This window comes from Corylus avellana, chromosome 1, assembly GCF_965113065.1.
Source record: "Corylus avellana chromosome 1, dhCorAvel1.hap1.2, whole genome shotgun sequence".
Taxonomy (NCBI): Eukaryota; Viridiplantae; Streptophyta; class Magnoliopsida; order Fagales; family Betulaceae; genus Corylus; species Corylus avellana.
Window position 1 is genome coordinate 35,307,668 of NC_142490.1, and position 72,089 is coordinate 35,379,756.

The following is a 72,089-nucleotide window of genomic DNA, read 5'->3' on the forward strand; positions in this document are numbered from 1 at the left end:
GGAATTAACACATCTGAGCTTAAGGGCTATAACATGAATATTTTGGCACTTAACACACCCCCAGACTTACATGTTGCTAGTCCCTTAGCAATACAAAACTAAAAACAAAATGAAAAACAGAAAACAAAAAGATAAATCCATCTTTCGTGGGATGTACGATTGCATTTAGCATATACAACAAGCCTTTTAAACCCCTAGGAATTCCCTAGAGGACGAGTGAAGTCTTGTGAGGGTTTTCCAGGAATTTACCCACAAACATCATGCAAGAGTTCATGTTATCCAAAAATTAAGGTATCACTCAAAACCATGAAACCCTAATCATGTCTATTTGAGATTGCAATATTGGCGCCTTTGCTACAATTATATTTTAGTGTATTTAACTTGATTAATTCATGTTATCTTGTATTCCTCATATGTGTGTGCCAGATCAACATATGCATATGGTATGGACTAGTTAGTTAAATCAATTTGGATGACCGAGTCATGGGTTTAACAAGAGTAACAAAAGATATCTACTCCGGATTCTTGAGTTAATCAACATGGGGAACCGGGAGTATACACCCATGCCCTAGGCCTCATGTGCTTGTCGATTTCCATAGATTTATGCTTTCTTAAAAAACAACTTAGTATACACCCATGCTAAATCCTTTAAGAAAGAAAAGAATTAGAGAATACACCCATGCCTAATTCGTTGCTTAGGGAAATCTATAGCTTAAGGAGTATACACACATGCCCTTAGGTTGGCAAATATTAAATATACCAGTATGATTGACGCATTGGCATATTGTTATCTTAATTAGTATGATTAGTGGTGGATATCAAAACCCTAATCCTTTTTAGTTTTAGTTTATCTTTTATTTTATTTCTTTATATTAAATTCAATCGTGATAATTGAATTTTATATGTTTAATTAAATAGGAACCTACTTATAAACATAATTTACCAATCCTCGTGGGAATGATCTCGTATTTGCCTGCTATACTATCGTTTGATCTTATGCACTTGCGAGTAAAATGTACAATTATTTGCCTATTAATTTAGGTAGATAATTGCACAACAAGTTTTTAGCGCTGTTGCCGGGGATTGTGTTAAATTATGTCTAGAAATTTTTTCCTTTAGTTTAATTTAGTTTCTTTTATTTATTTATTTATTCATTTATTTATTTTTCTTTCTTTGTTTTGTTTAGTTTTAAATTTTATTTGTTTTATGTTTCAGATTATCTTTGTTGAATTTTTATTTTTTGTTCTTCGTGTCTGTTTCTATTCGTAAATTCGATTTAATTTACGGCAGTGCGATCGAGCGCAGTCTCACTGCGATCTAGCGCACTGCTACCTATGAAGCTTTATATGCTTATGTTTTGTGACAGTGCGCTCGAGCGCAGCTGTGCGATCGAGCACACAGCCAGACAGCAATATTGAAGCTGCTGATTTCAATTTTGCTTTTATTTTTCATTTTTATTTTTATTATTTTTGTTTTTGTTTTTTCTTTTCTTTTATTTTGCCCTTTGTTTTATGTTTCTGTTTTTAAAGTCTGTTAGTTTATATATATATATATATATATATATATATATATATATATATATATATATATATATATATATTATTGTGGTTTTAATTTTTCTCTGTTTTTGTCTACAACTTTGAGCTACCATGCGGTAGTGCAATTGAGCGCACCTCCATCTAGCAGTACTGAAGCTACTCTACAGTCTGGCTAAAGACGTTAAACTTAGCGCTCATGGGAGGCATCTCATAGTTTATCCTATTAATATTTTTTTACTTGTTTTTTTTTTTAATTTATTTTTATGTTTGTCTTTAGTTTTGTTTTTGTTTCCTTTTATTTGTTTTAGTGTTTTATTTTGCAGGGACAAATGTGCTTCAATTCAAGTTTGGGGGGTGCCATAAGCCATGCTATCCCAGCCAATTTCGTCCATATCCCAGGTAAATTCTTTCCATGTTATACACACATTGGGGACAATGTGTCATTTAAGTTTGGGGGTATGGGAACACTTTACACACACTTTGTCCCAATTTCATGTTGTTTGCTTTGTTTTGTGTTGTTAAAAAAAAAAAAAAAAAAAAAAAATTATGCATGTTCATGTTGCCTTAAAATTTTGGTTGATCTTAAGAATTGTGATTTGATTTCATTGATGAGCTTAAAATTTTGAACACATGATCTGATAATTGAGTTTTTCAGTTTGGTTACTTGCTTAGGACAGTTGAAAATTCACATGTTTGATCTGATCTTACACAAGCACATTAGCACATAATTTGTGGGGTATGACATGAAGTCTGATATGTGTGTTTCTATGTCTTGAGTGAAATTGGATGATTTATTAGATGGATACTTTGGCATATATATATATATATATATATGCTCATTGATGAGCTTTTCACTAAGTAACTGGATCCCTTGCCTCAAAGCATTGAGTGTTCACGTCAAAAGGTGAAAAATTTTGATTGGGTTAATTTCATGGTTAGTTTGGTTTCGTAGCCTTTTTGACTCGAGTTAGTACGTCCTAGGGGTATCTCTACACCTACTGCCCTAAAACCATTTGGTTTGGGAGTCATTGACTTAACACTCGTTACATGGGTCAATTAAAAAGCTTAAGGGAACCAGACATTGCACAACCTGACGAAAAAGAAAAAGAAGAAGAAAAAGAAGAAGAAAAAAAAAAAAAAAAAAAATATGCCATTGTTATACATTTTAATAGGGATTTTAGTGAACTTTGAGATATTGAGACATTGCACATTGGAAATAATTGAAAGCTTCATATTTATGTGCTAGTTCACTTTACACTATTTCAAACTTGTGATACCTTAGCATGTCTTTTATAAGTAATTGAATTTTAAAATTTCAATTCATTGTGAAGATGTAGTTTATCTTTTTAAGCTTACTAATGAATGAAAATCATGGTTTTGAGTGATACCTTAATTTTTGAATAACATGAACTCTTGCATGATGTTTGTGGGTATCATTTTTCGAAAACCCTCACGAGACTTCACTCGTCCTCTAGAGAATTCTTAGGGGTTTAAAAGGCTTGTTGCATATGCTAAATGCAATCGTACATCCCACGAAAGATAGATTTATCTTTTTATTTTCTGTTTTTATTTTGTTTTTAGTTTTGTATTGCTAAGGGACTAGCAACATGTAAGTTTGGGGATGTGTTAAGTGCCAAAATATTCATATTTTAGCCATTAAACTTATATGTGTTAATTCCTTTAAGTGTTGTTAAATTATGCTGATGTGGTATTTTTGTGACAAAAAATATCAATTATAAAAGTACCACTCGCAATAGTACGAATCCCGTAGGGTAGGGCAATATTGAGGGTGTCAATCCTCAAAGACTGTAGGGATTTTATTATCAAAATTTGAAAGATTAAAATTAACTTAATTCAAAAGAGAATGATTTGTTTGTGTTAATTTAAAGTGTATAAAATAAATGGAAATAAAAAGAGTAAATATATGAGAGAAAGAGTAAGGTATTGACTTCACCACTATCCGCACATTAATGGTTAACCATATTTAATTCTAGCAATTCATTCTATACATGTTATAAATTAAACAAGAAAACACATTATTGAAGAATAAAAATAATTCATCTTCGGTTAGCACGGATTGTCCACCTAACCACTAAGATGTGGTGCGACCCGTCTTCCCTAAGTATGAATTATTTAATTCTTTAATAAGTTTCATACAATCAATGGAATAGCATAACCCATCTTCGGTTGGCACGGATCGTCTACCTAAATTACACTAAACTAGGGTGTAGTATGATCCGTCTTTCCTAGGTATGGTCTATCTAACCATATTGATTGCATGTCAATTAAAAACCATTGTATAACCATCATTTTTATAATCACAGAAAATAAGAATGATTTGAGTTCAATAATAGTAAAGTACTTTCTAAGACAGGATAAGAATTTTACTAATATTGAGTTGGAAATTAAGAACAATTGCATTTAATATGAAGAACAGAAATGAATTGTAGTAATCCTCAGAGTTATACAATCAACATGCATAAATTGAAAAATTAGAAATTAAACACAATCAAATCATTGTGCTTGGAAAGGGTTACATCAATACCCCACAATTGGTTTAGCCGCTCATGATCTTCTAAGCTCCAAAGACAATTTTCTGATTTTTTTAACTCTAGAAGCGGTGTGTCTATTTACAATATTTAGAGCTATATTTATAGGGATTAGGAGAACCCTAAAAACCCTAGGAAAACCAGAGGTTAGTCTCCTAGTCCAATTGGGAGACTGAAAATCAAGTCCAAGCTGGAAAAGGATTCTTGCCATGCACTGTACGCCCGTGTGCGCTCGATCCGAAGGGTGTGTGCTCGAGCGCAGTGCGCTTGAGCTTAGCTGATGTGCGCGCGAGTGCAAGCGTGCGCTTGATCCTGGCCACAGATGCTCGAGTGCAGGTGCGCTCGATCCCAAGTTCAGAATGCTCCAACTTTTGCCCTTTTAAGCCCAATTTTCAATGGTTGGCCAAATAAAACCTGAAACATAAAAACAAAACAAAATCAAACAAATAACAATGCTAAGGAATTAACATATGTAAATTAAGGGGCTTGAATGTGCAACATTCGGCGCTTATCACACCCCCCCAACTTATATATTGCTAGTCCCTTAGCAATACAAAACGGAAAATAAACTGAAAAATAAAAAGATAAATCCATCTTTCATGGGGTGTACAGTTGCATTTAGCGTATGCAACAAGCCTTTTAAACCCTTAAAAGTTTCCTAGAGGACAAGTGAAGTGTCGTGAGAGTTTTCTAGGAATGATACCCACAAACATTTTTCAACCATGTTATCCCCAAGAATGCAATATTATGACCATCATGGTTCTCATTCATTAGCAGGCTTAATAGAACAAACATCATCTTCACAATTTCAGGAAATTACAAATCAGCTCCAAACATGGCATTTATGAGATATTACGAGATTCAACTAGTGTACGTGAACTCAACACATAGTCATGGGATTTCAAAACTAATCTCAATCATGCATGGATCAACACTCAAAATTCATTAGACTCCCCATCGGATAAACAACCAAGGCAAAAAAAAAATTTCCCTTTTTTTATTTTTTTATTTTTTATTTTTTATTTTTTATTTTTTATTTTTTATTTTTTATTTTTTTTATAGCACTTAGCTCCCTTAAGCATTCTGATTGACCCATGTATCGAGCGTTAGGCCAATGACTCCCAAACTAGACGGTTTTAGGGTATTAGGTGTAAAGACAGCCATAAGGGCTTACTAACTCGGGTCAAACAGGCTACGAAGCTAAACTAGTTTTTATCAATCAAACCAAACTTCTCATTGTTTGACGCGAACACTCACTGCTTAATGAGGCAAGAGGTCCAATTACTTGGTGGAAAGCTCAAAATGATCAATTTTCTTTTCTTTTTTTTTTTGAATTTATGCCAAGGTTATTTTGCCAATAAGTTATCCAACTACATTCCAAATATTGAAGCCAGACATCACTAATTCTAGATTTGCCCCACAGACTACATGCCAGTGTGCTTGTGAAAATCAAATTGAAACAAGTAATATCTCATGCTGCCAATGAAAGTAACACAATTTGAATTCCTTAATCAAGTGATCATGTGTTTATTATATTAAGCCCAACAATGAATTTCAAACCATTACAGGAAAATTAATTGCATGCTCAGAACTAACATGTATGCCCACACCCCCCAACTTAAAATACACAATGTCCTCAGTGTGTAGATAGAGACAATAAAACAATGCAAGGAAGGGGAGTACCTGACCTATCACTGCGGCGCAGAAGAAGATGCCCCCGAATCAGGTGGCAGCCGTGATAAAATGGAGCGCAGCAATGCTTGCTATGCTTCAAATCTTTCATCTGCTAGACGCTTGTCCTCCGCCCTCTGGGTAGCAAGCTCAAATCGGAGCTCCGTTAGCTCTTTATGAAGGGACTGGTAGTGTGACATGCTCATAGTGACGGTCTCCGCGGCTCTCTCTCTCTCTCTGCTGGCTCAGCTGCAGGTGGATCATTGTGGGAACAACTCTGGTTCTACTGGATCAAGCCAAACTGAGGGTGAGCAGAAATAGGTCCATCCTCGGGTGTACCCTCAATGCCTCGAGTTTGAAGGAGATGGGTGATGAGAAAAGGGACGGGAAGTCCCCATGAAGATGACCCTTAAGTGCCACGCACAATTGCCCCGTCCCAAAACTTGTGCATCTGATCTCAAATGAGCTGAGGAATGGAAAACCAAAAACTTCTCTGAAAAGCATACAAAGCCGCGAGGAAGGGACCGCGCCGTTGAGTTTTGTATCCAAATGGACACACATTCCGCTACAAAATACAATCCACGAACCAAAGTCTGGAAGGTAGAAGAACTTTGCTTGTGCAGTTGTGCTGAAGTGTAAGCTCAGAAGATAAGTCGGAGTACCAAGGGGTGACATCCCTAGCCAAAATATCCAACAGGCACTCATGGGAGCATTGCAAAGTAGCAGCAATGTCGGTGGTGGTCAGCTCAATGTCTATGCCATCCACAGAGGAGGATAAAATGCTTGGCCGAGTACAGTCAAATGTGAGATTGTGATAAAATTCTAGAACCAGGCCTTCATACGCAACAGGGCTGACTGGCTAGAATAGTGTTGTAAGGCCACGGCGTTTACATTCTTTGACTGCCAATTTTGTAGCTTGTAGATTCTTAAAAACTGTGTCGATGCAAAAGAGGTCTCCAATATGAGCTTTCTTTGCTTCCCACGGCGTGGTGAAGGCGGGGCTGGGGCCTCGGAGGTGGTATCTTGAGTGGGGGATGACCGAGAGGCGGAAGCTCGGACCTCAAGCATGCTGCCGCTTGGTTGGGACCTTTCGTCGAACACGTGGTGGGCATCTCAAAAAGTAAGTGGTGTAGAACCACTCTAACTTGCTACCCAACCCCTTGCAAAGTGAAAAATAACCAACACAGAGATAGTCCGAGTGTGGAGAGGCACCCATGAACTATTTTTCACAACAAAAAAAAAAAAGAAAAAAAAAGGGGGGAAAATGGATACAGGTAGTTAGGAAAAAAATATAATGGAGAAAAGAAAAATAAACAAGAAGGGGAGAAAGAGGAGGGGGGTGGTGTGTGGCGACCGTGGGGTGGTGAGTGGGGGTGGTGTGAGGTGGTGCTGGGTGCAGTGTGAGGGCAGTGTGTGCAGAATGGGCTACGGCGCTGGGAAGGAGATGGGGGGAAAGAAGAGAGAAATTGTGACCTAAAAAAGGTCACGTGAGGCCTCTAAACGAGTGTGCTCGAGTGGGCACCAGAGTGCGCTCGATCGCCCTTACGTAGAGGGGTGATCGTATGGGCGGGAATACACTCGAGCGCTCTTGAAGGTGCGCTCGAGCGCATTCGTGCAAGTGTGTGAGTCAGGTGTTGGGCTTCTGCGCTCGATCCCATTCAGGGTAGGGTCGAGTCCAGGCCCATGTCTGGGATCGAGCGCACAGTGGGTGCACTCGAGCCCAGGGTGCCAGTGCCTTAATTCAAAAAATAGACGGGATCCGTCAAATTGACAGATTCCACGTCTATACCTGGCTCGAAGTGCTGGATGCAGGGTTTCAACCTTTGACCGTTGACCTTGAACAGAGTGCCATCCTTTAGGTCCTGCAATTCGACGGCGCCATGTGGAGACACTAATGTGACTATGAAAGGGCCATCCCATCTAGAGCGGAGCTTCCTAGGGAAAAGCTGGAGTTTGGAATTGAAGAGCCATACTTTCTGGTCTGGCACAAATGTGTGACGGAGTACTTGAGAAGCAAGGTTTTGAGAAACCGGTTGTGAAAGTGTTTACCTCCATCACTGATGATGGCCCATGGAGTACCAAATCTGCTGAAAATGTTTGCTTGAATGAACTTTACCACAACCTTGTGATCGTTGGTCTTGGTGGCAATGGCTTCTACCCATTTAGAGACATAATCTGCTCCTAACAAAATGTACTCATATCCACAAGACGGTGGGAAGGGTTCCATGAAGTCGATACCCCAAACATCAAAAATTTCAACAATGAGGATGGGGCTCAATGGCATCATGTCCTTCTGAGACATAACTCCTAGGCGTTGATAAACATAGCTCCTAGGCGTTGACATCTCTCACAAACTCGGCAAAATTCATAAATAAAATATATATAAAAAAAAAATCAAGCTTAAGTAAATATCAACTAGTATTAAGTACAATTTAACTTTAACTAATTAATTAAAGTCACTTCACACAAAAATAAAAATAATAATTAAAGTTAAATTGTACAAGGCATGCAATCTAAAGTAAGGGAACATCCCGGAACCACATCTAGACAATATATGGTCATTAATTATGTACACCCAATTATAAAGGCACATACAGCTTTATATGATTATATGAGTATTTTATATGACATTATTTTATATGGCATTATTTTATAGGGACCAGAAAACCGAATACATCCAAGCCATAGGTATTCCTACTTATTTTATCATTGACCACAAATAAAAGTGGGACCACAGAAAAAGGGAAAAACAAACAAGTTAAAAAACAAGCTATAAATTTGATGGTTCTAGAATTGAATACGCCCTAGCTGAATTTGATGGTTTTTGTTATTGTGCCTATATACAAAAACTGAGCATGTGGTTTCAATTCAAATGTGTGAGGGTTGGGTGGCATTCACATGTGCTTTTGTTTTGTGTCTCTGCTTCTTCAAAAGGGAGGAGAAGAAGAAAAAAAAAATAAAGATACATTATTAACATGTAATGCAAAGTTATATTTTTGTATACGAGTAATGCTACATCCACGTCACCTATTGTAGATGGATTTCAGAAATAGTGATGGGATGTAGGGTTACTCCACACTATAAATTAATTATCATGATTTTATATGTGAGATAAAAAAATAAATCAAGATTATATATTTACGTTACTAGAGTAAAAATGAATTAAGTGTTATACATATTTTTTTCCAAGATAACTTTTTCATGTTACAAAATGACTGCACAATTTTGTTTCACAAAGTGGTGGGATAGTCAATATCCTACAAATTAATAATAATAGAAATTATGAACCAAGCCTATTACTTTCAAAAGATATCAATGGGTGAAACTACCGTTACTCCGAACACCCGCCTCCACCTAAAACTTTTATGCACGTCACGTTATAAGTTTTCTTCTATTTTATCCAAGAGGTCTAACAGAAGGGGCTATGTATAACATGTTAATAATTTGGAAGGTTGATTATCGCTTTTTAAAGTTTGGTAGTGTTTTTGTAAACAACGTGTATGTTGGGGAGAGGGCGGGCTAAGAATAATTTTCCCTTTTCGTGCCAAAATATATACAACTTCTAAGGTTCTTTGTTAATGTCTAGTTTCTATGGGAGTTCATTTAAGATTTTGCAAGCCAAAGATGTATTTTTAAATAAAATTGTTGAAAGTTCCTCATTTGGGAGTGCATTTTAAATAAAATGGCAGTCTGTAGCATAGAAAAATCAAAATTCAACACCCAAGCCGTAGGTTGAAAGAAGTAGGGTGGGTGCTCTGCATTTACCTCATTTGATTTTCTTTTTGTCAATTTTCGGTCAGCTGATGATGTATTGCTTATTGTCATGGTTTCTTGAGATTTTTCTTTCTTTTCCTTTACAACAGACAACAAGGGGGACAACAGATAGCGTGCATTACAATAAGGGGACCACAGAGAAAAAAAAAAAAAGGGAAGGCAGAATGCAAAAATACAAAGCATACAACCAACCCATCCGACAATAAGCAGAAAATAAACCCATCAACCAATAACTTCAAATATTATTCAGTGAAACCAAAACCCCCAATAAAATATTATTCAATGAAGCAAAAAAATATACCAAAACAAAAAAACAATGGGTTCGCAGATAAGGAAAAAAATATACAAACAAAAACATAAAAACATAGGGACCCATATCACTTTCGGACACTATAAAGTCAATTTTCCTTCACACTAAATCAGAACATCAATAGATCTACAAAACGACCAAAATCATTCTCCACAAACCCTAAAAAATAGGAACAACTCAATTAAATTTAGTAGGTTACCTTCAGTGGTCGAAATCTTCAAAGTCAGACTTCTTTCCCCCCTACGATTTCGGTGTTTAATGGATTGGGTAAGAAAACCCTAAAAAATTTATAGGTTTTGCGTGAGGGAGACGATCAGCTGGATGGATGGAAGACGGGACCTATGCGTGGGTTTGGGAGATTTGATTTTTAATCCCTACCACTAACCAAAACGGCGCTGTTTTCGTTAGGGCAAGGGAACCCTAATTTGAAGCAAAATGGCGCCATTTTGCTTGTTGTTTAAAAAAAAAAAAAAAAATTCATAAAAGGGCATTGTAATAACTTACCAGTAACAAAACGATGTCGTTTTATAGTTTCCATCCAAACTGACGGTTTTGACTAACGGAGTGGCTAAAATGCAATAGTTTTGTAGTTTGGAGGGCTTTTTTATATTTTTCCCTAAAAAAAACAATAATTTTACCTAGACTCCCCCAATCCCTTGAGATGACCATAAGATATTCTCAAAATAACAATGTTGTTTCAACAAGAATTGGATTTAAAAGATTTTTCAGGATATTCAAACCAATCAAGTATTCATAACTCATTAGAGTGAAAATTAGGCTCTTCAAAAAAGCGTGCATTACTGCTTATAAACAGTCTTGAGCCTTTTCATCTTCTTAAAGGCTTTAGGACTCAAGTGTATCATGTCTGGTTTAGGCAAATCTATTAATATGCCTTCAACTTTGTTTGTTCTATAGCAAGACAATGTATAGTTAAGTGTAGCCGCAAAATCATAACATAAAGTTCTCCATATTTTAACACTTGCTAATATTATAATTATTGTCATGACAAATTGATAATGCTAGGTATTGTTATGATGTTCTTCTTGTGTCCTCTTGGTCTTGGTCTTAAGTGGATATTATTTTATAAAAAAATAAAAAAATAAAAAGTTGCTCTTATTTCTCTCACTTAATTTTTATAAAATAATATTCACTTAGGACCCAAAAAATACCAAGAGCGCACCTACTATTTTTATTTTTTTTTGTCTAAAAATTGAAAGAATAGTTGATGGAGATGGTCTAAAAAGAATAAAATGAGGTTCTAAATTGTAAAGCTATAGATATGGTCCGTATGGATCGAAACAAAAGTCGATTCCGGATGTAATGCAACCCATACCCGAATCCATACCTTATTCGGATCTCGTTCCTTTTTCTGGTAGTTCGGCAGCGCATTTGGTCTCACTTTCTTGTCCAGCACTGAGCAGCGCCCCAGGTTTCCGCCTCATGGCCAAGCCGGAGCCCAGGGCTCGAACCGTCCTCGAACCACTGGCCCAGGTCGAACTTTCCAACCACTCCCGGAGCCCGACCCGATCTCTCGCCATCTGGACCGTCTCCGATTCCGAGACCCTTACTTACGTCGGAACTCAATCCGGAACCCTAATTCTATTCTCCACAAACCCTAACAATCCAACTACCACCACGGCCTCCGAAACTGCTTCCAAAAGCACTTCGTTTTCTCCGCAAAACATTCCGCTTCTGCGAAGCGTTTCGGTCGGCGATGATTCCCCGGTGGATCGGATACTCGTGCTTGCTGAGATTGGGAAGATTCTGGTACTTTCGGATGGGGCTTTGTTCTTGGTTGATTCCCTTTTGCTACAACCCGTGAAGAAGTTGAGTTTCTTCAAGGGAGTCTCCGTGATTACGATGCGATTTCGGAGTAGTAATCAAGCGGAGAGTACAAATTTGTTGGAGAGTAACGCCAACAGTAATGCTTCTTCTTCGGACTATGCTAGCACGAGTCAACGGCTCTTGCAACGATTGGGTGGTGGGATTAGAGCAAATGGTTTGAGAGTCAAAGAATCCGAACAGCATCACCGGAGCGAAGGTAATTTCGTTTTTTCAGTTGTGATTGGGAAAAGATTGATACTGGTAGAGCTTGTTTTAGGTAATAGAGCAAATAAAAGTGAAGAAGATGTCGATGGCGTAAACGGGTCTTTTGTAGTTTTGAAAGAGATTCAGTGTATTGATGGGATTATGGCAATGGTGTGGCTTGATGATTCCATAATTGTGGGTACGGTTAATGGCTATAGCTTGTTTTCGTGTGTTACGGGACAGAGTGGTATAATATTTACATTGCCAGATATGTCTAGCCCGCCGCAGCTTAAATTGATGTGGAGAGAGTGGAAGGTGCTTTTGTTGGTAGACAATGTGGGAGTTCTTGTTAATGTGCATGGGCAGCCAGTTGGTGGGAGCTTGGTGTTCAGGCATGGCAGCCCAGATTCTATTGGGGAGATATCTTCCTATGCAGTTGTTGTGAAGGATGGGAACTTGGAGTTGTATCATAAGAAATCAGGTCGTTGTCTTCAAACAGTTACTTTTGGCGGGGAAGGGGTTGGACCTTGCGTTGTTGCAGATGACGAAGTAGGGGGTGGGAAACTTTTGGCTGTTGCCACACCCAACAAGGTATGTAAACGATGATGATGAAAAAATATGCCAATTTTCTCAAAGCTGCTTGAGTTTTATTTCTATGATAAGCATCCAAGTTTCAAATTTTGACAAGTAAAGTCATGAGTTTGGCTCGAGTGACAAATAGATCCCTTTGTTAGATTTTCTGTCGAGTCTTTAACGGAAAACTTGCCACATGTCATACTGTCCATGTCATACCAATAAAAACATGAAACATATCTAGATGACTAGATACATGTTAACCTATCACGTATGCAGTAATGCCAAACAATTAAAAAAAGATAAAGATAAAAAAGAAGGGTGGAGAACCACCCCACCGCCACCCTCCATCCCACAGAGGGAGGCGGTGGAGGGTGGCTCTACCCTGGGTTGGGGGGGGGGGGGGGGGCATTGGGGGTGGACATCCCATCGTCGCCTTTGTGAAGTGGGCAAAGGTAGAGCCACCCCAATGTGGGGAGCTACCCTCCACTACCTCCCTATATGGAGATGGAAGGTAATGGTGGGGTGGATCTCTAATTGTCTACGTGGTACGTTGACGTGGATCTAGATACACATGTTACGTTTTTATTGGCCTGACATGAACAATATGACAGCCGACAAGTTATCCGTTAAAGGCTAGATGGGAAATATGACGGAGGGACCCATTTGTTACTCAAACAAAACTTAAGACTCTAACTGTCAAAATTAGAAACTTAGGTCCTTATCTATCACAAAGGCAAAACTTAGGGACTTCTGGAACAATTTCCGGAAAAAATTAATATTAGACATTTGTTAAGCTTGATAGTTTGCAATATATGTATGCACAGTTTGGCTTGCAGACTTTTGTACCCTATTTCTAGTATGCTAATTAGTGATTGACTTGCATATATACTTGATAAAAGAAGCTTGGCTTATGAAAACATGTCTTCATGGTAAAGCAGAATATTAGGTCTCCTGGCTTCAAATGTAGCCAAAAAGGGTGCTGCATCAACCCCCCATTGCTCACCCCACACACACATCCTTTCTTTAAGGTTGATCCATTCTTATCCCTTTTTATCTTACTTTCCTCCTCATCATTAGAGGTGGATGTATTAGCTTCTTTCTTCAATTTAGAGTTTGTATGGCATTGCGATTTCGTAGACAAAAAGTGCAATTTTAAATCAAATCCCAGAAAATGGATCATTTGGGATTGTGTTTTTAAAAATTTTGTGATTTGAAAATGTTGAAAATTTGTGTTTTCAAATTGCAGGCAATATGGTGCTTTTTTGAAAACGCATAATTTTAAAATGCTAAACTGTGAGTTTTCCAAATGTTTAGCTGCATTTTAAAAATCATGTTTTCAAATCACGCATTTTTAAATCCCACTTTTTGAAATTGTAAACCCAAATGGTCCCTTATTGTATTCCTATAGCCTGAGACAAGAAATGGAAGATAATCTTTGGTGGGCCCCTTCAAAAAAAAGAGAGATTCAATGTTAGCTCCTTCTACAAGGTCCTTGCATGTACTACTTACATTCATTTTCCTTAGAAGAGTATTTGATGGACCAAGGTGCCCTTGAGAGTAGCTTTTTTGTTTGGTCGGCGGCCTTATGAAAGATCCTTACCATGGAAAATCTTAGGAAGCAACATGTCATTGTGGTTGATTTACGTAAAAGGAATGGGGAATCTGTGGATCATCTTCTTCTTCATTGTGAGGTTGCTTGTGCCTTATGGAATGCTTTCTTTAGTCAGTTTGGGTTGTCTTGGGTTTTGCCTAGCCGGGTGGTTGATTTGTTTGCTTGCTGGTGAACAGGTGGTAACTCTTAGAGTGTTGTGGTTTGGAAAATGGTGCCCTCTTGCTTACTATGGTGCTTTTGGAGGAAAAGAAAGGATCGAAATTTTGAGGTTTGCGAGAGGATGTTGGAGGAGCTTAAGTCATTTTTTATTCTCTTTATACTTAAACATCTGCTTTTTAGCTCCTTTGGTCATTAGTTTTAATGATTTTCATGTTCTTTTTTTCCTTCTAGATAGGCGTTTTTCTTGTATACTTCGTGTGTACCTAGGTTGTGTTATGCTCTTATAATGACATTTCAATTACTTATAAAAAAAAAAGGTTATGTCTTTAGGAGACCAAGATGGAGCTTATGTCCTATAGTATTGTGCTCATTTTATGGGGTTTAGTCATGTAGATTGGTGTTGTTTGGGCTTTAGGGGGCCTTCGGTAGTATTTTGCTCATGTGGGTTAGAAGGGTGGTGGAATGAATCAACGAGTGTGGGTGAGTTCTTGTTTGCCGTTTCTTTTAGAAATATGGAAGGCATTTATGGGATGAATTAGCTGGTTTGCATAGTTGGTTGGACCTACCTTGGTGCATCAAGGGGACTTCAATGTCATGCGCTTTACTAGTGAGAGATTGGGTGAGGCCCGTTACTGTCCAGCTATTTTGGAGTTTTATGATTTCATTTAGAAGCAGGGGCTATGGATATTCCTCTAGCGGGCGGTTCTTTTACATGTTCTAGAAGTCAGGACCACCCTCTTGGTCTCGAATCAATAGATTTCTTGTCTCCCTGGATTGGGAAGCCCAATTCCCTGATTTGATAAGAAGAGGTTACCTAGACTGTGCTTGGATCACTTTACTATTCTTCTCAATTGCAGAGGTCTTCATGGAGCCAAAAGATATTTTAAGCTCGAGAACATGTGACTAAAATCATAGGGTTTTGTTGATAGCGTGAGATTATGGTGATCCGCTTACCACTTTCAGGATTCTCCAAGTTATATTTTGGCTCGCAAACTCGAGGCTTTAAAAGCTAATTTAAGAGCTTGGAATGAGGAGTTTGGCAACATAGGGAGAAAGAAACATGTGTTGTTGGAAGAATTATGGGTTCTGGAGGGTTTGGAGGAAGAGGTTATATGAGGAGGAGGTAACCAGGAATGCTACAATGATTCATGATTTGGAGGGGATAACTCTTTTGGAGGAGGTGAGTTGGAGGCAAAAATTGAGGTTGCTTTGGTTAAGAGAGGGTGACAAGTGCATAATGTCCTTCGAGTGGCCAATTCAAATAGAAGGAATAACTCCGTAAAGCAATTGGTGGTTAATGGTTCTGTTTGTTCAGATCATATGGATTAGAGAACATATTGTGCAGTTCTATGATAACTTGTACATCGCATATAGTTGGCGACCTAGGTTGGATGACTTCTCTTTTGAGTCCATAGGTGGGGGAGGAGGCCACTTGGTTTTATTGACCTTTCGAGGAGATTGAGGTTTTCTGAGGTGGTGAAAGCCCTTAATTGGGACAAGGCTCCGATCCTGATGGTTTTTCTATGGGTTCTTTCAAAGCTTGTGGTGCTCGAAAGTAGACATTGAATGTCTTCCATGATTTGCATGCTAGCGGTCTGTTTGAGAAAAGCCTCATTGCCACCTTCATGTCTCTTACACCGAAGAAAACAAGGGCCATAGACATTAATGAGTTTCGACCTATTAGCTTAGTGGGGGGGGGGGGGGGGGGAGGGGGAGAGTGTACAAGATTGTTGCCAAAGTTCTAGCTAATAGGTTGAACATGGTAATTGAGAAAATCATCTTTAAGCCTCTAAACTCCTTTTCATCAAGGGTAGGCAAATTCTAGACTTTGTTCTCATTGCCAACTAGTGCCTTGATAGCAGGATTAGATAAGCAGATCCAGGTGCGTTGTGCAAGTAGGACATTGAAAATGATTATGACCATGTCAATTGGGATTTTCTCTTCTATTTGCGGAGAAGATGTGGTTTTGGAAATAGATGGCGTTAATGCATAGCTTATTGTATTTCTTTGGTACGCTTTTCTGTATTGGTGAATGGCATTACAACGGGTTTCTTTAGTAGGTCTTGAGGCCTGATATAGAGAGACCCATTGTCTCCCTTTTTTAAATTTATTTTATTTTTTATTTTTTATTTTTTATTGTTATTGTTATTTTTATGGAGGCATTAAGCAAAATGAGCTTCATGTTAGTGAATGGGGGCCTCTTAACAAGAGTCAAAGTGGGTCCAAGAGTGGTGGAACTATCAATATTTCTCGTCTTTTATTTGCGGAAGATACCTTGATATTTAGCAGGGCAAATCCATATCATCTTCGTAACTTGTGTTGTTTGTGTTTACGCTTTGAAGGCTGCAGGGTTTCGTCTTTGCCTATGAAATACCTCGATCTTTCCTTGGGAGCTTTGTTTAAGGCCAAATCTATTTGAGATGATATCATTGAGAATACAGAGCGTTGTTTGGCTGGTTGGAAAAAAGATGTACTTGTTAAAGGGTGAGAGAGTTACTCTGATTAAAAGCACTTTATCTAATCTGCCTACCTACTTCATTTCTTTTTATCCCCTCCTTGTTGGCGTTGCCAATTGCTTAGAGAACTTGCAACAAGGATTTTTTTTTTTTTTTTTTTTTTTTTTTTTTTTGGGTGGGGTTGGGATGGGTGAAGAATTCAAATATCACTTGGTTAGTTGGACTAAGGTGTATACTCCGATCTTAGGAGGGTTTGGGGTTAGGAATCTGCTTGCGTTCAACTGTGCTCTTTTAGAAAAGTGCCTTTGGCGCTATGCTCAAGAGAAAGAGGCCTTTTGGAGGTCGGTTGTGGACTCCAAATATGGCAGTGCTTGGGATTGGTGGCGTTCCAATGAGGTCTATGAGTTGCATTGGGTTGGGCTTTAAAAAAAATACCAGGAGGGGTTTAAGGGAGTTTTCTAGCCACACTAGATTTGTGGTGGGTGATGGTGCTAAAGTTACATTTTGGCATGATGTATGGTGCGTGAATCAAACCCTTAAAATAGTTTTTCTGGAGTTGTATAAATTAGCTCATTTCAAGGAAGTTGCAATGGCAGATCATTTAGAGTTCTCTAGTACCTCTTTTTGATAAGTAATATTGTATATATAAAAAAAAGTGCAATGCGCCTCTAAATACACAGTGGGTATACATAGGAAAACACGCATTAACCCACAAAAAACCCCCATATAAGGACCTTAAAACCCAAAAGAAGCCTAAAGGGATCTTGATGCCCAAAACAACCCTAAGCTCACAAGGCAAGCCTAAACCCCCCTGCCTATGAATCTACTAGAGCCATAGCCTCTAGCCTCAAAATTAATGGAGCATTCCAAATTTTTGAGTTCCCTCTTCCCCTTAGTATTTGAAACAGAAACCCCCTCTTCAATGACTGAAAAAAGATTCGAAAGGCTTTTTTTGTCACCCCAAAAGTCAATCCCAAAGTGGGAGCGAATTCCATTGCGTTGAGCACCACCTCAAAATGGCCTTCCACCCCCACCACCGTAGTGTTCGCCACAACCTCGGCTAGCAACTTCTTATTCTTATTCAGCTGCTTACCTATATTATTCTTCACTCTCTGAGAATACCCTAGCTGAGGCTTGGAAATAGAAGAATAAATAGGTGCTCCACTCCGTCTTTCCAAGATGATAGAGGTGAAGTCTCATACCTAGCTCAGCCACCCATGAGGAAGAACCACCAGGAAACCCTGGGAGAGCAGTCGTCGTGACTGTATGACAGCCGTCGAGACTGTATGACTGGCCTGTGACTCTGCTATCAGAGGACCCATCTTCTAAGAAGAAGTTGAAGAGGCTTCCATAGTAGAGGAGCTTGGCTTGAGGAAACCCTACAGGAGAAAATCCCTCGCTGGAGAACCAACCAATTGGTGGTAGGTTTTAGCTTGATGCAATTTGGAAGATGATTCTGTTGTGCCTTATGTAGTGTCTTTGGAGGGAAAGAAATGATAGGAGCTTCGAGGATCGTGAGAGGACTTTGGTGGATTTGAAGGCTATATTCTTTAAGACACTTTTTCATTGGGCTGCAACTAAAGCTCAATCCAAGAGAGTGGTAGGGGGGACAAATACCCAGAGGGTAGGGAAAATCTCCATCCTCCCCATCCAAACATCGCCTCCCTATTCTGTCACCACCAGTTATGATGACGAACCAAAACCAACCGGCCACTTTTGAACCAAACTTGTCGGCTTGATAGAACCTCCCCTGTCAGCTACTGGAGGAGACAAGTCAACCGGAAAGCCCATCACTATCGAAGAAGGCTGAGGATGGACCACAACAAAGGAGCTTGGCTTGAGGAAACCCTGCCATAGAAAATCCCTTGTCGGAGGGATTTTCCAACCAACAACACTCACGAACATTGGGACATGGACAGCCTCCGACGATTTTTGGGCAACAATCTCAGCAAACGGCGGACATTGGGTCACAACTGGTGGGGCCTTAGACCTTGGAGGAAAGGAGAAAGGAGCATTGGCATCATCTGGGCTCACAAGAGAAGACCCAACAAGCCAGACCTCATCAGACCTTGGACTTGCCGAAGAAGACCCTGCAAACCTGACCTCTGGCGATGTAGAAATCGGGTTGGATAAGCCTAGACTTGAAAAGGGCCTAGGCTTCAACTCTAAACCCTTATCAGGATAGGATTGGGCCATGGGCAGTGATTTGGGCTTGCATTTGGGCCAAAGCCTCTTCTGACACCCAACTTGCTAAGGAGACATGGGCTTCAAAGAAAGCCCAAGAACCTTCAGCCCTTCCAGAACATCCTCCATAGCCCGGTCCACCTCAGCTCTGATCCTCATGAGGTGAGCCTTCCATGCTCAAAGAAGAAAATACATTAGCACCATACCTTGCTGCTGATGCTGATCCTCCTTCTCATCTGCAACACATTGTTATGTTGGATTTGGGATTAAATGGTAATAATTTTTCTTTTCACCTATTGACAAGTTATACATGCACCTGATAGGTCTTCAATAGGTGATCTTATCCTGTACGTTGTCCTTATCAGGATATGAGTTGTCATTTGAGCTGGGCTCATTGGCTTGAAATTAAACAATAGTCATCTAGGAATTACGGCTTACAGTTATATTCAAGAAACGTTTTGACCATTATCAGATGTACTTTCTTTAGATCTAACTATGTTACATGTTATGGTACCCATGTCTATAGAAAAAGAAGGGTCATGAGATTCACAAAATATTCTTTGATGTCATACCTTTTAGTAAAAGTTAAAACTACAAGAATTTGCAAAAAATGAGGACATTTAGGTAGCCGAATTGGTACTTGTTGCATGCTAATGTGACAAGTTTGACATGGGTACCCACAAATCTGTGAAAATAGGAGAAACTTTATTAATGTTGATGGGTGGTGCCCTATCGTAAATTGGCCTTATGAATGACTGTGTTTATATGCTTGTATGTATATATGTAGACATGGATTATGGAGAATGTAGCCTCCACACTTTCATTTGGATTCCTCACTTGACTTTTACTTGAGATTTATGGGCATGGCAGAGCTTGCAAATGTTGTACTCCCTTTAGATGGTACAGATGTGGTTGCCACCATGGTTCATTGCTTTTGCTCTAAATGGATTGTGTATCAGAATTTTCCTTCAAATTTTAGCTAAATGTTCTGAGTTTTATCACCCCATTAATTTGCTTTCACGTTTTCACATATGAACTAAGCAATAACTTTATAAATCTTGAAGGCTCTTGGCAAATTCTCCTGTTTCATTTTAAATGTTGCTAGGTTATTTTCTATCGAAATTTACCTTCTGAAGAACAAATCAAAGACTTGTTGAGAAAGAAGAACTTTAAGGAAGCCATCACCTTGGTTGAGGAGCTTGAGTGTGATGGTGAAATGTCAGAGGATATGCTCTCCTTTGTTCATGCTCAAGTGGGGTTTCTATTGCTTTTTGACCTCCATTTTGAGGAAGCAGTAAATCACTTTTTGCAGTCAGAGACAATGCAGCCTTCTGAAGTATTTCCATTTATAATGCGAGATCCAAATCGCTGGTCACTGCTGGTACATTTTTTCTTGTGTCTGGTTATTCTACTCAATACCTACTCTATTATCAAAGCTTGCCATGCTATTGATTATTCATACTATGTTAAATTACCAGTTATCCCAAAAGTTTAAGCTGATAGGAAGAGATAAATTTAATCATTACTTTAACAATTATGAACTCTAAGAAATGTAAAGTAAGAGAAAAGGGAAAATGTACTGTACAAAATAGGATAAAAATCCTTGAATGTCTTGCAAATAATTAGGAAATCTCTTGGGAACTTTAGAAGAGTTGTAGGAAACTCTTGGTAAATGTTTTTGCCCTTAATAGCTGGATTGTGATATGTGCTAAATAATAATCTATCCTAATGTGCTTAATTTTCATGTTTTTGTTGTTCTCTTTTCTCCTTCTAGTTAGATTTTTTTGGTATACTTTGTGTGTTTTTGGGTTGTGCTTTTGCTTTTTTAATGATATCTCGTTTACTCTGATAGAACCATAAATAACAATTCCTTGATTTGTCTTTATCATAAGAAACAAAATATGTGATAAAAGTTTTGAGGAAATATATATATATATATATATATATATATATATATATATATATATTTGAGGAAAACCTGAGGGATTTTTCAAAATGATAAGTTTTTGTTCTTAAAGGGAGAAAAAACCCTCCTCAGTCCTTCCTCAGTTTTTGTCACATCTTTTCATAAGAACAAAAGTAACTTATGTTCTTTTTACAAAAGATGTGACATAAATCGTGGATCATCCAATACTAGATTCTTGTATTGAAAATTTGTCACTGTAACTAACTGCATTGTGGAGATGGTAAGTTCTAAATGGAGTGATATGTAGTACTGTTCATTATCTTTTATTTTTATTTGATATCAACTCATTCAATTTTGTTTTGTTCTTGAATGTTTTATCCATTCATTTTACCTATCAGTGGATTAGCTGATGACATGAGGCCTATGGGTCATGTGATAGACACCAAGATATGTGAATATGTAATACTTTCTGCATTTGTTTTATTCCTGTTGTCAAATATTGGGAAGCTGACCTTCAAGATCCATATTAATCATGGTGTCATATGAATTAGTGTAAGACTTTTAGATGATCCACTAACCTTCAGGATTCTAAATGAATTGGCCACTCAAGAACTAAGCTAATGCACGGCTCAATACTTTTTACAGTTGTACCAGGAAGTGTCCCCTAATTAATGAAACAAATGAGTGAGGGAAAAAAATTGATACCTTAAGTGAACTTTGTATATTTCACACAAGTTTGCAATCAGTTTAAGTATATGGGCAATATTATTGTCATGTTCTGAATGCAATATTAAATGAAGGTGTGAGCTCAACATTAGCTTGCTACCACCATGTGGTAAAACTTACTGACTATTTCTTGAAAATAATTTGTAAGAGAAATATTTCCTCAATCTTATATCTGTTAATCACTTACTGGAAAATACTCATCCAGTCAGTAGTAAACACTCAGTACTTATGTTGTAGAAGCTGACTTAAGCAAACTATTGTTGCAAACCATCCTCACTGGTGACTGGTGGATCCGTGCTAATTGCAGGCCCACCCCAATTGGGTGGGCACCCCCTGTCACTGGAGGTTACACTGCTGATTGCCAACACCACTGTTGCGCAGTATAAATTAAAAAATTATGATAAAACCACTCTTTTTTCTGAGAATATTTTCTGCAAACAAACAAAACCCAGGTGTTCAAAATTTTGTAATTATGGCACTTATACTTGCCTTTTCAGGTTCCTCGAAACCGGTATTGGGGTCTGCATCCGCCCCCTAAACCTCTTGAAGATGTTGTAGATGATGGGTTGATGGCTATCCAAAGAGCTACCTTCCTGAGAAAAGCAGGTGTAGAAACTTTAATAGATGAGGAGTTTCTCTCAAATCCACCAAATAGAGCTGATTTATTGGAGTCTGCAATCCAGAACATTACCAGGTGCTGGATTTCTTGTTTTTTATTTATTTATTTTTTTTCTCTTGATTAGTGTAATTGCTGCTGCATTGCCTCACCTCCCGACCGCCACCCTGCCTTTTTTTTGTTTGTTAAGTAAAACTCAAGGAGGTGCAGGAACAAGATACAGTAGCATCTAGTTGTGCAAGCATTCTATGTAGAATGATCCGCATGTTGTTCGATTTCTTTTTTCCATTTCATTCTGTATAATAATTGCTTTTATGCTTTTGTGGCATGTGGTGTGAGTAGTGGTGTAATTGAGCAACTCTATTGCTCTCATTTGCTGTAGGTACTTGGAAGTTTGTCGGCAGAAAGAGTTAACGTTGTCTGTGAGAGAGGGAGTTGACACACTATTAATGTACCTTTATAGAGCTCTAAATCGAATTAGTGACATGGAGAAGCTTGCATCTTCAACAAACAGCTGTATCGTGGTATGTGACATATTTCTATTTATCAAAAAAAAGTGGTATGTGACATATTTCTGTACACAAACGTATGTATTTTGTATATTCTTTGTGCGTCAGTTAATATATTCATATATTTGTCTTAAGGTATTTATACTCCTGCAATGTTTTCAAATCTGGATAGATAAGGGACTTGTTAGTCCTGGTTCATGTTACTTATAGAAACCTGGTTGGTTCATGTTGGGAATAATTTTTTTTTTTTATTGGTAATATCAATTTATTAAAAGCGCAAGGGGCACAACTTATGTACACAGGAAATATACAAAAAGAGCCCATACATACAAACTTTTAATTTGAAAATGACGCACATAAATCTAGGAATTCCGCAAGCGTTAAAACTTGCGAAGAATGCCACAAAACTCTCCATGAGAAAAGTATTTGAAGCACCCTTTTCTTCAACTCTGTAATTCCAAGTTCATGGTCCTCAAAACTCCGCGCATTCCTTTCTCTCCATAAGCACCACATTATACATAAAGGAGCCATTCTCCAGATTTGCAAAACTATACGATTACCCCTGTGTCCTCTCCAACTTCCCAAGCATTCTTTCAACCTACTCGGCATCACCCACTTAACACCAAACAACTTACAAACCATATTCCAAACCTCTATAGCAACTTCACAATGCAATAGTAAATGATCAATAGATTCTCCACTCTTCTTGCACATACAACACCACTCCGTCACTATAATGTTCTTCTTACGTAAGTTGTCCATTGTTAGTATTTTCCCCAACACCGCCGTCCACACGAAAAAACAACTCTTGGAGGAGCTTTACTCTTCCAAATAATCTTCCAAGGGCCATCCACCGGTTCCGAATTAACCTTCACCTTATAGTCTGAGTTCACCTCAAAATTCTTTCTCTTCGAGCGAATCCAACAAATTTTATCCATCCCACCATGCCTAACCTACTGGGAATACAACAATTCGAAAAATTGTGAAACCTCTTCCAGTTCTCAATCATGAACAAGTTGAATAAACATTACATTCCAATGAATAGCACCATTTACTATATCCATATCCTCCTCCACCCATGCCTTCTTTGCACATGCTATATTAAACAAAGTTATGTTGGGAATAATTGTTTGGGGGCTGCCAAGAAAAGCTAGAAAATATGAGCGATAATAAGTGGTAAAAAATTGAAAAAATTGAATTATGTTTTCTGAAGAGATACCAAGTTGAGAAAAATTGAATTATGGTTTCTAATAACATAGAACTTAAGGATGAAAAGTCACACCCCCTGGTGAAAAGCCAGCGATTTAACTAGTTCTGTGTAGGGAAACTTCCGAGGGTGCGGTGCACGGGACCAGGGTTTACTCTGCAGGGGTGGGTCCGAAGTTGGAGAGGTTCCCTGACATTACTTGTCATTGGAAATGGATGAGAAAAGTTCTCTGAAATTACTTGTCATTGGAAAAAAGTAATTTGAAATTCCGGCTACTTTTTCTAGAAGGGAAAGCGAAAAAGCAATTAAAACCAAAAATTTACATTTATTAGATCTTTAGAAAAGCCTAGAAACTTGACAAAAAAAAAAAAAAGAAAAAAAAAAGAAGAGAGAATCCTAGGTGGAAAGTGATTGAATCAATATTAAGATCATGAGCAAAACTAATATTGTCACTCTAGATCCTTCATGAGCAAAACTAATCTTGTCACTCTAGATCCTTCTTTTTTTTTACTCTTTTTTATTTCAACTACTATTATAATATTTGAGTCTAAAGTAAAACATGATCAATTAAGCATTAGTGTAGTAGGAAGCAGAATGTAGATGAAATTGACAGAAATTCATCTCTTAGACAGCCAGACAATGGTGAAGTCTCATAGCATGGTCCCTGTGACTTTGAAACCTGTCTTCATTCTACATGCCAATGTTCTAAAAGCGAACTAGAGGGAGAGAGAGAGGAGGGGGTATGGACCATTGGAACCATGTATTTTTGTTCCAGATTTGGAAACATTGCATTCTTGTTTAGCTGTTGGTAAGGATCAAGTTATATTATAGGCCTCAAGACAATGCAATATGTGAGGATGTTGGTAAACTGTGGAATCTTAGTATTCCAATGCATTGCAAAACAGAGAGGCCGTTGTATGGAAGCCTGCTTGAAGGATGACCGTGCAACTTGCATGGACGGTGCAGGAGGAGTTGGAAACTTTATTAGATGACTCTGGGCACTTACGGACGCTTGCCTTTCTCTATGCAAGTAAAGGGATGAGCTCAAAGGCTCTTGCTATTTGGCGTATCTTGGCGAGGAATTATTCAACTGGCCTCTGGAAAGACCCTGTTCTGGAGAATGGCTTACAGGATACCAGTAATAATAGTATCTCCAGCAAGGAGATTGCTGCAACTGAAGCGTCAAAAATTCTTGAGGAGTCATCTGATCAGGATCTGGTTCTACAACATCTTGGATGGGTATGTTTCTCATAAAAGTTTAGTGATCTTATAAGGAAAGCCAATGGAGCTCCATGAACTTATTGGCTAATGAGGATCTTCCTGGTGTCTCTTATTAGATTGCAGATGTCAACCAGGTGCTTGCTGTTCGAGTTTTAACATCTGAAAAAAGAGCCATTCAGCTTTCTCCAGGTGGGCCTCTTTCCTATAAGAATCTTCATGTCCTGAAAACTTTGGTTATGTTTTTTTTTTTTTTTTTTAATTATTTTATTATTATTATTATTATTTTTTATAATTTCAAATTGCTGCTAGTCTATCTTGTTCGTGCTGATTTAGGAACTTATATTTTGAGTATTATAGTCTTTTAGCGAATTATTTGTGTTCTCACGGAGATATCTCAGGTGGTTCAGATCATCCTATTCTTTGTGATGTTTCAAAATTAATCTTATGTTTCAGAAGTTTCTCTTTCAGTGAAAAATGTAGTTTGTATGACTTTATATTGATATGTAATTATGTGTCAAATTTACACTTGACCTACATTGATACTTACTAAAGCCGCTTGGACTGCCATTGATCGAAATCATAGGAGATGTGCCTACTATAAACAAATGAAATTGGATTGCATAAGAGCCACTTTAGTATAGGATTATATGCACTTATAGTGCTATTTTTGTTTTGTTTTTGTTTTTTGTTTTGTTTTTTATTTTTTGTTTTTATTTTATTGACAAGATGCAGTGGGTGAAGCATTTTAAGCTTTGGTATTGGTATTTAATAAACCAGTGAAAGAAGGACAAAGTTTTCCTCCAAATTGGGTTGGAAGAAATTCCTCCAATCTATTCTATAAAAATGATGTGTCACTTTTCATCTGAGATGCACATGTTTTTTAATTAGCATGTGAGAAGCACATACTGTTTAAATAAAATTTCTTCCAACTTTGTCCTTGCAATTAAAAAAAGCATGTGCTTCTCACATGTAGATGACACATGTCATTTTATAGAATAGGTTGGAGGAAATTCCTCCAACCCAATTTGGAGGAAAACTTTATCCGTGAAAAAAATGAATCTTGGAAATTTTTTTATATTTTTTTATGAATAATAATTTATTGAAAGAAATGGCAAAGCCCTTGACACGAAAGTATACTAGAGAGACAACCATTCTAAACGAGTCTAAAGTCTAAAAATTTAACAAGATTTTAAAGATTCGAAGAGGAGAAATCAGGAACACAGTCTATAGCCCAATCCAAGAGATAACTCAAAAAAGAGGATTTTAAACAGCTCATTGGACTTGCAGTTTTCAAAGAAACGCTGACTTATTTCTCTCCAAATGATCTACATTAAGAATGCAGGAATAACTTCCCATATAACCCCTTTGGGATGTCCTCACCCTTGAGTCTTTCAACAGAGAAGCAACTCTAGAAGGTTAATTAGTCTCTTTTTGGTTTGAGCTGTTGTATTTTCACAGAGTAAGGCAAGGAGATAAGGATAGAATATGTTGGATCCCTTCCAAAAGGAGAAACTTTGAAGTGAAGTCCTATTATCATGTGTTATCCATTCCTGCTAGTTCTCATTTTCCTTGAAAGAGTATTTTGGAGAGTTATGGCTCCTTCAAGAGTAGCTTTCTCTGTGTGGATGGCGACATTAGGGAAAATGTTGACTTTGAATAACTTGAGGAAGAGGAATGTCATGGTGGTTTGTTAGAGTTGTATGTGCAAGAAGAGTGAGTAGTCTATTGTTCACAATGCTTTGAAGATCGAGAGACTTCGGTGGTAGAGCTAGAAAATATTATGTTCAAATCTCTTTACTCATGGATAGCAGCGCATAATAGTTTGTGTTTCTCTAGTTTTTCTGATTTTTTGGACTTTTGTTCTCTTTCTTCCTAATAGGAGGTTTCTCTCGTATACTTCTCGTGTGCTAGGATTGAACACCTTGCGCTTTTCTAATGTGATTGAATTACTTTAAAAAAAAAAAATTATGTAACTTTTTTTTGGTGAAAAAAAAATTCCTGATTTTTTTTCTTTTCCAATGGTATGTAATTATGAATTTGAGATATAATTGGAAAACTGTCCTTTTATATAAAGTGGTCAGTGTGTGTCACATGCTCAAATTCTTGCATATTCCTTAATGGAGTGAGACAGCACCATTGGATGAATCCCCAAAAGTTCATTCCAATTTTTGCAATTAAAACCACAAACAGTGAGTCTGCAACTAACCTAAGTTGGATGTTTGTGCAGTTTACCTTAATGAAAGTGAACTGGATTAGGTTGGTATATGAAGCGGACATTTGAAACATAAGGCAAGTCAATGAATTTGTAAAATCACATAGTGGAAACACTAATTGAGGCCTGATGAGTATTTGAATGATTTATTAAAGCTTTAAACAGCAGGGTGTGAGGCAAACATGGTGAGACTCAAGGAGTATGGCAAATGATCTGCGATAGCCTACAATTTATATAAGTCTCAAGGTTGTGCATGTTGGCATTTGCCTTGGGGCTCATGCTGAGGTGTGCTCAAAGTGTGAGCCTTAGAAGCCTCTTATCTCAGTTTTTCATTAATATGCATGACATATCTGTAGGACAGTAAATAAAGTTTTTTGAAAAGTATTAATATGAGAGTAAAAGATTAATTATTGTGAATAAATTTTATGTATCGAATGTGAATTAAATATTGTTCTTTTTTTTTTTTTTTGGTAAGTATATATATATAAAAGCGCAGTGCACCTCTAAGTATACAAGAAAGTATACATAGGTAGCCCCACTTAAAGCCCAAAGACAAAACCCAAGGAGACCCAACCCAAAAAACCCAACTAGTAACCACAGCCACACGGAAATTAAATATTGTTCTTTATCTCTATCTTTCTTCTTTCCTTTTGGTTTTTGTTGTAATCAGTCTTTATTCATTTCTTATTGCAGATGAAGTTATTGCCGCAATTGATCCAAGAAAGGTAGAAATTTTCCAAAGGTACGCACATCACACTGTGTCACAGCTTTGCAGCAGTATAATTATATGATGTTATCCACAGGAAAGAGTGCTCAACCCCTCTTCCACCTGCTAGGGAACTCTCTCTCCTTCCCCCCTCCCTCCCTTTTTACTCATTTTGATTCGTCTACATATTTTAGCTTTTGTAAATATGATAGAGAGACCGCAAAGGCTAACTTAATCACACTCATCCCTGTAAATGAGAATTCCATTGAACAACTTCCTGTTTATTGGTATCTCATTTGGTGCTTGTGAATTTTGTTTGACAAAGTGGACTTTTTAATGTATTATTTGGTCTTGTGATATCGTGTGTGAGAGAGAGATATCTATTGTGAAACCTCCTCCTTCACTGTGATATTGCAAGAAACTTGTGGAATTTGGTTTTTAGAATGTTTGAAGTAGAGTGAGTTATGCCGAGGCGAGTTGTGGAGCTCCCGGCGTGTTGGAGAAGGTTTAGTCAGAATGATTTATTGTTTGCAATGTAATCCCTTCTGGTTTAATGTGGTGCATTTGGTGAGAAAGGATTGCAAGAAGACGAGCTCGGATCTATAGCTTTGTTTCCTTAAATCCCTCTTCGGATGGATATATCTGTTAACGCCCTTTTTGACACCTCCAACTTTGCAGATTTTTGTGCTCTTATTCCTTATTCTTCATTTTGCTTAGTGTTTTCTTTTGTATACTTATTGTGTACTTGGGTTGCGCCCCTTGCGCTTTTAATAAATTTGCTTTACTTATATATATATATATAGAAAGAAAAAAAAAAATCAGAGAAACTTGTACCACTTCAAACTGCACTTCTCATTTATCATGAGCTAGCACGGATACTTCAAAAAGGGTGCCGCATCCATATCTAATATATATCGGATAATATGTATCTTATACTTAATGAATTTACCCAAACTTTGAAATTAAAATTTCTTCATTATCCTGGGCACACCTTCAATTCAGAATGCGACAAAATTCAAGTTTAACAGGTATTTTTAAGGTTTAAGACATCTTTTCGTGAAGTAACTACAGATTACGGATGATTGCATGCTTAAATTGTTAGATACAACTATAGAATCTTTAAGAACAATGTAGCATTTCCATTAAGATACGAGGATTCACATAACTACCATTTCAGGTTGCCCTTGTACAAGTATATTAATCTCATCTGTAAAATAATTTTAAAGGTATATATATCTTGCTGGTTTTTCATACCCCAGTTAGGTAGTATCTTTTCTCTCTCTCTCTCTCTCTCTCTCTCTCTATATATATATATATATATATATATATGATTTTCAGAGTGAATTTGTTTTCATCTTCTTTTGATGGTGCAGGTACATTCAGTGGTTGATTGAAGATCAAGACTGTGATGATACTCAGATCCATACATTCTATGCTCTATCACTTGCCAAATCAGCCATTGAAGCCTTTGAAGCAGACAATGTTTATCAAAACGCTAACATTGGAAGGTTAGATGAGGCAGAAACTTCTGATAATAGAAGGAACTCGATCTTTGAAAGTCCTATTCGAGAAAGGCTGCAGATATTTTTACAGTCTTCAGACTTGTATGATCCAGAAGAGGTTCTTGACTTGATTGAAGGATCAGAGTTGTGGTTGGAAAAGGTCCATTGGAACTCTTATAATTACCTTGTCCTTAATTCGGCTTTTCTGATTTGTACTTATCTGAATATGCTATTATTATTGAGACCCCTTACATCTTGATGACTGTCATCATTTCTTTCAATCTGCTGTTAGGTCAGGCATTAAAGGCATTGATACTTTTTTAGTGCCAAATGATTGGTCTTGCCTTTTGCTTACAGCTAAATGTTCTTCCTGACATTACGAACAGGCAATTCTTTACAGAAAACTGGGGCAAGAGGCATTGGTACTCCAAATTTTGGCCTTGTAAGTCTCAAATAATTTTCCATAGCATTCATAATAATCACACTCATCAAAAAGTATTCGTAATAATAACTGGTCACCACTTTAAATGGGGATAATTTGACATTATTTTGGGCACAAGTAGGCTTATTCACATCTGAGTATGGGGCATCGTGATTCACGCCTTACCATTTGATCCAATAACTTAAATTTTACATATCTCCATAATGCATTCTTTTTCCTTTGTGGAAATAATTATCTTTGGTTCTCTTAATTCTCCAACCAATTTTATATTTGGTTAGTCTAGCCTGTAGAGGAGTCGCAATTCAACAGTTGCCTTGGTAGGGATAGCAATGGATTGGGTTAATTGGCTAACTGACTCTAATGGGGCAGGTTTTGAAATAACCTAATTGAGTAAGTTCAGGTTCAGGTTTTCTTGTGCCTAAAACATGTACTATGAGCATATTCCGGTATTCAATTTCAAACAATATATATTTAAACTTACTTTGTAGTTGTTAACTTAGTTCTTTGTCTTTGGATGATATGAATGGTTTCCAATGGATTTGGCATGAGACAATAAACCTATATGGGTTTGGATCAGGTTGGGGTAGAGAGCATCATATCCAGAAAGGTTTATTGTCAGATTTGGACATGCTAATTTTAATTGGATTGGGCTGTATCGATTCAAACCCAAATAATTGCTATCCCTACATCTTGGTGAAAAATAAATCTCATAGAAAGCTGTTGAAGAGCACAATTGCTAGCTCTATAGCCAAATTGCCTCTAGAAGTGCCTTATAAAAACAAATCTACAAACAAAATTGTAATGGAAAAATAATAAGTAAAAATATTTGTAAATAAATGATGAAAATTCACAAAAACACACTTGAGAGCAGAACACTAATTTCTGTAACTCTTTTGAAGATTTCATTAAAATAATCCTATCCCATTGTGTCTTAGATGGAGACAAATTAGGAGAGAAATGCTACGGTATTTGAGGGCAGTGAGCATTTTGTGATTAAACTGAAGCTATTATTTCTGAGATCTCTGGATTATAGCCACTAGTGGTGTCTCTTTCTACTACATTATTAGATCTATTGGATCTTTCCATTTTTATATCTACATTTTTTTACTAAAATTATTACCTCTGAAATAAAAATTGCCATCATTTACAGAAGAATGATAGAAGATTATAAGGGTTATTTTGGTGTCTGGAATTGAAATGCTAATCTTTGACCTCCGGATGCTTCCCCACATGAACTGCCTTATGTTCACGTGCATGGTTCCTCAGATCTCTTCCTTCATGACATATTAATTCTCTAAATCTTATCCAATACCTTAAACATATGCTAAAATTGGAGAAATTAGGAGAATTGTCTACCTTTGCTTGTTTAGTGGGCTGATGTAGCTTCCTTGGCTGGAAGCATAGCCTGGCAATGGCCTTGCTCTTGCATGATAATTTTCAGAAAGGAGAAAAAGTGGAAATGTTTATTAACAAGGGTTATTGCAAATGTCACTGTGTTCAGGTTGTAGAAAACCATTATAATTTTGTTTGTGGGTAGCATTCCCAGTATTTTAGTTCAGAGTAAAATTCTGCATCTGCATCCGCATCTGTTCTTCTTTATGTATATATATATACATCATGTAGATCTGCTCAAGAATTGTGTTCTTTCACTCTTAATCCTACATATCAAAAGAATAAGATTTTAGTCATCTAAAATGCCTAGTCGCACTCATATGGCACCTCCTCTCCTCTAAGAATTGGGTGGAGCTTGTGGTCATGGATTCAATATCAAACGGAGGTGCATGTGTAACTTACTAATACTAATAAAGAAAAAGATATGTGGTTTGAATTGTATTAGCATGAGATAACTCCTTCTTGGGTCATGGCATTTTGAAAATTGAAACATCTTGCATGGAATTCATGCCCTAAACACCTCTGGTCTAGCAGCAGGCCTGCATGTGTCTCAATATTTATCTCTAAAGATGATTAGACATGAATTGCTGGATTTTTCAACTAATATTCACTTGCCTCTCAGGAAATTGGAAGATAGTGAAGCTGCTGAACAGTATTGTGCAGAGATTGGCAGGCCAGATGCCTATATGCAGTTGGTTTCCTTTCTTCCTCCTTTTATTTGTTATTCATGTATTAAACATTCTATAGCATTTTTTTAAGACACTTTATGTCCTTTATTTGATTTTGATGACCCAGGTTGCTTGATATGTATTTGGATCCAGAAGATGGCAAGGAGCCAATGTTTAAGGCTGCTGTTCGCCTTCTACACAATCATGGAGAATCTCTGGACCCTTTGCAAGTTTTGGAAGTATTAAATCCCTTTCACTCAGACTCACGTACCTCCTATTTGTCCATTATTTGCTGCTTACTTAAAGAATTCATTTGCTTTCTACAGACTTGAAAACTTACACTCTAGTTTATAGATTGAGAAAGATAAAGTAATAAAATATTGCCTTATATAGACGACACACTCCAATGTTTTTGTCCATTACTTGTTTTTTCAGCTCTATTTGTTTCAGCGTAAAATGTTTTCAGCTAAAAACATTTTTCTAGGAAAACTACTGATTTTCTAGTGGTTAGCTGTCATCCTAAAAATGTTTTCCCAATCACATTTTCTGTTGGTGTGTTGGGCTCTGGCAAAGGTTGGTGTCGGCGGGAGAGGGGGTGGTGTTTAGGGTGTGCCATTGTGTTGGTGTTTGCAGGGAGGGGGATTTCAATAGGGGAGCTGAGGACGAAAAATCTTTTACGCTTTAAAAAAATGTAGACCTTTTTATGGAAACAAGGGGGTGTTTTGCAGTTGACCAAGTTTTCCTAGTGCGGCCAAACACTTGAAAATGCTGAAAACATTTGATGTTGAAACAAACAGTCTTAATGTTAGAATTTTATTAAAGGAGACTGGTGGATATTAAAAAATGATTCTATGTTTGGATTGATTTGGGATTTATTTGGAAGTCTAAGTTCAAATGGCAAATCAACGTCTAATACTAGAACAAAAAATCATTTTCTCCTTCTAGATAGGCGTTTCTCTTGTATACTTTCTCTGAACCTGGGTTGCGCTTTTCACTTTTAATGACATTTCGATTACATTCTTAAAACTTCCTTGCAATTTTATTTCTTTTCATATTTTCCATTCGGTTGATGGTTATAAAATAATCTTTTATATTTCTAAAATGCCCTTATTTTTCTTAATGAAACTAGACTCATAAATAAAATAATTATATTTTGGCATTAACTGGATTTGCCTTGTTTTGTGAAGAAAAAGGAGTTAAAAGACTTGGTAGGGTTTTGAGCGTTGGGTTGGTTAGCTTTAACATGAAGACGTTGGTTTCAACTTCCAGGGCCTAGGCTAAAAAATATTTGGAAAAAAAATATGGCTTAGTATGTGAAAATCAATGGAATTTTTTTGTAAGGATCTGAAAGTTAGATTCTGATCTTCTAAATTGTTGTGGGATCTTAAAATATGTAAGAGAGAGTGGTGAAGTTGTTATTCTTTAGCTTAACATATGAGGGCCTAGTTTTATGTTTTTAATTGGTTGACAGTTGGTTGATTGTTGTTCAAACAGTTGGGCATTCCTAGATTAAATAAAAATATATATATCAAAAAAGGGGGAGGCCTTAGTGGAATTATGTGTATTTCTTCTAGAATTATACTTGTAAATATTGAGACTATATTTTTTGGACGGTCCCCATATGAGAGTCTATAATTTTGTGTTGCATGCCCAGTTAAAGATATTTTGTTGGGAGTTTTAAGATATTATGTGCTTACTGAAAACTTTGGCGTTCAATATTGCAGAAATTGTCCCCAGATATGCCCCTCCAACTGGCCTCTGAGACAATATTAAGAATGTTCAGAGCTCGCCTTCATCATCATCGTCAAGGGCAGGTAAATATATTCTGAATGTGAGATTTCTCATAATTAGATGACAAAATTATGAACTATGGTAACAAAGACTTGTCTCCTTTATGAATCTTCAGTCTTGTTCTTCTCCAAATCATAGTTGCATTGTTTTTCTTTAACCTTTTATGGTGATCTCTTCATAAATTTAACAGCATAGTTCATCTTCATTAGTTGATATTTTATCTTTATGACAACAACCCTTCAGTCTTGTTCTTCTCCAAATCATAGTTGCATTTGATGAATTTTAATTTGGGCTGTTTCTTCCTTAGGTAAGAGCATGAATTGTAAAAGTTCTTTTCACTTATTCTATCCTTGCAGGGAAAACCCAATTAATTTAAAAGTAAAATGATCCGCTGCTAAGTACTGGTATTAACTTTATTGAAGTCAACATTGTCTACGATCTACCTTTATAATCATATCTCTCTCTCTCTCTCTCTGAACATAGTATCTTGTTTGGCTTTGAGCCGAAAAGAGAAAGAGGGGTAGGGGTATCATGTGGTAACAGCCCCATTTAGATTAGATCGAGGGTGTTTGGCAAACCAACTGGGTCAGATTGGTTCTGAACTAATAAAAACCAGTTGAAAGTAGTTTTGATTTATATGTACTAAACAATACGATGATAGCATTTTAGCTTTCTAAGGAAATATGTCCATACTGATTCTTGAAGGCGAAAACAGGAAACTCAGAACAAATTCTATATTTTAACAGAACCTAAACCCAAAATATTTAAACCCAGTCATATTACTTATTAACTGGTAAGGACTTTGGTGTTGATGTCATTTTTATTAGGTCTAAGGTTTGAATGGTAGAAATAACATAAAGAGTGAACAATAGTTTGCCAAATACCAAATATGTTCTACTCAATCTCTGGAACAAGTTTGAGTCAGGTTCTTTTAAACCAGACTTTCCAGTTCCTCTGATTTGATCCGTACTTGACTTACTTTTCCAGATAGTGCGCAATCTATCCCTTGCTGTAGATGTTGATGCAAGTCTAGCAAGATTGGAGGAAAGATCAAGACATATTCAGATCAATGATGAGAGCCTTTGTGATTCTTGCCATGCCCGCCTTGGAACTAAGCTGTTTGCAATGTACCCAGATGATACCATTGTTTGTTACAAGGTTGGTGATGTTGACCCTTCTTCATATTATTTCAATGAGGATGAATTTTTGGAATTGCACGGGGCATTGCATTGCAGGCTCGTCTTTCTTTTGATTTCAAGTTTTCTGCAGAAATTGTTCCTTTGTTTTCAGAGGACATTGTGTTGTTGATGGGAGGGAGAGAGAAATGTACTTTGCACTCTTAAACCATCACTTTTAACACCTAGAAACAAGTTACAGGAATCAAATACTTTTCCCTTTTGTAGTCTTCATGGCTTTTGATTGCCATATTCTTTACATACATAGAAAATCGAAGTAAACCAGAAAACGAAAAGGTAAACCATCTCATATTCTTATGAATAAAAAAATGAAAGTAAGCTAGTTAAGTTAGCTAGAAGCAAACAAGATTGCAAAAAAATTACAACTTCCCAGTATCTCATCAGGTCACCTGAAATGAAAGAGTTCTCAATGAAATTCCATCACTTGTTGTTAAGCTCTGTATCCTGCTCAATTGATTATAAGAACCTGCTGTGTATCCTGTTCAATTGATTATAAGAACCTAATCGTTTCTTGTGCAGTGTTTTCGTCGTCAGGGTGAGTCCACTTCTGTCACAGGTCGCAACTTCAAGGAAGATGTTCTAATCAAACCAGGTTGGCTTGTGACTCGATGATTTAGAGAAGCATGTAGTTTTGGAGGTTCTTCTGCCATATGGCTCCATATTTTTGACAAATCAGAGTCTTTTAGAGCGTAACCAAATGTTCTCTTGAAGTGTATCAATGAAGTTCAACAGCGATCAAGACACTTGGGAGGCGCATGTTAGGGCGCAGGGCCAAGCACCAACTTTGTAGAGTGTCCATTTATAGTGTTATTCCATCAAACGATTGCAGCACTGAATGTGTATGCATTGTAAATGCCACGTTGGTTTAGTAATAATTATGGCGGTTTGTTGGACTACTCTGGTTGTTGTTTTGCACTTGTTGGGTAATAGATGATTTTTGTACTCGTTAAACTTTGTAATAGAAGCTGTAATACCCCTAACAGCACTCGATCTTTATATAAATTTAATTTGATTGATTAATAGTATAGCGAACTTGGAGTTGATGCAGATCTTATCTAAATTTAATTCGATTGAGGTCTTCAAAGAGTAGTTCAATCGACTATGGACCAGGCTTCATAAAACAGAGGTTACTAGATCGAATCCTCCTCCCCTTCCCTTGTGTGGACTTGTCAAAAAAAAATTTAACTCGATTGATTAATAGTATAGTGAACTTGGAGTTGATGCAAATTCGAGAACCCATTACAACCACAGGTTATAGTGCTATAATTTTGAATTGAAGAATTACCCATGGACCTAATAGGCTATAAAATCTTTCCAGATTAAACCATTTGGCATGTTAATGTCAATCTAACGGTTGAAAGACAAGAAATTGAATGGAGGAGAGTGGTGGGTAGATGTAGGATTGACGATCGGCTGTGTTTACAGGGGATGCCAGAATTCTTTACATCCAGTTTGAGATGTCGGAGCTAATTGCTCCTTCGGCACTATTTGAAGCTGCTTCCACATTCTTGATCCTACGATGCACTTTCACGATTTTCTTTTTCAATTGAATTTGTATGCTCATCTCAAAGTATCTTTCTTTGGCAAAACAAAAACAAGCAGCCAAGCTAGAGGTTAGGGTTTCTATTCGGTGATAATTCTTTTTTTTAAAAAAAAAAAACAAAAGGTGTATCATTGTTTGTTTTTTGTGCAACAAGAGATTTTGTCCCATGGTAATACAAATATTATTTTTATGCTAACTTTGAGGGGTTTCCCATATTTGGGGTGGTAGCTGGTTGTCATCTTATCTTTGAGATTGGACATGAATAGGGAAAAAGAAAAGAAGAAGGTTATGATGGAAAATCTATTTGGAATAAGGTTTTATTTTGTGATTGAATCCATAAAAAAGGCACAATTCAGACCATTCTATGATACAACACTAACAAATGAGATTTTGTGCTACGTGTTTATGTCCATTCCATTAAATCTTAAAGAAAAGTCAAAATTGTTTCTCAGTTTTTATTTTATCTTTTAAAAATATTTCAATTTAGGATGTGTTTGGAATTGGGATTTTGCAAGAATAATCTGTGTTTTTAAAAGATATTGCAAAACGTAAAACGTTTGGCATTGCTTAATTTAAAATAGGAAGAAAAAAAATCTGCGATTTTTATAAGCCAAGCTAGGGAGTGTTTATTTGAAAAATCGCGAAATTAAACTAAAATCACGATTTTTCATAACAAATATTTAATAAAAAATATTTTTTTTTTTTACATGTTTTACCAAATGACTTTGCGATTTTAAAATAGTGATTTTAATAACTTAATTTTTAAAAATACAATTTTTAAAATCGCAATTCTAAATCGGGCCTTTGGGTTTCCAATTTTCATATGCTAACACGAGTTAACAAATTGTAAAAAAAGTATTAAGTGTAACATTTACGGGTGGGCAAAACCCGCCCCAAAAAAACACACAAATTCGGGTTTTTCTCTCTCATCAGTTCACTAGTTTGCATAAACTACAGCAGGATGCAGCCCATATGAAAAATTTCTTGAAAAAGAAAGGAAACACTGGGTAAGTGAAGGAATTCGAAGATCCAGAGACAGAGGCGTGGGTTTTGAAGATTGAAAGTGAGAAAAAAAGGATAGTCAAAAACAAAGATCCACCTTCTCAAATCTGGTTCCACTCATTTTTATATTTTGAAACATCTTCTTCTCTTTGAATGGTTTGAAGCAGCTCGTCTGTTAATACCCGCTCCGCCCCGTAGTACCCGCAATACCCGCCCTGCTCCGCAAAACCCGAGACCCGCGGATCATGTTCTCTACAGCCGGGTCTCGGGTACAATTTTAAATACCCGCGCACATGAGGTCGGGTATACTCCCGAACCGACCCGTGCCAACCCCCGACTCCCAGCTATCTAATCCCCTGCTAATTGTAAGTTTGTAACAGGGAGGAGTAAATAAATTTTGTCGACGATGTTATTTTCTCGGATTTTGAGGATTCAGAGAACCAGCTTTAATGGGTCTCTCACCAACCTGACAACCGTTACCAGTTCTTCCGCTCCAAGAGTCATCGCTGTTGTACAGATTCTACTACTCAAAAGGTAACGCCCCTTTGTAAACTGAATCCCTTTTAATGTTTTTTTTTTTTTATTCCATGAATTGAATCTTTTCATGTTCATTGTTGAGCTAGTGTTGTTACAGTATGTTATTGTATGCTCTCATTGTTACCTGAATCATTGAAGGCCTGTCTTGCTGCAAAGTAAGACAATTGGATCTTAGTACTAAAAGATGTCTCTTTTTTATTTTCTTTTTGTTAGATCATGGATCAGCTATGTTGGACCCGATAAAATGATCTATCGGCCCATCACTAAAACTCGGTCATTTTTTACTGTTCACCAAACTTATGCTTGGTAAGTTTATACCTATCTGAGCTTGGTTCACACAACACTCGGTTCAAAGGCCCAGTTAGCCAAGTCTTAAGTGAACTACCGAGGGTTACTCTCGGGATACAAGATATACTTGCATGATATTTCATTTGTCATTTTTCAATATATTATTTGACACGTGGATCCTTGGTAAGTCCACAGTGTTAGGTAAATAGGTACAACCCGATGCCTATAAAATGAGGGTCTTATCTCACATTTTGGTAACTTCTTTTTTTTCTCCTTAACTGAATATCCTCTATTTCCTTTATCTTATTGATCATCTTCAAAGTTATATTTCTCTTAAAACACTATGACTAATTTAGGCATCGAAGTTATCCTCCACCGAACAACACCGGCAACTTTGATCCTTTTTCTTTGCTATTTCATAATTAGGTGATTCCTCAGGCACCAGGCCATTCATAGGGCCCATCACATGTCATCATTCGAAAAACTGTCCAAACACTTTTAATTGCCAAATGTATTTGACACAAGTAATTTTTGTTTAATTATTTTTAAAAGCTAATATTGGAGACTTGAATTGCATGTTTAAATGGGTAAAAACTCATCTATTACCGATTTCCTTTGAACCTGTCCTTTCAAGTGAGACAATATTTAATTGAGATAGTTCACTATCATTTTGGTTTCTATAACAGTTTAAGGATTAAATCTTTTTTTTTCTTCTTCAAAAATAGTAATTTCAATTTCTTTCATTTGCGTCAAGTAAAATACTAAATTTCACAAAAAAATTGAGTACGCAAGAGTTTTGATTGTACTGTGTCATCGATCTTGTTAATTTTTTATTTTTTTTTATTATTATAAGTATGTTTGGATAGTTTCCTACTTTATATATATATATATATATATATATATATATATATATATATAATGCTAGGTTATAATGTGCTTGGAATTAGGTTTATATTTTTATGTGTTGGTTTTACATTAATCCGGCCAGATTATGCATGTAAATTTTTTTTTTTTTTTTTTTCATTAAAACAAACAATTAAACTGAATTTATTTTATGTCGGGTTCCATATATATACAACAAATGCATTTAAATTTGGCTCATGTATATGTCATATATATATATATATATATATACAACCCGGATGGGTCAAAGGGGCGGGAGTACAAGTCAACCTAAACCAGTGCACATTGACACAGATTCACCGATAGATTATGTTCAATTTGGACGAGTTACTTGAACTGGGAACGTGAGTCTTGTTCCTAGCATATGCATGTTCATTCAACAAATTATAAATTTGTTTTCTAAATTAAAAAATATATATATATAAATTTGTTTTTCTTAACATGCAGATTAATTTTTTTTTTTTAGAATTTAGAATGATATTTTTGTGTTATTGCAAAATCAATAAGGTCAATTTTATCTTTTTCCTAGTATTGAAGAACATTATCTCAATTAAAAATTTAGAAAGACATTATCAAAGCTTACGTGAACTTTTCCCATATATAAAAACGACTCCATGCCCTTAATGGAACCAACCTAATCAACTCCACAAATCCTCACATGGCAACATCTATATTCTCCACAAGGCAAGTGCGTGACCTGCAAGACCACAATCCTCCGAGGAATCTCAAGCAACGGCTACATCCAAAATAAGGCAAATGAAATCCTACAATTATAACAAACCAAATCAGCCCAATGGCTAGTGTTCAACAAGAAAGGAAAACTAAGAAATTTGTCATTCATTTTGTAAAATACTTTCCTTTGTAAATCTCTCAAAGTATGTGTATAAATAGAATGCATCAATGGAAAATACAAGACAGCAATCACACATAAATATCAAATTCTAAAGCCTCAAGTCTTCACGCGGATTGCCTTTTAAATTCCACCAGAGTCCCATGATGTCAATAATTTACAACTGATATCCAATAAAGCATACATTAGGATGACTTGATGTCGGTTTAAGGGTAATTTTTTTACTGATTAAGAACAATCCATCCACCCATTTTCATTCGCATACATAAACAGTTTTTGACTCAGAATAAAACCAAAACAAAATGATAAGACCATTGAAAAATAGATATAAGATGTCACATTCGGTATAATATTGGTCGGTCCACTTTAACCTTTAAAGTTTGAGTGAATGCAAAGCATGAAGGACCCTGATGAAATAAAGATAGGAAAGATTGTAAGAACCTTCTTGGTCGGTGCACTAGGCGTGTAAAATACGAGTAATGTTTTAATTAAGTTCTCTTAGAGTCTTTTTAAAGTCCTCCCAAATACGATGTAGTTTTTAAATTTTGTTTTTCTTAAAAGATTATTTTTTTTAAAAAAAAAAAAAATTATTTTGAAATTATTATTATTTTTTTTGGAATTTATAATGTTATTTGTCTTATTGCAAAATTTATAGTCTTTTGTTTTTTTGCTAGTCTCGAGAGACATTGACAATTTTTTATTAGTTTAAAAAGAACATATAGTCTCAATTAAAATTTTAAAAAATCATTATCAAAGGTTACTCAAGAGACATTAACAATTTTTTAATAGTTTTTTCAAAAAAAACATTGTCTCAACTAAAAATTAAAAAAAAAATCATTATCAAAGGTTACGTGAACCTTTGATAAGAAAAAATTACTATCAAAGATTACGTGAACGTTTCTACTTAAGAACACATTCGGCTACTTGGCCGATTGATATGGGACTAATCACATTTTTTTTTTCTTTTCACAACACTGACCGAGAAAGTAGAAAATGAGAAAAACAACACTAAAATAAGAAAGAGAGGTTCAAAAGCGAGACCCACTAATGTGATCTAGAGGGTAACTTTATTTGAGTCATTTGAAAGAAACATGCATTATTGAGCAGTCCTAGCTGATTGAATTGCTCTCATTGTTAGTGCCATCTCATTTTCCAAATCAAAAAGAGGAGCAACTTTAGGCTTAGCAATTAAGAGCGGTAATCTTTTATGGTCAAGATTATCAACAAGAGTTAGTAATCCTTTACATCCAGTTTGAGACGTCGGAGCTAATTGCTCCTCCGGCACTATTTGAAGCTGCTTCCACATTCTTGATCCTACAATGCACTTTTGCGATTTCCTTTTCCAATAGAATTTGTATGCTCATCTCAAAGTATCTTTCTTTGGCAAAACAAAAACAAGCAGCCAAGCTGGAGGTTAGGGTTTCTATTCGGTGATAATTCCTTTTTTTTTTTCTCTTTTTTTTTCTTTTTTTTTTAAAAAAAGGTGTATCATTGTTTGTTATTTAATTAGGTTTTAACGTTACAATGGCTCCGTCTCCAGAGAAAGTGAGAAAAATATAGCACCGTGGGAGAAAATGAGAAAAGTTGAAATGAATAGTAATTTTTATTAGAACTGTTCTGTACAAATAGATTTAAAATGTCATACATAAGCTGTACATACAACATGTTAACCACACGGATGAAGAGTTTCTTCCTTTTTCAGTTCAATCGAACGCCACCAATTCAGGCATCAACCGACACACTTACGGCATTCAGCTCAACATGCTGCTTGCCCTCATTTTGAGGGTGAAGAGTAATGGTAGCACAAGCCTCAGCCCGTGGAGAAAGTTTGTCTCCCACATGAGAAACAGATATGGAGCTCACCAAGGGCTTTGTATCTCCCTCATCATCTTGGTCTTCTGTGATGATTTCCCATTCTTCTTTAAGGGATGTTACTTGTAAGCCTTTCTCTCTGTGCCTTTCCATTTCAAATGCAGTGGGTAAAATCACATAATCGTTTAGAGGGTTGTAGTATGGGTCTGAGTCTGCCTTCAGCCAGTGCTTCAGAATCCGAAATACATGGTGGTCGCACAGAATCCCTCGGTGCTCGCCGGGGACTCCGACCCTTGCTTCTGCATTCAGCCCATCTGCCTGAAGGAGAAGGAAAAGGAAAAGCACCTTACAGAGATTATCTCACAATGATCAGGAGAAAGCAGCCATACTCATTTCATGAGAAATACAAGAAAAAATGCAGTCTCCACAAATATCATAAATGTGATACTTGAACGAGTACAAAAATCAACCATTAAAGCTGTGTTGAAGAGGTCATCCATATCATCAATTGACAACAGATTGAAGAGAAAATCTGGCATACCTTGGCTGACTCAGTCGGAACTGTCCCATCACCATCAACACATACATACGTAGGCTGCAAATATGCAAACACAAGTTAGCTTTCTTAAACAAATAGCCAACTATAGCAAGAAAAATGAAATCATATTAATTAATCCCATATTTGATCCAAATGAAACAGGTATCTAATATACCAAAACAGGGTGAACCACAGAAAACTTGAATAATAATTTTTGTAACTAGGAGGTACAATGTCATCACAATGAGAACATTCTGCAGTATATAATGACCTGGAAAAATGGTAGTTGCTGCAAATCTGTAACTGGAGCTTCCGCACTTCCATAGCTGCATTGAAAAATAGATTTTGTAATAAAAAGAACCCAACTTACTAGCGAAAGGAAATAGCTGCATAATGGATGTTATAAGCTTCAATTCCACAATAAATCAAACAACAGCTGTAGTTTCTAAGTGGCAAAAATAGTAAGACTTCATCTCAAGCTTAATGAATATATTACCAGACACTATGGGGTGTCTCAAGATTGATCGCGTATATATTGTAGAATTTAACTTTAGAAGGAACTCTAGCACACGATAAAATGTCACGTGTTTCATTAGCCCATTTCAAGATCTCCAAGTTGAATGGTAGGGCAATAATTCCACCATCATAATTGACCTGGCATTGAAATACACATAAAGTCCAGTAAGCCACATCAGTTCTCTTCATCTAGAATCAGCATAAGGCTAAATAAGAATAATATGAAGAAAAAAAGTTATCAATACTGTGCAGCAAGCATTTCTAGAACATGATGTATAACATGAAGCTCTTAGCTTCTTTTTTTTTTTTTTTTTCGGGGAAAAAGACACAAACAACCCATCTATATCCAAGGAAAGAAAGCACATAGTGGCAACCAAATCTTCAAGTTCAATTCTTACTCAGAAGAAAAACCTGAAAAATTAAGTGTTCAATCATTTGTTGACATTAACAGAAAATACAGTGTTTATGAGACAACTGAAAATTCTCAAACATTCATGATCTTTCTACACCACTCTGCACTAGGGTCATTCCCTAGTACCTCTCTAACATTCATGATTTTCCTTAGAACTCCATTATGTCATACCTTATTGCCATATACTTTTGCATAGCCGGGCCAAGCCCGGGTAAAGGACAAGGGTTGCAATAGGTTGCAGCCACCATAAGGATATCTCACATGTTATGAATATGGATCCCACAGAATGTAACAACTAGAAAACTGAATATTAAAATTTTGAAGATTATAAAATTGCTCCAAAATCCAAACATGATGACACCATTTCACTTTCAACAAAATGTTGAGAAAGTACAACAATCTTGCTCAAATGTTTTCCAAAAATTAGTGATCTGCACTTGACACAACAAGAGTTAATAATAGCTTACCGTGTTAGCTGAAAGCGCTTCCTTAAAAATTTCTATACTTTCAGCTGGAGGGTAAGACTCTAGAATAATATGAGAGTTCCCATCTTTGTCTAGCTTTTCTCTCCAGATCTCTAGAAGAGGAATGTGTTGCCATTGAAAATTCAAACAACCCATCAATTCATATATTGATGGACATTCAATCAGCTGAAAAAATTGCAACATGTTAATAAAAAGTCATCTCTAAAAGAGTGCAACTACTGAATTCAAGATTCAAGAATCAGCAAAACTAAAAGATAAATATTGCCAGAGGCTTAAATGTTCAGACAAATGTTAATATATAATGCTCATGTCAAAAGAAAATGAACAGCAATAACCAAAACCTCAACAATTTATATCCCTGCAGGCCCACGCATAATAGAGTGAATGGCACAGTAGGTGACCGAAAGCAAAGGGTGTGAACGAACAGATTTCTGAGTCAGGGTCCATAGGCACAGAGTTATAAACAAATGCTCCCTCCATCACAAATTGTTATCTTTGAATTTGAAAAATAAAAAAAGTGGGGGGGGGGGGGGGGGGTGGGGGGGGTATGTGGTGTGGGGGGTGGGTTTCAAAACCACACTCTCTAGCTTAAACTCATGCAAAAGCGAGGAGCAAAGGGCATTGAATTTTCAAATAAGTCAGAGGGCATCTTAGGAAAGTTGTTGTAAATGTACTCCAAAGTGGATATATTTTACGATATCCTGAAATGGAATATACTGGAGAAACAATATGGGATGGAGGGAGCCGAAAGCATATACCCTAACCAATGTCATCTAGCAGTAATTGCCATGCTAGAAGATAAAAAAAAGTGCATATACCGCTCTTGCATAATACGAATAAGCAAATTTATTAAAAAGTGCAAAGGCACAACTTAAGTACACAAGAAGAATACAAGAGAGGAACTTAACTAGAAGCACAAAATAAAAAATAAAAAAATAAATTCTAAAATCATGAAAGCTCAAAATATTAAAATCAATGGTGGTAGCCTAATGAAAAGAGTCTTAAGAAATAAAGCATTTAATTCCACCAATGTCCTCTCATGGTCCTCAAAGCTTCGATCCTTTCTTTACTTCTAAAGACACCACACAAGGCAGGACAGTATCATCTTCCAAACTACATCAAGCTGAAACCTACCACCTAGCTCCCTCTAGCAAGCAAAGAGATCTACCAAGCAACTAGGCATAACACAAGCCAGCCCTACACTATTGAAGATAGTATTCCAAAGGGCACTGGCAATCTCACAATGGAATAGAAGATGATCCACTAACTCCCCAATCTTCCTACACGTGCAGTACCACTCAACCACAATATGTTGTTTCTTAGATTGTTCATAGTGAGGATCTTCCCTAATGAGGTCAACCAAGCAAATAACGTCACTCTTAGGGGAACCTTATTCCACCAAATACTCCTCCAAGGGGAAGGGGTACTATCATGGGGAGCAAGAACATTGTAGTATGATCTAATATCAAACAACCTTTCTTAAAAGGTACCCAGCAAAGCTTGTTCTCACCAACCCTCTTTAGATTGTCCATAAGACAATAAGTTGTTGCCCTAGCTAAGATGTAATCACATCGGTGTATTAGAGCAAAAATTTAGCTGAACCTCTCTTCTTGGGCATAACTGTAAGTATCCAAATGCCTAAGCCATTCATACATTTTAAATTAAATTCCAGCTGCACCAATGTCATACTGAGGTGAAAAAAGAACAAAGGAAAAAGATACCAAAAAAAAGATTCAGATAGAGAGACGTATGATTTAGTGATTCTAGGCAGAATATTGAACAGTAAGATAAAGTGATCGAGGTAAAATCTGATACACAGTCATAAACCTATATATCCCAGTGGTACAAACAATAACGGGAAGCTCCAACAGACATGTAACTAGAAATGCCAATAGAAATGAACTCATACCAGCTGGTGCATGCTCCATTTTGATATAAAAAAATTCTGTTCCCACCCTTCCACAAATGACATTCCATTCAAAAAGGTAGATGTAACATATCCAGGTGCACCTGTGGGACAATTTGACACAATGCCTCAGTGGAATTACAACTTCACCAGCACAAAGTTCTAAAACCAAAGTCAACTTCCGAGTCAATTCTATCTCAGCAATTAAAGATGCAGAGATAAAAATTAAAACCAACGCATTATATTCAAACTACCATAAGTTTTTAGAAGTTAACCTAGACTGTCAAATTGATTGAAGATTTTAAAAGTTCAAACCATGGCAACAATTTTACAATTGGGTAATATCAACATCTGAGAATTAGTGAAAAAAGCAGTTCAGCTAATGTTCCTACAAAAGACATCAAGGTGATCCTACAATGTCATCTATTACTCACATAGCTACTGATGGTATGTACAATATGTTTAAGAATAGTTTGGTTATCAGAATATACAAATCAGTAACCAACAACATGTTCCAAGACATCTTATTTAAAAATACCAAATGCAAGTTCAGTAGGACAAGCATGACTGCTTATGGCATTATATACCTTCAGGTATTCAGCCTTCTATTTTCCTCTTCGGATTACATGCCACATTTGAACTTTGGGCAATAAATGGACAAGAAAGTGTGGAGGGAAGTCATGCCCATAAAAAGAAGAAAATATTGCATGTTGCAAAGTTATGAATTTTGTTAAATTCAATAAAAGAAGGTTCCTCATTTCTACATTTTGTACCAAGGAGGGCTGCTATTATTATGGTCTGCTGTGTTCAATTTACATATGATCACTTACCCTGAAATGGTGCTGCAATTGCAATCCAATTCTTCACATATTTCTCAAAAATCTGCAAAACAACATGCATAAAGTTGTAGGATTTAGCTAGCAGGAGAACTGAAGCACTAGCTAAGAAAGAAATAACCAAAAACCCATGGAAAGGGAGATGGGAGATGGAAAATGAGAAAAGGAATAAGAATAAGTCAAGAAACAAGAAAATATTGATTCTTACATCACTATGCAGGCACATAAAACATTTCACCAGAAGGCCCCCCATAGAATGACTAATGATGGTTATCTTTTTCCCTCCAGAAGCATTATATGCCAACTCTAGTTGTGCAGCTAGCCGCTCTAATGTCTGTGGCAACCTAAAAGAAAATCAAAGCATAAACATGTTGAAGATATTAGCTTGAGAATAGACAAAGATCTTCATGCATCAGGAAGCCAACATCCATTCAACGGAGTTTATTCTATAAACAGATTTCACGCTTTTCTTAAAAAAGAAAACGTATTGAATTTTTAAGTCCACCTCAATTCACCTATTTGTATGCTTTCTTCGCAAAAGAATATACTACTTAAAAAATTCCTTATGCCACTTGGCAAAATAGCTTTTGAGGTCCAAAACTAAAGGGATAAAAGAAAAGGCTGTATTACAACCATGCATTTATGAGATCAGAAAAAATTTAGAAGAGAATTCCATATCAAAAGGCATACCGTAAAAATAAAAATAAAAATCTAGAAGCAAGTTTTGATCTATAATTACCACAATATCAAGATTTTATCTTTCTTCAGAAACAAAGATGAAAACCCAGCATCAAAAAGAAAAAAGAAGTTGAAATACTACCAGGATGCTTTATAACCAATCAATAGATCATTGAGCTAAATGCATGACCAAAATCAATTTATTCCCATTTTACATTTCATTTTTGATCTATAATTACCACAATATCAAGATTTTATCTTTCTTCAGAACCAAAGATGAAAACCCAGCATCATAAAGAAAAAAGAAGTTGAAATACTACCAGGATTCTTTATAACGAATCAATAGATCATTGAGCTAAATGCATGACCAAAATCAATTTATTCCCATTTTACATTTCATTTTTCTCATTGGTAGATTTCTCCATCATGTTTGTATGTAAGAAAGGGGGGGGGGGGGGGGGGGGGGGGGGTTGTTGGGTGGTGTGGGTGGGTTGGGAGGCATGAGGCCACAGTGCAACATATCTAAAAACTTTTTTCATTATAACAACTTTGGCATTACGCATAAATGTGGTTCATATGTGCTATTATTGTCTTTCCATATTATGCCTTTTAACTTTTTCTTTCTTTTAATTATAACATAACGAGATTATAAAAATTGAAATTGTTTGAAAAGAATTGATCATTAGAGTACCCATCTTGTGCAAGGGCGGAAATAATCCATCAGATATCTATGGAGCATTATTTTTAAAAGAGTCCTTCGATTTTGGGCAAAGGATGCCAGATTTATATGGTTTTGCTTCCTCGAAGGATGCGGCTCACTTAGAGCTTTCTGAGGGTTCCAATCAATGGAACATAATCATTGCTAGAGTAGCTCATGATTATGAGATAGATGTCTTTGTCTCGTTCTTCAAGGTGTTGTATTTAGTTAGCATGAGATGGGATGGCGAAGACAAGCTTTGGCGGGCCCCTCCAAAAGAGGGTTGTTTGACGTTAGATCCTACTACAATGTCCTGATTTGTAATGATGGCTTTCTTTTTCCTTGAAAGAGTGTTTGGCGGACTAAGATTCCCTTGAGGGCGGCTTGTTTGCTTGGTCAGTGACCCTAAGAAAGATCTTTATCATGGACAATCTTAGGAAACATGTCATTATGGCTACTACGTGTTGTATGTGTAAAAAGAGTGAAGAGTGTGAACCATCTTCTTCTCCATTGTGAGATTGCTTGTACCTTATGTAAAGTTTTTTTTTTAAGGCACTTTAGGCTGTCTTAGGTTATGCTTAGACAAGTAGTGGACTTGAATGCTTGTTGGTCGACTGCTTGCAACACTAAGAATGTTGTTGTGCCTTCATGCTTTTCTCGTGTCTATGGAGGGAAAAGAATGACAAAAATTTTGAGGAATATGAGAGGATATTAAAGGAGCCAAAGACTTTTTTCTTCAATACTTTGTATCTTTCGACAATTGCATTTATTTCTCCTTTGGTGCTTGGTTATCATGATTTCCTTTTCTTTTCTTTTTTTCTATTTCTTTTAGAAAAGTGTTTCTCTTGTACACTTCACAATTACATGGGAGGATGTCTTATGCTTTTAATGATATTTTGGTCAATTATAGAATAAAAAAAAAAATAAAAGGCCTCTGAAGAAGAACAAAGCATAATTTTCCAACTCCACATTCTGACAAAGGTCGTGTTAATTCTATGCAAGAACTACTCTATAACATAGGCCTTGTCTATACAAGGAATGGAGAACATTTTTTTTTTTTTTTTTGATAGATAATCAAAAAAGTTTTATAAGAGGCGAATGCGCCCCTAAGCATACAGGAAGTATAAAAAAATAAGACACAAAAAGCGAAGAACATACAAAAGCTTAGGAATATTATTGGCATTAGAACTAAACTCATTTGTAACATAGCCTTTAAATAATATGGTCGTCATCTGTCATTAGATATGGCTATCTCCACCATAGAAAGATGAAAGAAAAAAGGAAAGAAATAGCAAATCTGCTAACAAATACTAGAAAAAAGGGTTTCTACATATCATTTTTTATTATTATTATTTTTTTAATGTCAGGGAACCTCTCCAAGGCAGGGCCATTTGGACCTACCCTTGCAGAGTAAACCCTGGTCCCATGCACCGCAGTTTCGAAAGTTTCCCTACACAGAACTGGTTAAATCGCTGGCTTTTCATCAGGGGGTGTGACCCCAAAGGATTGTTTGCACCCATGAGGTGTTGAACCTTGGACCTTGAAAGGATGATAACTCACGACTAAGGCCTCCACCACTTGGACCAACCCCTTGGGGTTTCTACATATCATATTTATCGTGTGCAAAACAACGATTTTTATCAGTTATAGCAAAGGAAAACAAAGAAACTTCATAAAAGTCCAAATATAAAGAAATAGGTATGCCTACATCCTTTCGTCTATGGATAAATAAAGGATCTAATTGATAGAATAAGCACCATAAGGCAATAATAAATATAGAAGCTTCAATCAATAAGAAAGGGATCATCAAAACACCAAACCATCCAATGTAAAGACGGTTTTTGGTGCTAGTTATCTAGTTACAGAAGCGACCTCATAGGCTTTTGCTTTCGCGTCTCTCTAAAACTGCACTCATGGTAAAATACCAGACGATGTTAATTGTAAATGAGAAGATTGGTTACGAAGAAAAATGAGAAGATTGGTTACGAAGAAAAAGGAAAACGGATTCGTATTCACATATATGAGAATTATATAGGAGTAACAACAATCTTGGATTACTTTTTGAAAAAAAAAAATTAATAATAGATTTGTTTGGAATAATAAGAATATTACAATCAGAATGCTCATGAAGAAAGAACCGCAATAAGTGCAGAGGAGGCATCTTTCATCCGGTAAGCAAAGGGGTTGAACCAAGATTTCCAAATGGATGGGGTAAGGTATTAGTACATCTGCCACATAATTTAAATGTGGGAATTGTCCTAAAAAATGAAACATTGAATGAATGGATCTTAAATTGTAATATCTTACTATTTGTGCCCTTTCTAAAACATATATTAATCATAGAGAAAATGGAATTTCCTCAATAACGGTAAATCCTTCTTATATAATTTGAGAATACAAATTATTGTGCTATATGACTCAGACCTATTCTAAACAAGTTGAGGCCTTTTGAATTGTTTTTTTGACACTAATTGGAATTATTCCAATATTGGACCCTTGAACATATAATAGTTCCAAATCGAATCTCTTTAGAAAGATCTTTTGTATGATGGTAGCCTGCTCTTGTTCCCCTACAGAATTTTTGTTATTTAATTAGCCATACACTTCACATATTTCTCGCAATTCTCATGGCCTCATTAAATTATACACATCTTGGATAAGAATCACCAACACACTAGAACACCCTTCTTGAAAACCCAAAGACAGTACTAACGTATGTGACTAGCTATTGCCATCAATATTGAAGAATTTGGGATCATATAATTCAAGTTCTCCTCCAGAAAGTCACTCATAACCCTTATCCTATCTTGGAAGAATCAGCACAATATTTTTCTAATTTAATGAATTGACTTAAAATAACACTTCATCTTCATAGGTCCTCATGATGGGTGAAAACGAAAGATGGTGAATTTCATCTTTACAAGTAAAGGAAATAAAGCTATCCTTCCCTCCTGCGACTTGCGAGGTAGACCACTAGTTGGCAGAACTAATCAACTTCATTAAACATCTATTATTATGACTGAATGCAGAAGTTCATGAAAATGGCTCTTAATGGCAAGAGAAGGAGGCATTAGAAGAATCTATAATGAGCATAGTGACTGACATTACTAGGGGAAACAATCAAGTCCTGGAGATTACAAACTCAAGTATATGACGTTAGAAAATTGTTCAAGAACTTAGGATGTTAAAACTGGACATCTACATTGGTACGAATGACTTAGTTTGGAACTTAGGTCATCTGGTACGTTTGGTATGCTTGTTTCCACTGCCTGTAGGAAGAAATATTGCTGAGGAGCTGGTGACTGTAAAGAAATTGAACTGCCAAAAGATAATATTGGAAAAAAGGAGTTGCCATGGGCCAGCTTGACCTCACAAAGAAGATAAGGTCATTTTAGAAACTTCAAGACAGGAATTATGAAACGTAGGCTGTACAATGGGAAGATAAAATTTGTAAAAAGTCCCGAAATATGTGCACAATAAAATGTTGGATACTTTTCCATGTTTCTTTGCTGGCTCAGGTAAGCACAAAAGAGGATTCTCTGAATCTTCCAGATTTCCTTCCATACCTTTTAAACAATGTAGCTTTTAACTAAATGTGCAGTTAAGCATGTACCTGTTGCTTTGGCGGAAATCGTACCCAAATCCAAAAAGCGTTTTTCCTTCTTGAAAACCCCACTTTATCATTTCAACAATCATGTCATGGAAATAATAGACACAATCACGTCCAATTATCTGCATGAAACAAGCATTAGAGGAAAGTCATCAATAATCCACTTCTTTTAATGATAAACCAAATCCTGATGAGGAACATATGCTGATACTAACATTTGTTTTGTTTTTTTTTTTTGGATAAGTAAGGTATTTTATAAAAAAGTGTAAAGTGCCCCTAAATACACAAGCAATATACACAAAAGGCTCCAAACGAGCAAAAAACCCAAGCCCTCGACCCAAAGCCCTCAAACTAGAACCCTAGCAAGCCTTCAAACCCAAAACCCACAATACAACAAAGCTCAAAACCCCCCAAGGCACTCAATGCTAAAAAGCGTTAGTCTTGTCGTTACCCCACCTAGAGGATGCTCCCTTAGCATCATAGTTGATGGAGCATTCTAAATTCAAAAGCTCCATTCTATCCTTTACCTTTTGAGGGTTAACCTCTATGGTGGCATCGATCCCTCACACAGATCCCCCATCAAAGTCCAATCCAAACAGGTGGCGGGGGAAAGTCACCCAAAGGGTAAGGAAAATCTTTGTCTTCCCCACCCCAGCAATCTCCATCTTACCCTCCCTAGAAGTCTCTGTCCTACTCTTCACTATCCACCAACTCCAAAGAAGAACCGGCCAAACCTGTCACCGCACCAAAAGAGACAGGTGGGACATTGAACGACAACATCAAGTTGTCATCCATTTTCAAAAATTTGTTATCCCTCATCTTGCGGTTGTAGCGTTGCATGGGTTTAAAGGTCAACAAAAACGGGGGCACCAAATCAAAAGCCTGAAGCCCTTCAGCCACGACACCTAGGAACTCCACCAACGTAAGAAGTCCTCCTGAAGCCAACCCAGTATCCAAGACAATAGCAGAAACCCTAACCGTACGAGCAGTAGGAGGAGAGGCCATACTTGAATCTACCTTGCTCGCCCCCCAAGCAACTAGCAGCAAAGGGTTCAAAAAGCCATGCCAAAGAATACTCTTCGCCGGTTTAGGGTTCCTTCCATCACTAGGCCGAGCCACCGCAATAGAAGAGGCCGAAATTTGAGGTTCCGACAATATCTGGACGATCACCAACAACGAGCTTGCACCATTAGCGCCACCAAAACTAACTGGACCAAACCCAACAGAGATCCCCGCCAAAATCACCAGAACTAGACCAACCATTTAAGGACTCGTCATCAAATCCTCTGTCATAGTCTCCAACGATCCCAAGGACGTCACCGTCGGTGAAACCTCCAGCATAACGTTTGTCAACATCTCCGATGTCTCTGGAATCGAATCGACCCTGGACTTGAGAAAGGGACCAAACCCAGCAAAGACCCCCGCCAAAATCACCAGAATTAGACCAACCATTTAAGGACCCGTCATCAAATCCTCTGTCATAGTCTCCAACGATCCCGAGGACGTCAACTATCGGTGAAACCTCCAGCATAACGTTTGTCAACATCTCCGGTGTCTCTGGAATCGAATCGACCCTGGACTTGAGAAAGGGGCTGGGCTTACAAGCCCCTTTAGAAAAGGAACCGAACCTTGGACTTGGTCTTACAAAATGGAAAGGGCTTGGGCTTGTGCGCTCGCCTAAAAGCCTACAGACCCGTCTTGTGCCCAACAAGCTAACGACCCAACCCAAACTTCATCGGCCAAGCCAAAAACGAAGCCCACATCTGGTGCAACTCCTCTAGCACCTTCTCGAAATTGCCCTTCCACGCCCGAAGGAGAGAAACAAATCCTCCTTTTTACTCTGCACAACCCTACCCCCAAAAGCAGCAGCATCACATGATGAAACATTTGCAACACGACTAGTCCCATCCCCATCAATTGCACCACCAAACAAATTTGAACCATCTCGGTTCTTACCCAGTGGATAAACCAAAGTCTGCATAGGATCCTCCTCCGTTGGTGGCTCAAGGAGCACCCGCAGCCCAGGACCAAAAGTCTTCTCAATCTTCTTCCAATCCAAAAAAATCACTGGAAGGAGGCCCACTCATGACTTCAAAGAAAGCCATAACTTTTCTCAACTCCCCAGAGAATCTACTCCAACCCCACCCTTCACAACCTTCCGGCAACAAAATAAACCCTCTCTAACACCAAATAGTTGGAGCCGCCACCTCCAAAAAGCAATCGGCCGGTGATGACATTTGAAGCCTCCCAAGTGGTTCAGAGGAACTCCTCATCTCTAGTACTTTGCAGCACCTCTTCAACCGTCACGATCAATTAGGTGACACACCGCGGCCCCAAGACAACAATTCAAGCAAAGCCTCTTCTCCTCTCCTCTAGACGGAGCTCCAGCTTACCTAAATCCGCCGAAAATGAGAAAGATTTGGCTTCAACGAAGAAGCGGCTCTCCATACCCAACCTCACCCGGCCACCCCAGAAGGAAAAAACACCATCACCAAAGAGGAACAGCACCCAGACGCAAACCCCAGCAGCAAAACCGCCTTCACGATCTAAATTAGAACTACCCAAAAACGCTCCAACACAACAAAATATCATCCCCCGAGATCAGCCGATCTACGAGATGGCACAACGTTGTAGAACCCTAGAGTGACACGCCTTCAAGCACCACTGCTAGGGAAGAGAGAGAAAAGAAGAACCAAGTGACAAAGATTATTGAATGGTCACACATATTTATCTTAGCTTCAGATAACTGCTGCTGATGCTAACATTATACTTAAGACACACAGATCAGATCAGAAGCTAAGCTACAACTTGCAGGAGCATTTTTTAAGCATTTTTATTCGAACCAGAACTTTACTATAGTAATGATACTATTCCTTCAAGGTTTCAAACAAACATCAAGAATGAAGCACATACATCCAAAAAGAAATAAACGTACAAAAACAACAGAAGTAGTAAGCTATTCAACTGCAAAGCCTTTTTCATTGTTAAATATGTAATATGAAAACGCACCATGTCAGGGTCCAAGACATCAATTGCATACAGTCCAAATCTGTCTTCAGGGACCATAATACTTGACTTTGGATCCAAAGACACAGTTTTACCTGTTTCACATAATAAACATCATTATTCAACACCAGAAATTGTAAAAGTACAGGATCATTAGAAAAGAAAGCCCAAAAAATATAACCAAGAGCCTAGTAGCCCCTGACCAGCTCGCCCTTTTTTCTCTCATAATAGTAGGCTCATTTTTATTAGGTTTAGTGGAACGCTCTTAAACACGTTTGATTTTCTCTCCTCTATTAAGCATACAAGTAATTGCAGTTATGTAGAGTGTAATCAAAATTTACGATCAGACACTGAACATTTCCATGCAGTTGCATAGAAGCATTTTTAAACTTCCTCACCACACTAGACCCTCAACCTAGAGAGCGTCCTAATAAGGATACATGTGCTGCGCTCATGAATAATAAACTACATAAGAGGTAGTATTTACCTGGTTGTTATGATGCCAAACTCTTAGTAATTTCTATAACATTCAAGTTAGAACTCATAGGTCTTGTGAATTTACTGCAATGCCTACTTTATATGAGCTGCAGATAGCAATGGCAGAGTCCATATTTAAAAAACAATTACAAAATGAGTACCATTGTCTTGTGGCTTAACACATATATATATTTTGGTCACGGCTTTTTATGTTATCTTTTTAGTTTGGTCAGAGCAGTGTACCCATACAATGAATAGATGTACACATCGAGGAAAGCAACAATTTAACCTGGTTTGAGCCAGTTTTCCAAATTTATTAACTAGCACATAAATTCACAAATTGGACCAAATCCGTTTTTAAACAAAAGAAATTTTACACCAAAACATCCATAACCTTGAACCCTGGGTTTGTAGCTATATAATTGTAACACAATTGTGTGAATAGTATAAACACCAAGAGACCTTGAATAATTTTGATTTTGACAAAGGATTTAAAGAGGTAAGATTCGGGCCCATGTCCAGCATATTGAAAAAGATTTAAGAAATGGAAAAATCAAGGCGAGAGAGAGAGATTGGAGAGAACTTTCTTTTGGGGAGAGAAAAAGCAACGAACTTAAAAGAAAAAATGAAATGTTAATATTCAGATCAGAAACTGTGTACAATCCAAATGGTTGCCAAGCCGATGAGGGAAAAGAGAAAGCACAAGTTTGAAATGGTACATGTTTCCATCTTGAGGACTTCTCTTTTTTGTGGTTTTGCACATTAGGTACCGGCAAAACTGTAACCTCTACTCAGTGAACCTAAACTAAAGCCCTTTTATTTAACTGAGTTGAGTTCCATTTTTTTGTGAAATCTAAAGTCTAAGATCTAAATCACAAGCATCCTTTTTTGCTTCTTACATAACGCTAAGAGAAAATACAAGATTGAACTTCATTTTCATTTTTCTACGGATTTTTTAAGCAAAAACACAATGATTACCAATATCATAAACAGCAAAGCAACTTTAATATCAAGCAACAATTATGATCATATTTTCGAATTTCTAGCTATTTAAAGTAAAAAATAACATCAGATATTATATCAGCGGAAGGATCAAAACTTGAAAACTCCAACAAAAATCCAGACCCAAACCCCCAAAAACTGAAGATACTTACCTCCACTTTCTCAGCAACCAAACACGGCTCTAACAAGTTAAAATCTCAACGAAACAAAATACAATAAAATAAATGAAAAGAGGGAAAAATCACCGGTAGAGGGATCGAAGCGAGACCAAAGCTTGGTCCGGCACTTGTAGTCCGCCCCGAAAATCCGAATCCAAACGCGCTCCTCCTTACCATTATCGTCACTCACAGCCTTAAGAATCGAACCGGCGACGCCCGGAACCAACAAAACCGGGTCGAGATTGGGGTTCACGTGCGGCTGGGGCTTCTTCCTCAAAAGCTTGAGCCAGAGCTCCACCGATTGCACGATTTCCTCCAACAGCACGGCCATTCCAAACCAAAGCCCTCGATCAATCGAACCAATGTGTGGGTTTGTGAATCAGATTGTTCAGAGGCTTCGTAAATCCGATTATGAGGAACTGGAGGAGGAAAGAAACAAAACGCAATCTCGAAGACGATAGGGGGTTGTCTCTCTACGGTGATGTGATGTAATAAATGTGTCTGTTTTAACTTTTAAAGTCCAAATTTGTTTTTTCTTTTTTTTTAATCTAAATTCAAATTTTAATTATCTTAAGAGCTTGTTTAGGTATGGTCTAAAAGTACTTTTAATATTTTTTAAAAATACATGTTTGAAGTGTACTTTGGTCTATGATTAGTACACGTTTGGTAAAAAAATTTAAAATCACTTTTAATGGTCTAAAAAGTCAAAAATAATTAAAACACATTTTTGACAAAAACTTAAAAATAAAAAATTTAAATTTTTTTTTTTTTTTTTTTATACTTAAAAGCTCTATTTCTCAAACACAATTAAAGCATGTTTGAAATCATGTTTGGGTAGTAGAGCAAGTAAAAAAAAACTACTTTTTGGCAAAATCTTTATTTTTAAGTTTTTTTTTGTCAAAAGTGCATTTTAGTAATTCTTAAAATAAAAAATCAAATAAATTTAAAATTTTTTACCACACATACCAATTTTTTTGTTTTGCACAACATTTTAGATACTATGGCAAATTCAAACAGGCTCTTAATGGAATCCATATGGTGGTGACTATTTAGAAATGTAGATTGCCTCGTGGAAAGGTGGGAACTCACTTTATCTACTATGAAAAACTTTTTTTAAAAATAAATATAAAAGTAGTCATACTTTTTTATTAATATGACGTTTTTTAGGCTTTTCCAATTCTCAATTTTTTTGGGTTTGTCTGTGGTTAATTGTTTTTAACGGGTAGCTTAATTAATTAAGTTCTACGCTTCATGAAAAGAAGATTATTAGTTCAAATTTTTCTCCTTATTTTCCTCCCCTTATGCATACACATAAAAAATTAAAAATAAAAATTGTGTATTAAAAAAAAAAAAAGACTATTTTACTCCATAAAAAGATATGAACAGGTTTTATTTGTTTATAAATGAAAATTTTAAGAAGAAAAAAAAAACAAATCAAACAGTATATTTAGTTTATATTTTGAAAAATGAAAGAAAAACTATTGTCTATATTATAATTTTTCTTTCTTGTCATTTTGTGTTTAATTTTTAAATATTTTTTGTTTCAAATAGCCTTATATTCCTTTTAAAAAAAAAACATAAAAATATTTTTGGACACATAAATAATTCCTGCGAAATGTCTATGAACAAATCAAATATAAGAGTTTTGAGAAGTAATTTAAATTTTGAGTTTTAAATTTTGGATATATTAAATTTAATATACATAGTGAGTGGATATATTAATTTTTTTTTTTTTTTTTGTATTTAATTGTACAATAATAAAGGACTAGCCGTGTGGAAGAGATGGAGAAGTATTATGTAGGCAAAGTTATTGATTCCGTGCTACGCCATGCGATACATTTTTCGTCATTTAACGGATAAGATGACGTCAAGATTTGAGTATGGCTTGTTTATACTCCGTCAATCCTTTCCGGATTATGCCTTCTGCGAATACTCCTTCTATCCTTTTCCCCGTCAATCTATATATATATATATATATTCTAAGAAAATTAGGAAACAGGTACAAGTAATCAAAAGACCGAAAAAAGGGTAGCTAGTGATCAAAAGATTGAAAAAGGGTGGGCTACCCTACAATAGACCCAAACTCGAAAAAAAACAGCGCTAGTAAACATAATAAAGTAGGAAATTGGCTAAATAAATAGCCTGATCCTCTCAAAGGGGCCACATAAAGTAGTTTTAAAGGCAAAAAGAGCACAAGAAGGATCACAAACCTCAAGAGATTTATAAACTCTAATAACAAGTGTAAGAACCTCAAAAGGTCCAAACTTAATTATACCCCCAGCAAGGAACAATATCAACCTCCCAAAGGAAGTTGATACAGGAGCAGCACTCGTAAGATCCGGACCTGAAGGCGAAGAAATGGGAGTACTGACTCCGGTAGCACTAGTCTCCACAACATAAATTAGCCCTAAGTACAAAGAGAGACTAAAACCCACAAAACCCAAGCAAAACAACAAAAAATACAAGGAAACAAATGGAACAACAAAACATACCAAGAAACAGATGGAACAACAACAGAAAAATAAACACAAGCGAAAAAAACATCAGAAAACCCCAACAAACAGCAGAGATGGCAATGATGAAGGCGGGGGAGCGGCCATGAGGAACCATTGACTAGGGCGTGGGGATCACGCGTTGATGCATGCTGGGCGAATGACTAATCGGGAAGTGGCGGTGGAGAGCTGGGCAGCCGCAGATGATGGTGGACTGGCACATGTAGACTTGGGTTAGCCTAAGGAAAGTAGATCGGGTTTTAAAGAAAAGCCACCTAAGAACCAAACTCAATCTGGCCGGCACGGTGGAAAACGACGAGTAGCGGTGTAGGAGAGCGGCGGGGATTCGAACGACCATGGAGGATGGCACCCCAAGGCAGCGGAGCAGTGGTCGGAAGGTGGAGCACAAAATCTGTGTTGAAGGGTGACAAAAGGACCAGAGGAACACGCAGAAAAACACTTGCTGGAGAAGAAGAGGAAAAGGACAAGGAAAAGGGGAGGAGGAAAGGCTTCCCCCTTCCCTGACAACCACACTGACGGTGGTAGAAGGCCTCACAAGGAGGTGGATTTTCTCTACTTAGAGAGAAGGAAGAGCTTCTCTCACTAAAATGAGAGAAGCTGGATGGCTTGATAAGTTTGTTCCTGTTAGTTCTTGTGTTGGCTTAATTCAATTCCAAAATGCAGAGGCTACTGTCCATGGGCTCAAACACTGTTATAGAATGCTTAGAATCAAATCTACACCGTTCATAATGTAGATTCATGTGGCATGAACATCCTTGCAAAGTTTCAACTTAATTGAATCACAAACATTCATCGATCGAAGCTATTGATCAAGGACAAACATAATTTCCAAATTGCTGATGATTGCTGATTTTCACCCTTTGCATGCCCTGTTCGGGCAGGCCCTCACCCTGGCCGGACAGTAGTTCTAAAAACTCTGTTTTTGCTCCGCAAGGCCCAGTCCGGACAGCCCATTAACCTGTCCGGATACCTTGTAAGTTTTACGCCCCAAAACATGATTTTAAGTGTGTCAGGTCTAGGGTTTTGTCGATAGTATATATACATCTTTATAGAGAGAAAGAGAGAAAGATGTACGAAATTCTACCCTAGGTTTTGTGAGAGACTGTGCTTAGAGAGAAAACCTGTGTGAGCCTGATTATTCCTCTTAGATGATTATTGTTAGTTTCATTGAACTTTATTGAGAAGTCTATCGGAAGGATCCGGTAAAGGAGAATCATGTTGAAGAAGATTGTGAGCGATGAGATGAATTTCACGCTTATCGATCTTACAGAGTCAAGGGCTTGCATCGGGTTGTAAGTGTTCCTAGTGTCTGTAATCTCTGGATAATCTTTTGATAGTGATTTCGTAGGTTTGGCTGCCCTTGAGAGGTTTTACTTTTAGATCGTTTTCTAAAATGTTTCCTCTTCGACACCAAAATCCTTGTGTGTGATTTTTCATATTCTGGTGATTGTATGCTTATATTTAAATATCTATTAATTCCACATAAACTGTGATATTTTTCATGTTAAGCGTTTTTCAATTTGGTATCAGAGTAGGTTCACTCCGTGAAGGATTAAATTCCTGAGTGTGATCTTTATTTATTGTTTAAGATGTCTCAAACCCTTAACACTATGCCTAATTTTAATGGATTAAATTATGGCTATTGGAAGTCTCGTATGAGATTTTTCTTAAAATCTATAGACGTTTGGCATGTCATTGAATCTAGATTTAAAGCTCCAGATAAGCCGACAGCCGAATGGTCTAATGTTGAAAAACAAACTCGTATGACGAATGACAAAGCTATGGATGCTCTATGCTTGGCAATTTCACAAACTGAGTTCTCTAGAATTTCAAATTGTGATAGTGCCAAGGATGCATGGGAGATCCTAGAAACTACGTATGAAGGAACTAATCTTGTTAAAGCTTCATAACTTCAAATGTTAGTTTCTCAATTTGAGGATATTAAAATGTTAAAGGATGAGACATTCAATGAATTTTTTGGTAAACTTACTGAAATTAGAAATTCCATGATAAATCTAGGAAAGAAAGTTTCTGACACTAAGCTTATTAGAAAAGTTATGAGATCACTCCCTGAAAGATTCAGAATGAAGGTAACTGCCATTGAGGCATGCACTGATCTTAATACCATAAGAATAGAAGAGTTAGTTGGTGCTATCCAGACTTATGAGTTTTCCTTACCTCAACCTAGGAAAAATAAGGATCTTGCCCTTAGAACTCTTAGGAAGAACTCTGATGAGTTATCTGATGAGGAATCACCAGATGATGAGGAACCACCAGATGATGAGGAACTTGCCTTGAACTTGCCTTGATAGCTAGAGGGTATTTTAGGAACGAACATAGAATTTTCAAGAGATTTGGAAAACTAAAAGAGAGCACTCAGGATAGAAATGAAAGAGACCCAAGTGGTCCAAAATGTTATGAGTGTTCTGGCTATGGTCATGTCCGCAATGATTGTGCTAATCTCAAGGGTAATAAGCCAAAATAACAAAAAGCTTTCAATATTACCTTGAGTGACACTAATGAGGAAGTCCTAGATGAATCTCCTAATTATGTAGCCTTTGTTGCATCCTATGAATGTAATGATTTTAAACAATCAGATGGTCAGTCTGTGTCTGATAATGAATCAAATAGGGTTAGTGATCTTCAAAACCATTTTGACAATTTAATGAAAAAAAATTTTGTCCTTAGAAATACTAATTTGAAAATTGTCAAGGATGTTAAGAATCTTGAGCTTGAAAGGGATAATTTGTTGAAATCTTTGAGTGATTCACATGTTGTTTGCAATACCCTTAAATCTGAAAACCATGTGTTAATTGATAAGAATAAATCCCTTCAAAATGATCTAATTGAAACTAGGTCTCACTCGAGCACATTCTCTAGTGAAAAGCTTAATAAAATGTTGCATGTTCAGAAGCATTCTAGTGACAGATCTGGTTTAGGATTTGATAAAACTGCTCATATGTCTTCTAATCTTACTTCTACTCCAAAGACTATGTTTGTTAAACCTGTGATAGTAGAAGAAGTTTCTGTTAATGGACATCAAGCAGCTGCTCAGACTCTACAAGGTAAGAAAGGTAAGAAAAGTTTGGTTGAGCCTCATGCATCTTACTTTAAGCCTAAAGTCATGTATCCTCCTAGGAAATTATGTTCTCAAAGGTTTGTCCCTACACCTTATCATTGTGGAAAAGTTGGTCACATTCGACCCAACTGTTTTAAATTGAAACCTCAAGTGCATAAGAACAAAAATTCCGTTTCTAGGAAAGATTGTGAGGGTTTGGTCATGATGATGAAAGGAGTGCTATCTAGGTTAGATGACTTCGAAAAATGCCATAAGCCTAGGAAGGATGAAACCATTCACCCCTTGAGGGGGAGTGGTAGTGAACTTACCTTATGTTAGGTGAGTCAATAATATGCCTAGGATTGATTTTCTTGCATATCCTAGATCATGCTTTTTTTTCTTCTTTTTTTTTGCATTGCATTGCATTTTTGTTAATTGTTTTGCATGTGTTTTTGTTTGTGTGCATTTCTTTTGTGAAAAAAATTCAAAAAGACAAATATTTCTTTGGTTGTTTTCTTTTCCTTCTTTCGTCTTATGCACGTAGATAGTCCATTAATTTCTCATGTTGCTTTTATGGATTTAATTCATTGTGTCTTGGAATGCTCTTAATATGGATGAGATGAACTTTTGTTTCAATGGACTTGTTCTTGTGGTTACCTAAAGCCGGAGCTTATGTGTTATGTTTTGCCTATGTTTTATCTCTTGTACACATTTAAGCTATTTGAGGGTTTTGCTAAAATTTTTTGAGGTCTATTAGGTAACTATATGAGGTTTTTGACTAGTCGTATTTTTCAAATTGACTATATACTAGTTAAACCTAGGGCTTAAAAATTCATGCTTTCTTCTTTTTGTGTTAAGCCCCAATTGTTTAAGGACACTTTCTCAAAGAGAAAAAGAATCAAAATAGTGAAACATAAATCAAAAGAACATGTTCCTTATGGAATTTATTTTCACTATGTCAAACTTGTGCTATTTTTTCAAAAGAGGATTGTTTTGGATGAGAGTGGCTAGGCCCTAGTATGATAAGGTTTGACTTTTGATTAAATTTACTTGTCAAAACCTCATGGTGGTGAAACTTTCTCCTCTTTGTGTAAATTGGAATTTTTTTTTTCTCTTTGGATAGCTTACACACACAACACACAAGCATGAGTTGAATGAAACATTTTTCTTGGCTTGGGTTAAGCAATATGAGCTTCTTGACATCTAGTCTCATGTATATTTTGCATATTTCGAGCATGATTGGGAAATTCATTGCTAAAATACATGAGTTTTTGATGTGTGTATCATGTGTGTTCATTTGACTTTTGAGGGGGAGAAACATGTTTTTCTTTTCCAGTTTCTTGTTGATAATTGAGTCATACATTGAAAGGGAATTTTACTAATGTTTCTTTATGATCTTGCATTCTACGTCATTTTTTTTTTGTGATCATGAGTTTTATTTATGTATTCCTGTTCCACATATGTCTTGATGTATTTTGTGAAGTGTTTCAGGAAACATGAAAACCTTTTGTCATTTTGTGACAAAAAGGGGGAGTAAATATGGGGAGATGATGGGATTGGCTCGGCATTTTGGTTTTGTCACCAAATTCCAAAGTGGGAGTTTGTTAGTTCTTATGCTGGCTTAATTCAATTCCAAAATGCAGAGGCTACTGTCCACGTGCTCAAACACTGATATAGAATGCTTAGAATCAAATTTACACCGTTCATAATGTAGATTCTTATGTCATGAACGTCCCTGCAAATTTCAGCTTAATCGGACCACAAGCACTCATCGATCAAAACTATTGATCAAGGACCGACGGAATTTTCAAATTGCTAATGATTGCTGATTTTCACCATCTGCATGCCCTGTCCGGACAGGCCCTCCCCCTGTCCAGACAGCAGTTCTAGAAACTCTGGTTTTGCTCCGCAAGGCCTTGTTTGGACAGCCCATTAACCTGTCTAGACACCCCGTAAGTTCCCCAAAAAGTGATTTTAAGTGTAGCATCCCAGATTTAAAATCCTCATTTAAAGATATTAATTTGAAGATAATATTATTTTAATATTTATATTAAGTAATGATATTTGTTATTGAAGAATTTATGGATTATATGAGTATTATAGGAATGAATTTTTATTTGAGATCATTACATCCTAAGATTTAGGATAGATTATAGCTCGATAATTTAGTTGGTGACTTTAAGAGATATGATGGTATAATGATACATATTATACATTTGAAGGAAAGTTAGTTTGAGGGATAGTTGATTTGGTGTTAGCAAACGAAGAAGGGTGTGAGAATGGTTAGATGAGATTAGATATAATTTTAATAAGGAGTGGGCCCAAGGTGTTGTTAATAATGCTCATCTCTTATTATATAGGACTAGACCCCTTCATGCATAATTCACACCATTTTCTTTCTTTGCCTTTATTTATTCCTCTATTTCCACACTCCCTTCTTTTTTTCCATGAGGCCCCCACCCACTTTCTTTTCTTCCTTTCTTATTTTCTACCAGCACACCAACCTCTCTCTTCCCCCACTTTCCCCAATGCCACTTAAAACCACTCATTACTCCTTTCATTTTTCTTCCTTCCTTTGACAGACAAAAATCCACACAATAATATGATAATAGGTGTGACTTTTGTAGAGTTGCAAGGAAGGTTGAAAATAATACATATATAAAATTCTAATAGCTTTCTTTTATATGGTCTATTCAAGCCCTTAATCCCTTTTTGGTAAGGTTGGTGTTGTCCCAAGGAACTTGTAGTACAATACCAGTACCATGAATATTGTCGCGTATTGTCATTGTTAGTGGTTCGATAGAGTCCGACCTCGGGTGATCCACACCCTCTAACAATGTTGTAGTTGTGACCCCATCCATACATGGTGTGACTATTGGGAATCAGATTACAAATCAAATATTTGCGCAGTGGAATAAATTGAATACTCATGCCAAGAATCCTTTATGAAGAACATGCGAAAAATAGTTGATATTTTAAATTAAATTTCAAGAACGAAGAACACTTACTTGGATATTAATGCCCACTCCTAGCTTTGGGCAAAATTCCTTTTGCTTCTCCAAGAACATGTTCTTTCTTCTTCAAGAACATGAAGAACAATTTCTTCTTTTTTCAAGAACACGAAGAACAAGTTATTCTTTCTTCAAGAATACAACAGATCTCAGGGATGTAGAGACCTCTAGATCTTCTCATCAATGATTGATAATAACAAAGAGAGTGTGGGCTCTTACTTGACTCTTCAAATTTTAAACTTTTGTTCTTCGTGAGTTAATACAAAGAACTATTAATTCTCAGATAATTTTTAAGAATTAACTATCAAGAGAACTTAATAGAATGAATTAGTGATTTGAGACCTTAGGCTCTTCTCTATTTATAGGCTTAGTAGGAAAGCAGAGATTGAGAAATAAAGCAATGTGGGACAAAAGAACATTAGGAGACATAGTCCAACAATGATTACTATAGGGGAGTGGATGGCTAGGGCTAGGAAAACCCTAGCCTCCACTCCTCTAGTGGCTGCATTGGGCCAGGGATTATTTCCATGGCCCATGCATCTTCTTCTTAGCTTTGTGCTTGGGTTTTTACTCCAAGTCCTAATGTTTTTATCCAACTATAGAGCAAAGGGCCCAGAAATATTTTTCCTTGGCCTAATGCATTCTACTTATGATTATTGGGTCTCTAGGTTTTATCCTAAGCTCAATTGCATTATATCTCTCTAGTCAATGTTTTAAATAAATAAATTATTTAACCCAATAAATAAGAAAGCCTTATTATGGTTAAATAACATTAGCTTGGTGAGGGATCTAAAGGGAAAAATATTATTGGCTTAAATATGTTCGTAACCATGTCTCCCTGACATTTATTATGTAACAATATTTTAATCACAATTAATTCCACTAAATAATTGTAATTGCACTTCAATAAATATTTTTTATTAAACAATTAATTGTTGGGATCTATGTGTAAAAGAAACTTCAAAAATTTTATTTTTACGCAGCGGAATGAAAACAATCCCCAAGAACTTTTACCATCAAGACAAACATGTTTAGATCTAACGTAAACATATAAGTTATAATTACTTACATGCAGATTCAGCTTCTCCTAGGCATTGGAGCGTAGGAGTGTCCATCGATTCTTCCATTGGTGTTGGACTAAGTAGTTGAAGTTCTAACATGCTTAAAAACTTCAAGTATGAGTCCATACAGCGGCAGATATACAGGGGGGTGGGAAGGGGCGTCCACCATTGGTAATTTTTTTTTTTTAAAAAAAAAAAATTCAAGTATTTTTAAGTCTAATTTTTTACCCTTAATGTTTTAGCCCTTACAAAATATAGCCCAATCTAAATTTCTTAGGCTATGTGTTTCAGAGCAAAAAAATGAAGAAAATAAACTTAATTGATTGATTGGATTTGCTTTGCACTGCACAAGGAGAAGTTGCAAGCGTGATTTGAGAATTCAGGGCATTGTGAGAATTGAAAAGAAACTGAAAAGCCATTTTAGACTCAATCTAACCAAAAGTTATAAAAAAAAAAAAAAAAAAAAAAAAAAAAAAAAAAAAAATCTAAATCTCACACTAACCTTGTAACCCAGATGGCCAAACCTAGGATTAGGAAAAACAAAAGAGAGGTTAGAGGGACGAAGAGTCTAAGATAGAGAAAGAGAGAGATTCGACTTACCCAGCAAGAGTCCACTACCCAGATTCGACTTGCCCCTTATATCCGCTGCTACCCAAAGGGACTAAAAGTCTAAGACTCTGAGACAGAGGGAGAGGCAGTGCACTGTCACACCATGGGTCTGTAAGGCACTGAGGCCGAGGAGTGAGTGATGGTTAGTCCTTTTCTTCACTCTTCAATTCTTCTATACAATATACTTTGGTTTTTTTTTTTCATCTTTTTGATCTTTTCTCTGAGCTTTGTTTTATACTTTCGTCGTTGTAGAATATATATATATATATATGTTCTACAACGACGAAAGTATAAAACAAAGCTCAGAGAAAAGATATATATATATTGTTGCTTTATTGCTTTATGATTAAAACAATACTCTGATATATTTCTGTGTTTCTCTTATTCTGATTAAAATAATATTGGCATTTTTTAAGGTGTTTTTTTTTTTTTTTTTTTTTATATATATATATATATACTTTGGGATTTTGTCAAACATCAACATGTTTCAGTAGATTATTGCCAATCTCAGGTATGTTATTTGTTATTATTTTTTTTTATTGTTTGTTTTCTTTTTATTAATACATTTTTTGTTATTTTTTAGATTAATAGCTATCGGAATATGCTAATAATTTTATTATAATATCATTAGAGTATGTGCCATTAGCCATGAATTGTTTAGTGTGAGAAGTATTAAAACTAATAAATGAATAAATTTTTCAAGTTTCCAAAAAATCTTAGATTGCATCATGGGCAAGTCAAAAACAATTAATGCATTTTTTAAGAAAAAAGATGTTGATTCAAATTCTAAAATATCTTTCTCGGCATCTAATCCTCAAACTTTAGCTCTTTAGCAACGCCCTTCTAAGATGCCAAAAATTAAATCTCAAGTAGTTGAGTCAGTTGACATTTCTACTCTACAACATGATCCAGGGTTATGTCCTCAAATATGAGAATATCCTGTTAATCAACAGGATGAAATTAGATGTGCTTATCTTAAAGTCGATCCATATAGATTCATTCCTTCTGATAGTTTTGAATATCAGTTTTCGGGAAATGAAAAAAATCGCCGAAGATTTAAATCATCTTGATATAAGATGTTTAATTGGCTAAAATATTCTTTTGCAAAAGATGCTGCTTATTGTTTACCTTGCTATTTTTTCGCTAAAAAGCTAACGGGACGGTTTGGAGCTCACACATTTACAATTGAAGGATTTTGTAATTGGAAGAAAGTTAATGATGGTATGCATCACGATTTTTTGGTCTATACGAGAAATGGACAATGTTCACCTCATAATAATGCTGTTAAGTGTTGTGACAGTTTGATGAACCAATCTCAACATATTGTTAAGGTGATAGATAAGCAAACTTCAGAAGAAAAATTGAAGAATCAATGGCAATTGAAGACTTCAATCAATTCTGTTTGGTATTTAACATCTCAATGATGTGCTTTTAGAGGTCATGATGAAGATCCCAATTCAAAAAATTGTGGCAATTTTCTTGAGTTGATAAAACTTATGTCCATTTACAACGAGGATGTTGCTAAGGTTGTTTTAAAAAATGCTCCACAAAATGCAAAATATACTTCACATCATGTCCAAAAAGATAGTTGACATGTCTTAGCAAAAAGGATACGAGATGCAATTCGTGAAGAAATTTGTAATTCAAAATTTTACATTATTGTTAATGAGGCACGAGATGGGTCCAAGAGAGAACAAATGGCTATTGTTTTGAGATTTGTTAACAAAGATGGTTTCATACAAGAATGCTTCTTTGATATTGTCAATATTAAAGATACATCGGCATTAACTTTAAATGATAACATATCTTATGTTATTCTTTAAAGTTGATATTCAAAGTATTCGTGGACAAGGGTATGATGGTGCTAGCAATATGCATGGTGAATGGAAATGATTGCATGCATTATTTCTTAATAATTGTCCTTGTGCATACTATGTTCATTGTTTTGCACATCGATTACAATTAACATTAGTTGCTGCATCTTGAGAGGTAATTTATGTTCACGAGTTCTTCTCAAATTTGAATTTCATTATCAATGTGGCTTGTGCTTCATGTAAATGTCATGGTGAACTGCAAGATGCTCAAGAAGCATATATCACATTTAATAGCTTTTGATGAACTTGAAATTGGAAAAGGAGCTAACCAAACTGACACTTTGAAATAAGCTGATGATTCTCATTGGGGTTCTCATTTCATTCTATTTATAGCTTACTAAGAATGTTTAATCCTACTTGTTCAGTGCGTGAAAATATTATAAAAGAAGGATCCACTTACTCTCAACATTCATTTTACATTTGATGAGGGAAATCATGGGTACTACCAATTGTCTTTGTCAACATTTGAAACAAAAACCTTAAGACATCTTGAATGCTATGCAGTTAGTTTCTAATACAAAGCTCTCCTCCAAAAATTGAGAAATAAAGATTGTGATAATTTGCTTGAGAAAGTAGTCTCTTTCTCCATGCAATTTGAAATTGACATTCCATATTTGGGTGCTCATTATGTTGAAGGTTGAGGTCGTCATAAATAGGATCACATTACAGTGGAGCATCATTATCATTTTGACATATTCAATGCTACTATAGACTTTCAATTACAAGAGCTTGATAGTAGAATTGGTGAAGGGGCAATGGAACTCTTGACACTTACTTCAACTTTAGATCTAAATGTGGCTTATAAATCCTTTAATATTGATTATATATGTAGTCTTGCGGAGAAGTACTATTCTCTTTATTTTTTTGAGCATGAGAAAATTATTTTGCGATTTCAGTTTAAGCATTTTGAAGTTGATATGCTTAATCATCCGAAATTACAAAGATTGTCTTCCATGATGTCGAGGATTGACAGAGACAAGAAAATCATATACGCACTATCTTATTGGTAGATTGATTCGTTTTGTTTTGACTCTTCCAATGTCTACAGTAACTACCAAATGAGCATTCTCAACTATGAAAATTGTTAAAACAAGACTTTGTAACAAAATGGAGGATGAGTTTTGTTAGAGCAAATTTCTGCCTAACTATTTTCGGTATGGCGTGAGCTACACGTTCATCGAGGTGTGCACGTGCTAGATTTAGAATACGCTTGTGATGCTCCCTGATGGATGCAAAATAGTAAGAGCATCAAAAGATCCGCTGGCCACTATACCGGGGATGTAAGAATTCTATATATACTAAATGCTAATTAACAATAAAACTAGCAGCGGAAATAATTTAATATATATGTACCTCCGGCCATTGTTTTGCTCAAGTAGTTTGAAGAACAACTTCACAGCAACCAAACTAGAAAACTAAAAAATTATTGAGAGGTTCTTTTAACCTATGTCTACTAGTGAATGCCAATTGATGGAATACACATGCCTTATTTATAGGTAGGTTAGGGACCCTTAATTATTCCCCCCATCAAGGGATAAAAATCAAATAAATAATTAATACAGCTAATTGATTCCACAAAATAAAATCAGTAATGAAATCAAATACTTGTTCCACAAGAATTAAATCGACAATTTAATTTAGAATATTTGATTTTATAGAATAAGCTTTAATTTGAATAAATTACTAAACACCGTAATTATATATATTTTATAATTACAATAATATATGTGACATATGGGACATACTTTAAATGGAATTTCTTACAGGGGACACTCCGATGCCTAAGTCAATTCCTTGGAGAAGAGCAATTTGATGAACAAAGCTCAATAATCCTGCCTTTTTTAATAGATGAGAGAGATATTCATATCTTAGAGAGAGTGTTTTATACCTTGGTGGAGGGGCCTATTTATAGGCTTGAGAGTTTGAGGTAGACTTGGACTAGCTCTCCTTGTCTGAGTTGAATTGGGATTCCCTGAGAGTTGTAATTAGACTTGGGCTCCTACTCCGATTTAGACTTGGAGTAGGACTCCTTTATTCCAATAGATCCCTACTTGGATTGTATTTCCTGTTATTTAATTAATAGCTTTGTAGTGTAAATTTGTTCCCAACAAGTTTCTTGTGGATAATTTAGTTGTCTACATTGAAAGGGAAATTTTTGAAAGCTTCAATTAAGATTTGATACTTGATGATTTTGTTTCTTTAAGAACACGTAGAATGCAATTTTAGACACTTTGTATTTTGTATTTTTCTTTATTTTTGTACTAGTGCCTACATGTTAATTGATATATCAATTTGACATATATTTATGAAGTCTCATAGATATGCTTTTTGTCATACACATATTGTGTTATAATTTATATTTTGAATTGTATTTACTAGGGCTGACAATTTTGACACGACCCGACAACCTGACATGAACACGATACGAAATTACTGGGTTTGGGTTTATCCTAAACGGGCTCGTGTTATAAACGGGTCGACCCATTTACAACCAGTTTATTTTGCTCTTAACAGGTCGTGTCGTGGGTCACTCATGGGTGACCCGCCAAACCTGTTTATAGTTTTTTTTTTTTTTTTTTTAAAAAAAAAAAATAGATTTTTAGTTTTTTACCCATTCACAGATTCACTCATCCTCATCACCTAAAAACTCTAAATCTTGATTCACGCAATTTCACTCTTTCCCACCATTTCTCCTTTTCTTTTTCTTATTTTTTTCTCCTCTCTTTTCTTCCTCTACCGACAACCTCACCCACCCCCATCATCTCCTTCATTTTTGTTTTCCTTTATTTTCTTCCTCTACCGATAACCTCACCACCCCCATCATCTCCTTCATTTTCTTTTTTTTTTTTTCCTCTCTTTTTCTCCTTGCTCATCTTTCTCCCATAGTTCCACCTTCTCTCTTTCTCCCTCTCACGGAGACACAAACTTACTCAGAGTTAGAGACACATCCTTCTTGGCTTCACGTTGATGGGTTTCTGGCTAGAGGAGACGAGATCATGAGAGAGACAGACCAAATAGTAGGCCTGGGTATCGGTCATATTGGTCCCGTTAATGGGCTTACCGATTACCGACCAATAAGCTATCGGTTAACCAAATCCTAACCGATTACCGATCGATAAGAAACGTTATCGAAAACTATCGGTCATATCGGTAATCGGTTAACCGGTTGGTTAAATTGGTTTTTTGTGGGATTTTTATTTGGCTTTTAACCGGTTGCTAATTAGGCTAAAAATTAATTGTTTTGGAGGCCCAAATACGTTTTGTTGGGCTAAAGCCTAAAATAGCTTATTAAAAATTAGTTATTTTAGAGTATATTTTTGGCTAAAATAGCTTATTGAAACTTTTTTTTTAATTTATTTTTTTTATTTTTTATTGATCCACTACAATATAAAATAAAAATGAAATGAATAAACTACCAAATGCATGTAATGCTTTAAGAGACCCCCCTTTTTTTTTTAGTTAAGAAAATAAGCACAAATAGTCAAATAAGAGAGACTAAAAAATAAAAATCACAAATATGCTCAATAGTCAATAGCATTTTGGTTTCAATAATAAAAATAAAATTATAAAAAAATAAAAAATAAAAAAAACTTATCAGTCATATCATATCGGTTTTTCGATAACAAATTATTAATCGACCGATAAGCTTATCGGTATAAAATTTTTAACTGATTACCGACCGATAACTATCGGTTATGGTTACTATTGGTTAGGTTAAATTCGGTAATCGGTCTGTAATCAGTAACCGGTTAATCT

The 72,089-nt window shown here is 36.3% G+C and overlaps 2 protein-coding genes across 4 annotated transcripts; one reads left to right on the forward strand and one right to left on the reverse strand.

Annotated features, from left to right (window-relative positions):
- The first annotated feature begins 11,168 nt into the window (after window positions 1-11,168).
- LOC132171835 (Vacuolar sorting protein 39) lies at window positions 11,169-35,971 on the forward strand. Of its 3 annotated transcripts, XM_059583239.2 has the most exons (14): window positions 11,184-12,461; window positions 19,963-20,238; window positions 21,987-22,183; window positions 22,488-22,629; window positions 24,788-25,060; window positions 25,159-25,231; window positions 27,948-27,996; window positions 29,334-29,622; window positions 29,849-29,904; window positions 31,919-31,987; window positions 32,092-32,203; window positions 33,689-33,778; window positions 34,743-34,913; window positions 35,471-35,971. In XM_059583239.2, exons 1-14 carry the CDS (start codon window positions 11,283-11,285, stop codon window positions 35,561-35,563), a joined length of 3,069 nt encoding a protein of 1,022 aa, XP_059439222.2. In that variant the 5' UTR covers window positions 11,184-11,282; the 3' UTR covers window positions 35,564-35,971. The 3 variants fall into 3 exon arrangements, 2 of the variants coding, with proteins under 2 accessions (XP_088373852.1, XP_059439222.2); XR_015912706.1 differs by lacking the exons at window positions 29,849-29,904; window positions 33,689-33,778; window positions 34,743-34,913; window positions 35,471-35,971 and having other exon boundaries at window positions 11,170-12,461; window positions 32,092-32,183; XM_088517726.1 differs by lacking the exons at window positions 29,849-29,904; window positions 31,919-31,987; window positions 32,092-32,203; ... (1 more) ...; window positions 34,743-34,913; window positions 35,471-35,971 and adding an exon at window positions 29,760-29,843 and having other exon boundaries at window positions 11,169-12,461.
- A 5,687-nt stretch (window positions 35,972-41,658) lies between these two features.
- LOC132170384 (alpha/beta-Hydrolases superfamily protein) lies at window positions 41,659-56,673 on the reverse strand. Its single transcript, XM_059581349.2, has 11 exons — window positions 56,295-56,673; window positions 54,574-54,665; window positions 51,568-51,686; window positions 46,788-46,923; window positions 46,574-46,625; window positions 45,747-45,847; window positions 43,820-44,002; window positions 42,921-43,078; window positions 42,696-42,750; window positions 42,428-42,481; window positions 41,659-42,204 (listed from the first exon to the last, which is right to left on the reverse strand). The coding sequence occupies exons 1-11, from the start codon at window positions 56,536-56,538 to the stop codon at window positions 41,797-41,799; spliced, it is 1,602 nt and encodes a 533-aa protein (XP_059437332.2). The 5' UTR covers window positions 56,539-56,673; the 3' UTR covers window positions 41,659-41,796.
- Between the last annotated feature and the right edge of the window lie 15,416 nt (window positions 56,674-72,089).

Coding starts and splice junctions, on each gene's coding strand:
- LOC132171835 (XM_059583239.2), top strand. CDS start 11,283: ATGGCCAAGCCGGAGCCCAGGGCTCGAACCGTCCTCGAACCACTGGCC. Junction 25,061..25,158: donor TTCTACAACATCTTGGATGG/GTATGTTTCTCA, acceptor GTCTCTTATTAG/ATTGCAGATGTCAACCAGGT. Junction 31,988..32,091: donor AGGCCAGATGCCTATATGCA/GTTGGTTTCCTT, acceptor TTGATGACCCAG/GTTGCTTGATATGTATTTGG.
- LOC132170384 (XM_059581349.2), bottom strand. CDS start 56,538: ATGGCCGTGCTGTTGGAGGAAATCGTGCAATCGGTGGAGCTCTGGCTC. Junction 43,079..43,819: donor AAGCGCTTTCAGCTAACACG/GTAAGCTATTAT, acceptor TTTCAATGCCAG/GTCAATTATGATGGTGGAAT. Junction 42,482..42,695: donor AGCAACTACCATTTTTCCAG/GTCATTATATAC, acceptor GCATATTTGCAG/CCTACGTATGTATGTGTTGA.